Genomic DNA, 72,089 nt, shown 5'->3' on the forward strand with positions numbered 1-72,089 from the left:
CCCGCATCCTAACTCGGACCAAGTCCCTTTCTCCATCACCACGGCCCGCATCCTAACTCGCACCAAGTCCCTTTCTCCCATCACCACGGCCCGCATCCTAACTCGGACCAAGTCCCTTTCTCCCATCACCACGGCCCGCATCCTAACTCGGACCAAGTCCCTTTCTCCCATCACCACGGCCCGCATCCTAACTCGGACCAAGTCCCTTTCTCCCATCACCACGGCCCGCATCCTAACTCGGACCAAGTCCCTTTCTCCCATCACCACGGCCCGCATCCTAAATCGGACCAAGTCCCTTTCTCACATCACCACGGCCCGCATCCGAACTCAGACCAAGTCCCTTTCTCCTATCACCACGGCCCGCATCCTAACTCGGACCAAGTCCCTTTCTCCCATCACCATGGCCCGCATCCTAACTCGGACCAAGTCCCTTTCTCCCATCACCACGGCCCGCATCCTAACTCGGACCAAGTCCCTTTCTCCCATCACCACGGCCCGCATCCTAACTCGGACCAAGTCCCTTTCTCCCATCACCACGGCCCGCATCCTAACTCGCACCAAGTCCCTTTCTCCCATCACCACGGCCCGCATCCTAACTCGGACCAAGTCCCTTTCTCCCATCACCACGGCCCGCATCCTAACTCGCACCAAGTCCCTTTCTCTCATCACCACGGCCCGCATCCTAACTCGGACCAAGTCCCTTTCTCCCATCACCACGGCCCGCATCCTAACTCGGACCAAGTCCCTTTCTCCCATCACCACGGCCCGCATCCTAACTCGGACCAAGTCCCTTTCTCCCATCACCACGGCCCGCATCCTAACTCGGACCAAGTCCCTTTCTCCCATCACCACGGCCCGCATCCTAACTCGCACCAAGTCCCTTTCTCCCATCACCACGGCCCGCATCCTAACTCGGACCAAGTCCCTTTCTCCCATCACCACGGCCCGCATCCTAACTCGCATCAAGTCCCTTTCTCCATCACCACGGCCCGCATCCTAACTCGGACCAAGTCTCTTTCTCCCATCACCACGGCCCGCATCCTAACTCGCACCAAGTCCCTTTCTCCCATCACCACGGCCCGCATCCTAACTCGGACCAAGTCCCTTTCTCCCATCACCACGGCCCGCATCCTAACTCGGACCAAGTCCCTTTCTCCCATCACCACGGCCCGCATCCTAAATCGGACCAAGTCCCTTTCTCACATCACCACGGCCCGCATCCGAACTCAGACCAAGTCCCTTTCTCCTATCACCACGGCCCGCATCCTAACTCGGACCAAGTCCCTTTCTCCCATCACCATGGCCCGCATCCTAACTCGGACCAAGTCCCTTTCTCCCATCACCACGGCCCGCATCCTAACTCGGACCAAGTCCCTTTCTCCCATCACCACGGCCCGCATCCTAACTCGGACCAAGTCCCTTTCTCCCATCACCACGGCCCGCATCCTAACTCGCACCAAGTCCCTTTCTCCCATCACCACGGCCCGCATCCTAACTCGGACCAAGTCCCTTTCTCCCATCACCACGGCCCGCATCCTAACTCGCACCAAGTCCCTTTCTCTCATCACCACGGCCCGCATCCTAACTCGGACCAAGTCCCTTTCTCCCATCACCACGGCCCGCATCCTAACTCGGACCAAGTCCCTTTCTCCCATCACCACGGCCCGCATCCTAACTCGGACCAAGTCCCTTTCTCCCATCACCACGGCCCGCATCCTAACTCGGACCAAGTCCCTTTCTCCCATCACCACGGCCCGCATCCTAACTCGCACCAAGTCCCTTTCTCCCATCACCACGGCCCGCATCCTAACTCGGACCAAGTCCCTTTCTCCCATCACCACGGCCCGCATCCTAACTCGGACCAAGTCCCTTTCTCCATCACCACGGCCCGCATCCTAACTCGCACCAAGTCCCTTTCTCCCATCACCACGGCCCGCATCCTAACTCGGACCAAGTCCCTTTCTCCCATCACCACGGCCCGCATCCTAACTCGGACCAAGTCCCTTTCTCCCATCACCACGGCCCGCATCCTAACTCGGACCAAGTCCCTTTCTCCCATCACCACGGCCCGCATCCTAACTCGGACCAAGTCCCTTTCTCCCATCACCACGGCCCGCATCCTAAATCGGACCAAGTCCCTTTCTCACATCACCACGGCCCGCATCCGAACTCAGACCAAGTCCCTTTCTCCTATCACCACGGCCCGCATCCTAACTCGGACCAAGTCCCTTTCTCCCATCACCATGGCCCGCATCCTAACTCGGACCAAGTCCCTTTCTCCCATCACCACGGCCCGCATCCTAACTCGGACCAAGTCCCTTTCTCCCATCACCACGGCCCGCATCCTAACTCGGACCAAGTCCCTTTCTCCCATCACCACGGCCCGCATCCTAACTCGCACCAAGTCCCTTTCTCCCATCACCACGGCCCGCATCCTAACTCGGACCAAGTCCCTTTCTCCCATCACCACGGCCCGCATCCTAACTCGCACCAAGTCCCTTTCTCTCATCACCACGGCCCGCATCCTAACTCGGACCAAGTCCCTTTCTCCCATCACCACGGCCCGCATCCTAACTCGGACCAAGTCCCTTTCTCCCATCACCACGGCCCGCATCCTAACTCGGACCAAGTCCCTTTCTCCCATCACCACGGCCCGCATCCTAACTCGGACCAAGTCCCTTTCTCCCATCACCACGGCCCGCATCCTAACTCGCACCAAGTCCCTTTCTCCCATCACCACGGCCCGCATCCTAACTCGGACCAAGTCCCTTTCTCCCATCACCACGGCCCGCATCCTAACTCGCATCAAGTCCCTTTCTCCATCACCACGGCCCGCATCCTAACTCGGACCAAGTCTCTTTCTCCCATCACCACGGCCCGCATCCTAACTCGCACCAAGTCCCTTTCTCCCATCACCACGGCCCGCATCCTAACTCGGACCAAGTCCCTTTCTCCCATCACCACGGCCCGCATCCTAACTCGGACCAAGTCCCTTTCTCCCATCACCACGGCCCGCATCCTAAATCGGACCAAGTCCCTTTCTCACATCACCACGGCCCGCATCCGAACTCAGACCAAGTCCCTTTCTCCTATCACCACGGCCCGCATCCTAACTCGGACCAAGTCCCTTTCTCCCATCACCATGGCCCGCATCCTAACTCGGACCAAGTCCCTTTCTCCCATCACCACGGCCCGCATCCTAACTCGGACCAAGTCCCTTTCTCCCATCACCACGGCCCGCATCCTAACTCGGACCAAGTCCCTTTCTCCCATCACCACGGCCCGCATCCTAACTCGCACCAAGTCCCTTTCTCCCATCACCACGGCCCGCATCCTAACTCGGACCAAGTCCCTTTCTCCCATCACCACGGCCCGCATCCTAACTCGCACCAAGTCCCTTTCTCTCATCACCACGGCCCGCATCCTAACTCGGACCAAGTCCCTTTCTCCCATCACCACGGCCCGCATCCTAACTCGGACCAAGTCCCTTTCTCCCATCACCACGGCCCGCATCCTAACTCGGACCAAGTCCCTTTCTCCCATCACCACGGCCCGCATCCTAACTCGGACCAAGTCCCTTTCTCCCATCACCACGGCCCGCATCCGAACTCGCACCAAGTCCCTTTCTCCCATCACCACGGCCCGCATCCTAACTCGGACCAAGTCCCTTTCTCCCATCACCACGGCCCGCATCCTAACTCGCATCAAGTCCCTTTCTCCATCACCACGGCCCGCATCCTAACTCGGACCAAGTCTCTTTCTCCCATCACCACGGCCCGCATCCTAACTCGCACCAAGTCCCTTTCTCCCATCACCACGGCCCGCATCCTAACTCGGACCAAGTCCCTTTCTCCATCACCACGGCCCGCATCCTAACTCGCACCAAGTCCCTTTCTCCCATCACCACGGCCCGCATCCTAACTCGGACCAAGTCCCTTTCTCCCATCACCACGGCCCGCATCCTAACTCAGACCAAGTCCCTTTCTCCCATCACCACGGCCCGCATCCTAACTCGCACCAAGTCCCTTTCTCCCATCACCACGGCCCGCATCCTAACTCGCACCAAGTCCCTTTCTCCCATCACCACGGCCCGCATCCTAACTCGCACCAAGTCCCTTTCTCCCATCACCACGGCCCGCATCCTAACTCAGACCAAGTCCCTTTCTCCCATCACCACGGCCCGCATCCTAACTCGGACCAAGTCCCTTTCTCCCATCACCACGGCCCGCATCCTAACTCGGACCAAGTCCCTTTCTCCCATCACCACGGACCGCATCCTAACTCGCACCAAGTCCCTTTCTCCCATCACCACGGCCCGCATCCTAACTCGGACCAAGTCCCTTTCTCCTATCACCACGGCCCGCATCCTAACTCGGACCAAGTCCCTTTCTCCCATCACCACGGCCCGCATCCTAACTCGGACCAAGTCCCTTTCTCCCATCACCACAGCCCGCCTCCTAACTCGGACCAAGTCCCTTTCTCCCATCACCACGGCCCGCATCCTAACTCGGACCAAGTCCCTTTCTCCCATCACCACGGCCCGCATCCTAACTCGCACCCAGTCCCTTTCTCCCATCACCACGGCCCGCATCCTAACTCAGACCAAGTCCCTTTCTCCCATCACCACGGCCCGCATCCTAACTCGGACCAAGTCCCTTTCTCCCATCACCAAGGCCCGCATCCTAACTCGGACCAAGTCCCTTTCTCCCATCACCACGGCCCGTATCCTAACTCGGACCAAGTCCCTTTCTTCCATCACCACGGCCCGCATCCTAACTCGGACCAAGTCCCTTTCTCCCATCACCACGGCCCGCATCCTAACTCGCACCCAGTCCCTTTCTCCCATCACCACGGCCCGCATCCTAACTCGCACCCAGTCCCTTTCTCCCATCACCACGGCCCGCATCCTAACTCGGACCAAGTCCCTTTCTCCCATCACCACGGTCCGCATCCTAACTCGGACCAAGTCCCTTTCTCCATCACCACGGCTCGCATCCTAACTCGCACCAAGTCCCTTTCTCCCATCACCACGGCCCGCATCCTAACTCGGACCAAGTCCCTTTCTCCCATCACCACGGTCCGCATCCTAACTCGGACCAAGTCCCTTTCTCCATCACCACGGCTCGCATCCTAACTCAGACCAAGTCCCTTTCTCCCATCACCACGGCCCGCATCCTAACTCGGACCAAGTCCCTTTCTCCCATCACCACGGCCCGTCACGTAACTCGGACCAAGTCCCTTTCTCATCACCACGGCCCGCATCCTAACTCGCACCAAGTCCCTTTCTCCCATCACCACGGCCCGCATCCTAACTCGCACCAAGTCCCTTTCTCCCATCACCACGGCCCGCATCCTAACTCGGACCAAGTCCCTTTCTCCCATCACCACGGCCCGTAACGTAACTCGGACCAAGTCCCTTTCTCCATCACCACGGCCCGCATCCTAACTCGCACCAAGTCCCTTTCTCCCATCACCACGGCCCGCATCCTAACTCGCACCAAGTCCCTTTCTCCCATCACCACGGCCCGCATCCTAACTCGGACCAAGTCCCTTTCTCCCATCACCACGGCCCGCATCCTAACTCGGACCAAGTCCCTTTCTCCCATCACCACGGCCCGCATCCTAACTCGGACCAAGTCCCTTTCTCCCATCACCACGGCCCGCATCCTAACTCGGACCAAGTCCCTTTCTCCCATCACCACGGCCCGCATCCTAACTCGGACCAAGTCCCTTTCTCCTATCAACACGGCCCGCATCCTAACTCGGACCAAGTCCCTTTCTCCCATCACCACGGCCCGCATCCTAACTCAGACCAAGTCCCTTTCTCCCATCACCACGGCCCGCATCCTAACTCGCACCAAGTCCCTTTCTCCCATCACCACGGCCCGCAGCCTAACTCAGACCAAGTCCCTTTCTCCCATCACCACGGCCCGCATCCTAACTCGGACCAAGTCCCTTTCTCCATCACCACGGCCCGCATCCTAACTCGGACCAAGTCCCTTTCTCCCATCACCACGGTCCGCATCCTAACTCGGACCAAGTCCCTTTCTCCATCACCACGGCTCGCATCCTAACTCAGACCAAGTCCCTTTCTCCCATCACCACGGCCCGCATCCTAACTCGGACCAAGTCCCTTTCTCCCATCACCACGGCCCGTCACGTAACTCGGACCAAGTCCCTTTCTCCCATCACCACGGCCCGCATCCTAACTCGGACCCAGTCCCTTTCTCCCATCACCACGGCCCGCATCCTAACTCGGACCCAGTCCCTTTCTCCCATCACCACGGCCCGCATCCTAACTCGGACCAAGTCCCTTTCTCCCATCACCACGGCCCGCGTCCTAACTCGGACCAAGTCCCTTTCTCCCATCACCACGGCCCGCATCCTAACTCGGACCAAGTCCCTTTCTCCCATCACCACGGCCCGCATCCGAACTCAGACCAAGTCCCTTTCTCCCATCAACACGGCCCGCATCCTAACTCGCACCCAGTCCCTTTCTCCTATCACCACGGCCCGCATCCTAACTCGGACCAAGTCCCTTTCTCCCATCACCACGGACCGCATCCTAACTCAGACCAAGTCCCTTTCTCCCATCACCACGGCCCGCATCCTAACTCGGACCAAGTGCCTTTCTCCCATCACCACGGCCCGCATCCTAACTCCGACCAAGTCCCTTTCTCCCATCACCACGGCCCGCATCCTAACTCAGACCAAGTCCCTTTCTCCCATCACCACGGCCCGCATCCTAACTCGCACCCAGTCCCTTTCTCCCATCAACACGGCCCGCATCCTAACTCTCACCCAGTCCCTTTCTCCCATCACCACGGCCCGCATCCTAACTCGGACCAAGTCCCTTTCTCCCATCACCACGGCCCGCATCCTAACTCGGACCAAGTCCCTTTCTCCATCACCACGGCTCGCATCCTAACTCAGACCAAGTCCCTTTCTCCCATCACCACGGCCCGCAACCTAACTCGGACCAAGTCCCTTTCTCCATCACCACGGCCCGCATCCTAACTCGCACCAAGTCCCTTTCTCCCATCACCACGGCCCGCATCCTAACTCGCACCAAGTCCCTTTCTCCCATCACCACGGCCCGCATCCTAACTCGGACCAAGTCCCTTTCTCCCATCACCACGGCCCGTAACGTAACTCGGACCAAGTCCCTTTCTCCATCACCACGGCCCGCATCCTAACTCGCACCAAGTCCCTTTCTCCCATCACCACGGCCCGCATCCTAACTCGCACCAAGTCCCTTAATCCCATCACCACGGCCCGCATCCTAACTCGGACCAAGTCCCTTTCTCCCATCACCACGGCCCGCATCCTAACTCGGACCAAGTCCCTTTCTCCCATCACCACGGCCCGCTTCCTAACTCGGACCAAGTCCCTTTCTCCCATCACCACGGCCCGCATCCTAACTCGGACCAAGTCCCTTTCTCCCATCACCACGGCCCGCATCCTAACTCGGACCAAGTCCCTTTCTCCCATCACCACGGCCCGCATCCTAACCCGGACCAAGTCCCTTTCTCCCATCACCACGGCCCGCATCCTAACTCGGACCAAGTCCCTTTCTCCCATCACCACGGCCCGCATCCTAACTCGGACCAAGTCCCTTTCTCCCATCACCACGGCCCGCATCCTAACTCGCACCAAGTCCCTTTCTCCCATTACCACGGCCCGCATCCTAACTCGGACCAAGTCCCTTTCTCCCATCACCACGGCCCGCATCCTAACTCGGACCAAGTCCCTTTCTCCCATCACCACGGCCCGCATCCTAACTCGGACCAAGTCCCTTTCTCCCATCACCACGGCCCGCATCCTAACTCGCACCAAGTCCCTTTCTCCCATCACCACGGCCCGCATCCTAACTCGGACCAAGTCCCTTTCTCCCATCACCACGGCCCGCATCCTAACTCGGACCAAGTCCCTTTCTCCCATCTCCACGGCCCGCATCCTAACTCGCACCCAGTCCCTTTCTCCCATCAACACGGCCCGCATCCTAACTCGGACCAAGTCCCTTTCTCCCATCACCACGGCCCGCATCCTAACTCTCACCCAGTCCCTTTCTCCCATCACCACGGCCCGCATCCTAACTCGGACCAAGTCCCTTTCTCCCATCACCACGGCCCGCATCCTAACTCGGACCAAGTCCCTTTCTCCATCACCACGGCTCGCATCCTAACTCAGACCAAGTCCCTTTCTCCCATCACCACGGCCCGCAACCTAACTCGGACCAAGTCCCTTTCTCCATCACCACGGCCCGCATCCTAACTCGCACCAAGTCCCTTTCTCCCATCACCACGGCCCGCATCCTAACTCGCACCAAGTCCCTTTCTCCCATCACCACGGCCCGCATCCTAACTCGGACCAAGTCCCTTTCTCCCATCACCACGGCCCGTAACGTAACTCGGACCAAGTCCCTTTCTCCATCACCACGGCCCGCATCCTAACTCGCACCAAGTCCCTTTCTCCCATCACCACGGCCCGCATCCTAACTCGCACCAAGTCCCTTTCTCCCATCACCACGGCCCGCATCCTAACTCGGACCAAGTCCCTTTCTCCCATCACCACGGCCCGCATCCTAACTCGGACCAAGTCCCTTTCTCCCATCACCACGGCCCGCTTCCTAACTCGGACCAAGTCCCTTTCTCCCATCACCACGGCCCGCATCCTAACTCGGACCAAGTCCCTTTCTCCCATCACCACGGCCCGCATCCTAACTCGGACCAAGTCCCTTTCTCCCATCACCACGGCCCGCATCCTAACCCGGACCAAGTCCCTTTCTCCCATCACCACGGCCCGCATCCTAACTCGGACCAAGTCCCTTTCTCCCATCACCACGGCCCGCATCCTAACTCGGACCAAGTCCCTTTCTCCCATCACCACGGCCCGCATCCTAACTCGCACCAAGTCCCTTTCTCCCATTACCACGGCCCGCATCCTAACTCGGACCAAGTCCCTTTCTCCCATCACCACGGCCCGCATCCTAACTCGGACCAAGTCCCTTTCTCCCATCACCACGGCCCGCATCCTAACTCGGACCAAGTCCCTTTCTCCCATCACCACGGCCCGCATCCTAACTCGCACCAAGTCCCTTTCTCCCATCACCACGTCCCGCATCCTAACTCGCAACAAGTCCCTTTCTCCCATCACCACGGCCCGCATCCTAACTCGGACCAAGTCCCTTTCTCCCATCACCACGGCCCGCATCCTAACTCGGACCAAGTCCCTTTCTCCCATCACCACGGCCCGCATCCTAACTCGCACCAAGTCCCTTTCTCCCATCACCACGGCCCGCATCCTAACTCGGACCAAGTCCCTTTCTCCCATCACCACGGCCCGCATCCTAACTCGGACCAAGTCCCTTTCTCCCATCACAACGGCCCGCATCCTAACTCAGACCAAGTCCCTTTCTCCCATCACCACGGCCCGCATCCTAACTCGGACCAAGTCCCTTTCTCCCATCACCACGGCCCGCATCCTAACTCGGACCAAGTCCCTTTCTCCCATCACCACGGCCCGCATCCTAACTCGGAACAAGTCCCTTTCTCCCATCACAACGGCCCGCATCCTAACTCAGACCAAGTCCCTTTCTCCCATCACCACGGCCCGCATCCTAACTCGGACCAAGTCCCTTTCTCCCATCACCACGGCCCGCCTCCTAACTCGGACCAAGTCCCTTTCTCCCATCACCACGGCCCGCATCCTAACTCGGACCAAGTCCCTTTCTCCCATCACCACGGCCCGCATCCTAACCCGGACCAAGTCCCTTTCTCCCATCACCACGGCCCGCATCCTAACTCGGACCAAGTCCCTTTCTCCCATCACCACGGCCCGCATCCTAACTCGCACCAAGTCCCTTTCTCCCATCACCACGGCCCGCATCCTAACTCGGACCAAGTCCCTTTCTCCCATCACCACGGCCCGCATCCTAACTCGGACCAAGTCCCTTTCTCCCATCACCACGGCCCGCATCCTAACTCGCACCAAGTCCCTTTCTCCCATCACCACGTCCCGCATCCTAACTCGGACCAAGTCCCTTTCTCCCATCACCACGGCCCGCATCCTAACTCGGACCAAGTCCCTTTCTCCCATCACCACGGCCCGCATCCTAACTCGGACCAAGTCCCTTTCTCCCATCACCACGGCCCGCATCCTAACTCGCACCAAGTCCCTTTCTCCCATCACCACGTCCCGCATCCTAACTCGGACCAAGTCCCTTTCTCCCATCACCACGGCCCGCATCCTAACTCGCACCAAGTCCCTTTCTCCCATCACCACGTCCCGCATCCTAACTCGGAACAAGTCCCTTTCTCCCATCACCACGTCCCGCATCCTAACTCGGACCAAGTCCCTTTCTCCCATCACCACGGCCCGCATCCTAACTCGCACCAAGTCCCTTTCTCCCATCACCACGGCCGGCATCCAACTCGGACCAAGTCCCTTTCTCCCATCACCACGGCCCGCATCCTAACTCGCACCAAGTCCCTTTCTCCCATCACCACGGCCCGCATCCTAACTCGGACCAAGTCCCTTTCTCCCATCACCACGGCCCGCATCCTAACTCGGACCAAGTCCCTTTCTCCCATCACCACGGCCCGCATCCTAACTCGGACCAAGTCCCTTTCTCCCATCACCACGGCCCGCATCCTAACTCGGACCAAGTCCCTTTCTCCCATCACCACGGCCCGCATCCTAACTCAGACCAAGTCCCTTTCTCCCATCACCACGGCCCGCATCCTAACTCGGACCAAGTCCCTTTCTCCCATCACCACGGCCCGCATCCTAACTCGCACCAAGTCCCTTTCTCCCATCACCACGGCCCGCATCCTAACTCGCACCAAGTCCCTTTCTCCCATCACCACGGCCCGCATCCTAACTCGCACCAAGTCCCTTTCTCCCATCACCACGTCCCGCATCCTAACTCGGAACAAGTCCCTTTCTCCCATCACCACGTCCCGCATCCTAACTCGGACCAAGTCCCTTTCTCCCATCACCACGGCCCGCATCCTAACTCGCACCAAGTCCCTTTCTCCCATCACCACGGCCGGCATCCAACTCGGACCAAGTCCCTTTCTCCCATCACCACGGCCCGCATCCTAACTCGCACCAAGTCCCTTTCTCCCATCACCACGGCCCGCATCCTAACTCGGACCAAGTCCCTTTCTCCCATCACCACGGCCCGCATCCTAACTCGGACCAAGTCCCTTTCTCCCATCACCACGGCCCGCATCCTAACTCGCACCAAGTCCCTTTCTCCCATCACCACGGCCCGCATCCTAACTCGCACCAAGTCCCTTTCTCCCATCACCACGGCCCGCATCCTAACTCGGACCAAGTCCCTTTCTCCCATCACCACGGCCCGCATCCTAACTCGGACCAAGTCCCTTTCTCCCATCACAACGGCCCGCATCCTAACTCAGACCAAGTCCCTTTCTCCCATCACCACGGCCCGCATCCTAACTCGGACCAAGTCCCTTTCTCCCATCACCACGGCCCGCATCCGAACTCGGACCAAGTCCCTTTCTCCCATCACCACGGCCCGCATCCTAACTCGGACCAAGTCCCTTTCTCCCATCACCACGGCCCGCATCCTAACCCGGATAAGTCCCTTTCTCCCATCACCACGGCCCGCATCCTAACTCGGACCAAGTCCCTTTCTCCCATCACCACGGCCCGCATCCTAACTCGCACCAAGTCCCTTTCTCCCATCACCACGGCCCGCATCCTAACTCGGACCAAGTCCCTTTCTCCCATCACCACGGCCCGCATCCTAACTCGGACCAAGTCCCTTTCTCCCATCACCACGGCCCGCATCCTAACTCGGACCAAGTCCCTTTCTCCCATCACCACGGCCCGTATCCTAACTCGCACCAAGTCCCTTTCTCCCATCACCACGTCCCGCATCCTAACTCGGACCAAGTCCCTTTCTCCCATCACCACGGCCCGCATCCTAACTCGCACCAAGTCCCTTTCTCCCATCACCACGTCCCGCATCCTAACTCGGAACAAGTCCCTTTCTCCCATCACCACGTCCCGCATCCTAACTCGGACCAAGTCCCTTTCTCCCATCACCACGGCCCGCATCCTAACTCGCACCAAGTCCCTTTCTCCCATCACCACGGCCGGCATCCAACTCGGACCAAGTCCCTTTCTCCCATCACCACGGCCCGCATCCTAACTCGCACCAAGTCCCTTTCTCCCATCACCACGGCCCGCATCCTAACTCGGACCAAGTCCCTTTCTCCCATCACCACGGCCCGCATCCTAACTCGCACCAAGTCCCTTTCTCCCATCACCACGGCCCGCATCCTAACTCGCACCAAGTCCCTTTCTCCCATCACCACGGTCCGCATCCTAACTCGGACCAAGTCCCTTTCTCCCATCACCACGGCCCGCATCCTAACTCGGACCAAGTCCCTTTCTCCCATCACCACGGCCCGCATCCTAACTCGGACCAAGTCCCTTTCTCCCATCACCACGGCCCGCATCCTAACTCAGACCAAGTCCCTTTCTCCCATCACCACGGCCCGCATCCTAACTCGGACCAAGTCCCTTTCTCCCATCACCACGGCCCGCATCCTAACTCGGACCAAGTCCCTTTCTCCCATCACCACGGCCGCATCCTAACTCGGACCAAGTCCCTTTCTCCCATCACCACGGCCCGCATCCTAACTCAGACCAAGTCCCTTTCTCCCATCACCACGGCCCGCATCCTAACTCGGACCAAGTCCCTTTCACCCATCACCACGGCCCGCATCCTAACTCGGACCAAGTCCCTTTCTCCCATCACCACGGCCCGCATCCTAACTCTCACCCAGTCCCTTTCTCCCATCACCACGGCCCGCATCCGAACTCGGACCAAGTCCCTTTCTCCCATCACCACGGCCCGCATCCTAACTCGCACCAAGTCCCTTTCTCCCATCACCACGGCCCGTATCCTAACTCGGACCCAGTCCCTTTCTCCCATCACCACGGCCCGCATCCTAACTCGCACCAAGTCCCTTTCTCCCTTCACCACGGCCCGCATCCTAACTCGGACCAAGTCCCTTTCTCCCATCACCACGGCCCGCATCCTAACTCGGACCAAGTCCCTTTCTCCCATCACCACGGCCCGCATCCTAACTCGCACCAAGTCCCTTTCTCCCATCACCACGGCCCGCATCCTAACTCGGACCAAGTCCCTTTCTCCCATCACCACGGCCCGCATCCTAACTCGGACCAAGTTCCTTTCTCCCATCACCACGGCCCGCATCCTAACTCGCACCAAGTCCCTATCTCCCATCACCACGGCCCGCATCCTAACTCGCACCAAGTCCCTTTCTCCCATCACCACGGCCCGCATCCTAACTCAGACCAAGTCCCTTTCTCCCATCACCACGGCCCGCATCCTAACTCGGACCAAGTCCCTTTCTCCCATCACCACGGCCCGCATCCTAACTCGGACCAAGACCCTTTCTCCCATCACCACGCCCCGCATCCTAACTCGGACCAAGTCCCTTTCTCCCATCACCACGGCCCGCATCCTAACTCAGACCAAGTCCCTTTCTCCCATCACCACGGCCCGCATCCTAACTCGGACCAAGTCCCTTTCTCCCATCACCACGGCCCGCATCCTTACTCAGACCAAGTCCCTTTCTACCATCACCACGGCCCGCATCCTAACTCGGACCAAGTCCCTTTCTCCCATCACCACGGCCCGCATCCGAACTCGGACCATGTCCCTTTCTCCCATCACCACGGCCCGCATCCTAACTCGGACCAAGTCCCTTTCTCCCATCACCACGGCCCGCATCCTAACTCGGACCAAGTCCCTTTCTCCCATCACCACGGCCCGCATCCTAACTCGGACCAAGTCCCTTTCTCCCATCACCACGGCCCGCATCCTAACTAGGACCAAGTCCCTTTCTCCCATCACCACGGACCGCATCCGAACTCGGACCAAGCCCCTTTCTCCCATCACCACGGCTCGCATCCTAACTCGGACCAAGTCCCTTTCTCCCATCACCAGGGCCCGCATCCTAACTCGGACCAAGTCCCTTTCTCCCATCACCAGGGCCCGCATCCTAACTCGGACCAAGTCCCTTTCTCCCATCACCACGGTCCGCATCCTAACTCGGACCAAGTCCCTTTCTCCCATCACCACGGCCCGCATTCTAACTCGCACCAAGTCCCTTTCTCCATCACCACGGCCCGCATCCTAACTCGGACCAAGTCCCTTTCTCCATCACCACGGCCCGCATCCTAACTCAGACCAAGTCCCTTTCTCCCATCACCACGGCCCGCATCCTAACTCAGACCAAGTCCCTTTCTCCCATCACCACGGCCCGCATCCTAACTCAGACCAAGTCCCTTTCTCCCATCACCACGGCCCGCATCCTAACTCGGACCAAGTCCCTTTCTCCCATCACCACGGTCCGCATCCTAACTCAGACCCAGTCCATTTCTCCCATCACCACGGCCCGCATCCTAACTCGGACCAAGTCCCTTTCTCAAATCACCACGGCACGCATCCTAACTCGGACCAAGTCCCTTTCTCCCATCACCACGGCCCGCATCCTAACTCGGACCAAGTCCCTTTCTCCCATCATCACGGCCCGCATCCTAACTCGGACCAAGTCCCTTTCTCCCATCACCACGGCCCGCATCCAAACTCGCACCAAGTCCCTTTCTCCCATCACCACGGCCCGCATCCGAACTCGGACCAAGTCCCTTTCTCCCATCACCACGGCCCGCATCCTAACTCAGACCAAGTCCCTTTCTCCCATCACCACGGCCCGCATCCTAACTCGGACCAAGTCCCTTTCTCCATCACCACGGCCCGCATCCTAACTCGCACCCAGTCCCTTTCTCCCATCACCACGGCCCGCATCCTAACTCGGACCAAGTCCCTTTCTCCCATCACCACGGCCCGCATCCTAACTCGGACCAAGTCCCTCTCTCCCATCACCACGGCCCGCATCCTAACTCGGACCAAGTCCCTTTCTCCCATCACCACGGTCCGCATCCTAACTCGGACCAAGTCCCTCTCTCCCATCAACACGGCCCGCATCCAAACTCGGACCAAGTCCCTTTCTCCCATCACCACGGCCCGCATCCTAACTCAGACCAAGTCCCTTTCTCCCATCACCACGGCCCGCATCCTAACTCGGACCAAGTCGCTTTCTCCCATCACCACGGCCCGCATCCTAACTCAGACCAAGTCCCTTTCTCCCATCACCACGACCCGCATCCTAACTCGCACCAAGTCCCTTTCTCCCATCACCACGGCCCGTATCCTAACTCGGACCCAGTCCCTTTCTCCATCACCACGGCCCGCATCCTAACTCAGACCAAGTCCCTTTCTCCCATCACCACGGCCCGCATCCTAACTCGCACCAAGTCCCTTTCTCCCATCACCACGGCCCGTATCCTAACTCGGACCAAGTCCCTTTCTCCCATCACCACGGACCGCATCCTAACTCGCACCAAGTCCCTTTCTCCCATCACCACGGCCCGCATCCTAACTCGCACCAAGTCCCTTTCTCCAATCACCACGGCCCGCGTCCTAACTCGGACCAAGTCCCTTTCTCCCATCACCACGGCCCGTATCCTAACTCGGACCAAGTCCCTTTCTCCCATCACCACGGCCCGCATCCTAACTCGGACCCAGTCCCTTTCTCCCATCACCACGGCCCGCATCCTAACTGGGACCCAGTCCCTTTCTCCCATCACCACGGCCCGCATCCTAACTCGCACCAAGTCCCTTTCTCCCATCACCACGGCCCGCATCCTAACTCGCACCAAGTCCCTTTCTCCCATCACCACGGCCCGCATCCTAACTCGCACCAAGTCCCTTTCTCCCATCACCACGGCCCGCATCCTAACTCGGACCAAGTCCCTTTCTCCCATCACCACGGCCCGCATCCTAACTCACACCAAGTCCCTTTCTCCCATCACCACGGCCCGCATCCTAACTCGGACCAAGTCCCTTTCTCCCATCACCACGGTCCGCATCCTAACTCAGACCAAGTCCCTTTCTCCCATCACCACGGCCCGCATCCTAACTCGGACCAAGTCCCTTTCTCCCATCACCACGGTCCGCATCCTAACTCAGACCAAGTCCCTTTCTCCCATCACCACGGCCCGCATCCTAACCCGGACCAAGTCCCTTTCTCCCATCACCACGGCCCGCATCCTAACTCGGACAAAGTCCCTTTCTCCATCACCACGGCCCGCATCCTAACTCGGACCAAGACCCTTTCTCCCATCACCACGGCCCGCATCCTAACTCGGACCAAGTCCCTTTCTCCGATCACCACGGCCCGCATCCTAACTCGGACCCAGTCCCTTTCTCCCATCACCACGGCCCGCATCCTAACTCGGACCCAGTCCCTTTCTCCCATCACCACGGCCCGCATCCTAACTCGGACCCAGTCCCTTTCTCCCATCACCACGGCCCGCATCCTAACTCGGACCAAGTCCCTTTCTCCCATCACCACGGTCCGCATCCTAACTCAGACCAAGTCCCTTTCTCCCATCACCACGGCCCGCATCCTAACTCGGACCAAGTCCCTTTCTCCCATCACCACGGCCCGCATCCTAACTCGGACCCAGTCCCTTTCTCCCATCACCACGGCCCGCATCCTAACTCGGACCAAGTCCCTTTCTCCCATCACCACGGCCCGCATCCTAACTCGCACCAAGTCCCTTTCTCCCATCACCACGGCCCGTATCCTAACTCGGACCCAGTCCCTTTCTCCCATCACCACGGCCCGCATCCTAACTCGCACCAAGTCCCTTTCTCCCTTCACCACGGCCCGCATCCTAACTCGGACCAAGTCCCTTTCTCCCATCACCACGGCCCGCATCCTAACTCGGACCAAGTCCCTTTCTCCCATCACCACGGCCCGCATCCTAACTCGCACCAAGTCCCTTTCTCCCATCACCACGGCCCGCATCCTAACTCGCACCAAGTCCCTTTCTCCCATCACCACGGCCCGCATCCTAACTCGCAACAAGTCCCTTTCTCCCATCACCACGGCCCGCATCCTAACTCGGACCAAGTCCCTTTCTCACATCACGACGGACCGCATCCTAACTCGGACCAAGTCCCTTTCTCCCATCACCACGATCCGCATCCTAACTCGGACCAAGTCCCTTTCTCCCATCACCACGGTCCGCATCCTAACTCAGACCAAGTCCCTTTCTCCCATCACCACGGCCCGCATCCTAACTCGGACCCAGTCCCTTTCTCCCATCACCACGGCCCGCATCCTAACTCGGACCAAGTCCCTTTCTCCCATCACCACGGCCCGCATCCTAACTCGCACCAAGTCCCTTTCTCCCATCACCACGGCCCGCATCCTAACTCGGACCAAGTCCCTTTCTCCCATCACCACGGCCCGCATCCTAACTCGGACCAAGTCCCTTTCTCCCATCACCACGGCCCGCATCCTAACTCGGACCAAGTCCCTTTCTCCCATCACCACGGCCCGCATCCTAACTCGGACCAAGTCCCTTTCTCCCATCACCACGGCCCGCATCCTAACTCGGACCAAGTCCCTTTCTCCCATCACCACGGCCCGCATCCTAACTCGGACCAAGTCCCTTTCTCCCATCACCACGGCCCGCATCCTAACTCCGACCAAGTCCCTTTCTCCCATCACCACGGCCCGCATCCTAACTCGGACCAAGTCCCTTTCTCCCATCACCACGGCCCGCATCCTAACTCGCACCAAGTCCCTTTCTCCCATCACCACGGCCCGCATCCTAACTCGGACCAAGTCCCTTTCTCCCATCACCACGGCCCGCATCCTAACTCGGACCCAGTCCCTTTCTCCCATCACCACGGCCCGCATCCTAACTCGCACCAAGTCCCTTTCTCCCATCACCACGGCCCGCATCCTAACTCGGACCAAGTCCCTTTCTCCCATCACCACGGCCCGCATCCTAACTCGGACCAAGTCCCTTTCTCCCATCACCACGGCCCGCATCCTAACTCGGACCCAGTCCCTTTCTCCCATCACCACGGCCCGCATCCTAACTCGCACCAAGTCCCTTTCTCCCTTCACCACGGCCCGCATCCTAACTCGGACCAAGTCCCTTTCTCCCATCACCACGGCCCGCATCCGAACTCGGACCAAGTCCCTTTCTCCCATCACCACGGCCCGCATCCTAACTCGCACCAAGTCCCTTTCTCCCATCACCACGGCCCGCATCCTAACTCGGACCAAGTCCCTTTCTCCATCACCACGGCCCGCATCCTAACTCGGACCAAGTCCCTTTCTCCATCACCACGGCCCGCATCCTAACTCGGACCAAGTCCCTTTCTCCCATCACCACGGCCCGCATCCTAACTCGCACCAAGTCCCTTTCTCCCATCACCACGGCCCGCATCCTAACTCGGACCAAGTCCCTTTCTCCCATCACCACGGCCCGCATCCTAACTCGCACCAAGTCCCTTTCTCCCATCACCACGGCCCGCATCCTAACTCGCACCAAGTCCCTTTCTCCCATCACCACGGCCCGCATCCTAGCTCGCACCAAGTCCATTTCTCCCATCACCACGGCCCGCATCCTAACTCGGACCAAGTCCCTTTCTCCCATCACCACGGCCCGCATCCTAACTCGGACCAAGTCCCTTTCTCCCATCACCACGGCCCGCATCCTAACTCGGACCAAGTCCCTTTCTCCCATCACCACGGCCCGCATCCTAACCCGGACCAAGTCCCTTTCTCCCATCACCACGGCCCGCATCCTAACTCGGACCAAGTCCCTTTCTCCCATCACCACGGCCCGCATCCTAACTCGGACCAAGTCCCTTTCTCCCATCACCACGGCCCGCATCCTAACTCGGACCAAGTCCCTTTCTCCCATCACCACGGCCCGCATCCTAACTCGGACCAAGTCCCTTTCTCCCATCACCACGGCCCGCATCCTAACTCGCACCAAGTCCCTTTCTCCCATCACCACCGCCCGCATCCTAACTCGCACCAAGTCCCTTTCTCCCATCACCACGGCCCGCATCCTAACTCGCACCAAGTCCCTTTCTCCCATCACCACGGCCCGCATCCTAACTCGGACCCAGTCCCTTTCTCCATCACCAGGGCCCGCATCCTAACTCGGACCAAGTCCCTTTCTCCCATCATCACTGCCCGCATCCTAACACGGACCAAGTCCCTTTCTCCCATCACCACGGCCCGCATCCTAACTCGGACCAAGTCCCTTTCTCCCATCACCACGGCCCGCATCCTAACTCGGACCAAGTCCCTTTCTCCCATCACCACGGCCCGCATCCTAACTCGGACCAAGTCCCTTTCTCCCATCACCACGGCCCGCATCCTAACTCTGACCAAGTCCCTTTCTCCCATCACCACGGCCCGCATCCTAACTCGGACCAAGTCCCTTTCTCCCATCACCACGGCCCGTATCCTAACTCGGACCAAGTCCCTTTCTCCCATCACCACGGCCCGTATCCTAACTCGGACCAAGTCCCTTTCTCCCATCACCACGGCCCGCATCCTAACTCGGACCAAGTCCCTTTCTCCCATCACCACGGCCCGCATCCTAACTCGGACCAAGTCCCTTTCTCCCATCACCACGGACCGCATCCTAACTCGGACCACGTCCCTTTCTCCCATCACCACGGACCGTATCCTAACTCGGACCAAGTCCCTTTCTCCCATCACCACGGCCCGTATCCTAACTCGCACCCAGTCCCTTTCTCCCATCACACGGCCCGCATCCTAACTCAGACCAAATCCCTTTCTCCCATCACCACGGCCCACATCCTAACTCGGACCAAGTCCCTTTCTCCCATCACCACGGCCCGCATCCTAACTCGGACCAAGTCCCTTTCTCCCATCACCACGGCCCGCATCCTAACTCAGACCAAGTCCCTTTCTCCCATCACCACGGCCCGCATCCTAACTCTCACCCAGTCCCTTTCTCCCATCACCACGGCCCGCATCCTAACTCGGACCAAGTCCCTTTCTCCCATCACGACGGCCCGCATCCTAACTCAGACCAAGTCCCTTTCTCCCATCACCACGGCACGCATCCTAACTCGCACCAAGTCCCTTTCTCCCATCACCACGGCCCGCGTCCTAACTCGGACCAAGTCCCTTTCTCCCATTACCACGGCCCGCATCCTAACTCAGACCAAGTCCCTTTCTCCCATCACCACGGCCCGCATCCTAACTCGGACCAAGTCCCTTTCTCCCATCACCACGGCCCGCATCCTAACTCGGACCAAGTCCCTTTCTCCCATCACCACGGCCCGCATCCTAACTCAGACCAAGTCCCTTTCTCCCATCACCACGGCCCGCATCCTAACTCGGACCAAGTCCCTTTCTCCCATCACCACGGCCCGCATCCTAACCCGGACCAAGTCCCTTTCTCCCATCACCACGGCCCGCATCCTAACTCCCACCAAGTCCCTTTCTCCCATCACCACGGCCCGCATCCTAACTCGGACCAAGTCCCTTTCTCCCATCACCACGGCCCGTATCCTAACTCGCACCCAGTCCCTTTCTCCCATCACACGGCCCGCATCCTAACTCGCACCAAGTCCCTTTCTCCCATTACCACGGCCCGCATCCTAACTCAGACCAAGTCCCTTTCTCCCATCACCACGGCCCGTATCCTAACTCGCACCCAGTCCCTTTCTCCCATCACACGGCCCGCATCCTAACTCGCACCCAGTCCCTTTCTCCCATCACCACGGCCCGCATCCTAACTCAGACCAAGTCCCTTTCTCCCATCACCACGGCCCGTATCCTAACTCGCACCAAGTCCCTTTCTCCCATCACCACGGCCCGCATCCTAACTCGCACCAAGTCCCTTTCTCCCATCACCACGGCCCGTATCCTAACTCGGACCAAGTCCCTTTCTCCCATCACCACGGCCCGTATCCTAACTCGCACCCAGTCCCTTTCTCCCATCACACGGCCCGCATCCTAACTCGCACCCAGTCCCTTTCTCCCATCACACGGCCCGCATCCTAACTCGCACCCAGTCCCTTTCTCCCATCACCACGGGCCGCATCCTAACTCGCACCAAGTCCCTTTCTCCCATCACCACGGCCCGCATCCTAACTCGCACCAAGTCCCTTTCTCCCATCACCACGGACGCATCCGAACTCGGATCAAGTCCCTTTCTCCCATCACCACGGCCCGCATCCTAACTCGCACCCAGTCCCTTTCTCCCATCACCACGGCCCGCATCCTAACTCGGACCAAGTCCCTTTCTCCCATCACCACGGCCCGCATCCTAACTCAGACCAAGTCTCTTTCTCCCATCACCACGGCCCGCATCCTAACTCGGATCAAGTCCCTTTCTCCCATCACCACGGCCCGCATCCTAACTCAGACCAAGTCCCTTTCTCCCTTCACCACGGCCCGCATCCTAACTCGGAACAAGTCCCTTTCTCCCATCACCACGGCCCGCATCCTAACTCAGACCAAGTCCCTTTCTCCCATCACCACGGCCCGCATCCTAACTCGGACCCAGTCCCTCTCTACATTCACCACGGCCCGCATCCTAACTCGGACCAAGTCCCTTTCTCCCATCACCACGGCCCTCATCCTAACTCGGACCCAGTCCCTCTCTCCCATCACCACGGCCCGCCTCCTAACTCGGACCAAGTCCCTTTCTCCCATCACCACGGCCCGCATCCTAACTCGCACCCAGTCCCTTTCTCCCATCACCACGGCCCGCATCCTAACTCGCACCAAGTCCCTTTCTCCCATCACCACGGCCCGCATCCTAACTCGCACCCAGTCCCTTTCTCCCATCACCACGGCCCGCATCCTAACTCGGACCCAGTCCCTTTCTCCCATCACCACGGCCCGCATCCTAACTCGGACCAAGTCCCTTTCTCCCATCACCACGGCCCGCATCCTAACCCGGACCAAGTCCCTTTCTCCCATCACCACGGCCCGCATCCTAACTCGGACCAAGTCCCTTTCTCCCATCACCACGGCCCGCATCCTAACTCGGACCAAGTCCCTTTCTCCCATCACCACGGCCCGCATCCTAACTCGGACCAAGTCCCTTTCTCCCATCACCACGGCCCGCATCCTAACTCGCACCAAGTCCCTTTCTCCCATCACCACCGCCCGCATCCTAACTCGCACCAAGTCCCTTTCTCCCATCACCACGGCCCGCATCCTAACTCGCACCAAGTCCCTTTCTCCCATCACCACGGCCCGCATCCTAACTCGGACCCAGTCCCTTTCTCCATCACCAGGGCCCGCATCCTAACTCGGACCAAGTCCCTTTCTCCCATCATCACTGCCCGCATCCTAACACGGACCAAGTCCCTTTCTCCCATCACCACGGCCCGCATCCTAACTCGGACCAAGTCCCTTTCTCCCATCACCACGGCCCGCATCCTAACTCGGACCAAGTCCCTTTCTCCCATCACCACGGCCCGCATCCTAACTCGGACCAAGTCCCTTTCTCCCATCACCACGGCCCGCATCCTAACTCTGACCAAGTCCCTTTCTCCCATCACCACGGCCCGCATCCTAACTCGGACCAAGTCCCTTTCTCCCATCACCACGGCCCGTATCCTAACTCGGACCAAGTCCCTTTCTCCCATCACCACGGCCCGTATCCTAACTCGGACCAAGTCCCTTTCTCCCATCACCACGGCCCGCATCCTAACTCGGACCAAGTCCCTTTCTCCCATCACCACGGCCCGCATCCTAACTCGGACCAAGTCCCTTTCTCCCATCACCACGGACCGCATCCTAACTCGGACCACGTCCCTTTCTCCCATCACCACGGACCGTATCCTAACTCGGACCAAGTCCCTTTCTCCCATCACCACGGCCCGTATCCTAACTCGCACCAAGTCCCTTTCTCCCATCACACGGCCCGCATCCTAACTCAGACCAAATCCCTTTCTCCCATCACCACGGCCCACATCCTAACTCGGACCAAGTCCCTTTCTCCCATCACCACGGCCCGCATCCTAACTCGGACCAAGTCCCTTTCTCCCATCACGACGGCCCGCATCCTAACTCAGACCAAGTCCCTTTCTCCCATCACCACGGCCCGCATCCTAACTCTCACCCAGTCCCTTTCTCCCATCACCACGGCCCGCATCCTAACTCGGACCAAGTCCCTTTCTCCCATCACGACGGCCCGCATCCTAACTCAGACCAAGTCCCTTTCTCCCATCACCACGGCCCGCATCCTAACTCGGACCAAGTCCCTTTCTCCCATCACCACGGCCCGCATCCTAACTCGCACCAAGTCCCTTTCTCCCATCACCACGGCCCGCATCCTAACTCGGACCAAGTCCCTTTCTCCCATCACCACGGCCCGCATCCTAACTCGGACCAAGTCCCTTTCTCCCATCACCACGGCCCGCATCCTAACTCGGACCAAGTCCCTTTCTCCCATCACCACGGCCCGCATCCTAACTCGGACCAAGTCCCTTTCTCCCATCACCACGGCCCGCATCCTAACTCGGACCAAGTCCCTTTCTCCCATCACCACGGCCCGCATCCTAACTCGGACCAAGTCCCTTTCTCCCATCACCACGGCCCGCATCCTAACTCGGACCAAGTCCCTTTCTCCCATCACCACGGCCCGCATCCTAACTCGGACCAAGTCCCTTTCTCCCATCACCACGGCCCGCATCCTAACTCGCACCAAGTCCCTTTCTCCCATCACCACGGCCCGCATCCTAACTCGGACCAAGTCCCTTTCTCCCATCACCACGGCCCGCATCCTAACTCGGACCCAGTCCCTTTCTCCGATCACCACGGCCCGCATCCTAACTCGCACCAAGTCCCTTTCTCCCATCACCACGGCCCGCATCCTAACTCGGACCAAGTCCCTTTCTCCCATCACCACGGCCCGCATCCTAACTCGGACCAAGTCCCTTTCTCCCATCACCACGGCCCGCATCCTAACTCGGACCCAGTCCCTTTCTCCCATCACCACGGCCCGCATCCTAACTCGCACCAAGTCCCTTTCTCCCTTCACCACGGCCCGCATCCTAACTCGGACCAAGTCCCTTTCTCCCATCACCACGGCCCGCATCCGAACTCGGACCAAGTCCCTTTCTCCCATCACCACGGCCCGCATCCTAACTCGCACCAAGTCCCTTTCTCCCATCACCACGGCCCGCATCCTAACTCGGACCAAGTCCCTTTCTCCATCACCACGGCCCGCATCCTAACTCGGACCAAGTCCCTTTCTCCATCACCACGGCCCGCATCCTAACTCGGACCAAGTCCCTTTCTCCCATCACCACGGCCCGCATCCTAACTCGCACCAAGTCCCTTTCTCCCATCACCACGGCCCGCATCCTAACTCGGACCAAGTCCCTTTCTCCCATCACCACGGCCCGCATCCTAACTCGCACCAAGTCCCTTTCTCCCATCACCACGGCCCGCATCCTAACTCGCACCAAGTCCCTTTCTCCCATCACCACGGCCCGCATCCTAGCTCGCACCAAGTCCATTTCTCCCATCACCACGGCCCGCATCCTAACTCGGACCAAGTCCCTTTCTCCCATCACCACGGCCCGCATCCTAACTCGGACCAAGTCCCTTTCTCCCATCACCACGGCCCGCATCCTAACTCGGACCAAGTCCCTTTCTCCCATCACCACGGCCCGCATCCTAACCCGGACCAAGTCCCTTTCTCCCATCACCACGGCCCGCATCCTAACTCGGACCAAGTCCCTTTCTCCCATCACCACGGCCCGCATCCTAACTCGGACCAAGTCCCTTTCTCCCATCACCACGGCCCGCATCCTAACTCGGACCAAGTCCCTTTCTCCCATCACCACGGCCCGCATCCTAACTCGGACCAAGTCCCTTTCTCCCATCACCACGGCCCGCATCCTAACTCGCACCAAGTCCCTTTCTCCCATCACCACCGCCCGCATCCTAACTCGCACCAAGTCCCTTTCTCCCATCACCACGGCCCGCATCCTAACTCGCACCAAGTCCCTTTCTCCCATCACCACGGCCCGCATCCTAACTCGGACCCAGTCCCTTTCTCCATCACCAGGGCCCGCATCCTAACTCGGACCAAGTCCCTTTCTCCCATCATCACTGCCCGCATCCTAACACGGACCAAGTCCCTTTCTCCCATCACCACGGCCCGCATCCTAACTCGGACCAAGTCCCTTTCTCCCATCACCACGGCCCGCATCCTAACTCGGACCAAGTCCCTTTCTCCCATCACCACGGCCCGCATCCTAACTCGGACCAAGTCCCTTTCTCCCATCACCACGGCCCGCATCCTAACTCTGACCAAGTCCCTTTCTCCCATCACCACGGCCCGCATCCTAACTCGGACCAAGTCCCTTTCTCCCATCACCACGGCCCGTATCCTAACTCGGACCAAGTCCCTTTCTCCCATCACCACGGCCCGTATCCTAACTCGGACCAAGTCCCTTTCTCCCATCACCACGGCCCGCATCCTAACTCGGACCAAGTCCCTTTCTCCCATCACCACGGCCCGCATCCTAACTCGGACCAAGTCCCTTTCTCCCATCACCACGGACCGCATCCTAACTCGGACCACGTCCCTTTCTCCCATCACCACGGACCGTATCCTAACTCGGACCAAGTCCCTTTCTCCCATCACCACGGCCCGTATCCTAACTCGCACCCAGTCCCTTTCTCCCATCACACGGCCCGCATCCTAACTCGCACCAAATCCCTTTCTCCCATCACCACGGCCCACATCCTAACTCGGACCAAGTCCCTTTCTCCCATCACCACGGCCCGCATCCTAACTCGGACCAAGTCCCTTTCTCCCATCACCACGGCCCGCATCCTAACTCAGACCAAGTCCCTTTCTCCCATCACCACGGCCCGCATCCTAACTCTCACCCAGTCCCTTTCTCCCATCACCACGGCCCGCATCCTAACTCGGACCAAGTCCCTTTCTCCCATCACGACGGCCCGCATCCTAACTCAGACCAAGTCCCTTTCTCCCATCACCACGGCACGCATCCTAACTCGCACCAAGTCCCTTTCTCCCATCACCACGGCCCGCGTCCTAACTCGGACCAAGTCCCTTTCTCCCATTACCACGGCCCGCATCCTAACTCAGACCAAGTCCCTTTCTCCCATCACCACGGCCCGCATCCTAACTCGGACCAAGTCCCTTTCTCCCATCACCACGGCCCGCATCCTAACTCGGACCAAGTCCCTTTCTCCCATCACCACGGCCCGCATCCTAACTCAGACCAAGTCCCTTTCTCCCATCACCACGGCCCGCATCCTAACTCGGACCAAGTCCCTTTCTCCCATCACCACGGCCCGCATCCTAACCCGGACCAAGTCCCTTTCTCCCATCACCACGGCCCGCATCCTAACTCCCACCAAGTCCCTTTCTCCCATCACCACGGCCCGCATCCTAACTCGGACCAAGTCCCTTTCTCCCATCACCACGGCCCGTATCCTAACTCGCACCCAGTCCCTTTCTCCCATCACACGGCCCGCATCCTAACTCGCACCAAGTCCCTTTCTCCCATTACCACGGCCCGCATCCTAACTCAGACCAAGTCCCTTTCTCCCATCACCACGGCCCGTATCCTAACTCGCACCCAGTCCCTTTCTCCCATCACACGGCCCGCATCCTAACTCGCACCCAGTCCCTTTCTCCCATCACCACGGCCCGCATCCTAACTCAGACCAAGTCCCTTTCTCCCATCACCACGGCCCGTATCCTAACTCGCACCAAGTCCCTTTCTCCCATCACCACGGCCCGCATCCTAACTCGCACCAAGTCCCTTTCTCCCATCACCACGGCCCGTATCCTAACTCGGACCAAGTCCCTTTCTCCCATCACCACGGCCCGTATCCTAACTCGCACCCAGTCCCTTTCTCCCATCACACGGCCCGCATCCTAACTCGCACCCAGTCCCTTTCTCCCATCACACGGCCCGCATCCTAACTCGCACCCAGTCCCTTTCTCCCATCACCACGGGCCGCATCCTAACTCGCACCAAGTCCCTTTCTCCCATCACCACGGCCCGCATCCTAACTCGCACCAAGTCCCTTTCTCCCATCACCACGGACGCATCCGAACTCGGATCAAGTCCCTTTCTCCCATCACCACGGCCCGCATCCTAACTCGCACCCAGTCCCTTTCTCCCATCACCACGGCCCGCATCCTAACTCGGACCAAGTCCCTTTCTCCCATCACCACGGCCCGCATCCTAACTCAGACCAAGTCCCTTTCTCCCATCACCACGGCCCGCATCCTAACTCGGATCAAGTCCCTTTCTCCCATCACCACGGCCCGCATCCTAACTCAGACCAAGTCCCTTTCTCCCATCACCACGGCCCGCATCCTAACTCGGAACAAGTCCCTTTCTCCCATCACCACGGCCCGCATCCTAACTCAGACCAAGTCCCTTTCTCCCATCACCACGGCCCGCATCCTAACTCGGACCCAGTCCCTCTCTACATTCACCACGGCCCGCATCCTAACTCGGACCAAGTCCCTTTCTCCCATCACCACGGCCCTCATCCTAACTCGGACCCAGTCCCTCTCTCCCATCACCACGGCCCGCCTCCTAACTCGGACCAAGTCCCTTTCTCCCATCACCACGGCCCGCATCCTAACTCGCACCCAGTCCCTTTCTCCCATCACCACGGCCCGCATCCTAACTCGCACCAAGTCCCTTTCTCCCATCACCACGGCCCGCATCCTAACTCGCACCCAGTCCCTTTCTCCCATCACCACGGCCCGCATCCTAACTCGGACCCAGTCCCTTTCTCCCATCACCACGGCCCGCATCCTAACTCGGACCAAGTCCCTTTCTCCCATCACCACGGCCCGCATCCTAACCCGGACCAAGTCCCTTTCTCCCATCACCACGGCCCGCATCCTAACTCGGACCAAGTCCCTTTCTCCCATCACCACGGCCCGCATCCTAACTCGGACCAAGTCCCTTTCTCCCATCACCACGGCCCGCATCCTAACTCGGACCAAGTCCCTTTCTCCCATCACCACGGCCCGCATCCTAACTCGCACCAAGTCCCTTTCTCCCATCACCACCGCCCGCATCCTAACTCGCACCAAGTCCCTTTCTCCCATCACCACGGCCCGCATCCTAACTCGCACCAAGTCCCTTTCTCCCATCACCACGGCCCGCATCCTAACTCGGACCCAGTCCCTTTCTCCATCACCAGGGCCCGCATCCTAACTCGGACCAAGTCCCTTTCTCCCATCATCACTGCCCGCATCCTAACACGGACCAAGTCCCTTTCTCCCATCACCACGGCCCGCATCCTAACTCGGACCAAGTCCCTTTCTCCCATCACCACGGCCCGCATCCTAACTCGGACCAAGTCCCTTTCTCCCATCACCACGGCCCGCATCCTAACTCGGACCAAGTCCCTTTCTCCCATCACCACGGCCCGCATCCTAACTCTGACCAAGTCCCTTTCTCCCATCACCACGGCCCGCATCCTAACTCGGACCAAGTCCCTTTCTCCCATCACCACGGCCCGTATCCTAACTCGGACCAAGTCCCTTTCTCCCATCACCACGGCCCGTATCCTAACTCGGACCAAGTCCCTTTCTCCCATCACCACGGCCCGCATCCTAACTCGGACCAAGTCCCTTTCTCCCATCACCACGGCCCGCATCCTAACTCGGACCAAGTCCCTTTCTCCCATCACCACGGACCGCATCCTAACTCGGACCACGTCCCTTTCTCCCATCACCACGGACCGTATCCTAACTCGGACCAAGTCCCTTTCTCCCATCACCACGGCCCGTATCCTAACTCGCACCAAGTCCCTTTCTCCCATCACACGGCCCGCATCCTAACTCAGACCAAATCCCTTTCTCCCATCACCACGGCCCACATCCTAACTCGGACCAAGTCCCTTTCTCCCATCACCACGGCCCGCATCCTAACTCGGACCAAGTCCCTTTCTCCCATCACGACGGCCCGCATCCTAACTCAGACCAAGTCCCTTTCTCCCATCACCACGGCCCGCATCCTAACTCTCACCCAGTCCCTTTCTCCCATCACCACGGCCCGCATCCTAACTCGGACCAAGTCCCTTTCTCCCATCACGACGGCCCGCATCCTAACTCAGACCAAGTCCCTTTCTCCCATCACCACGGCCCGCATCCTAACTCGGACCAAGTCCCTTTCTCCCATCACCACGGCACGCATCCTAACTCGCACCAAGTCCCTTTCTCCCATCACCACGGCCCGCATCCTAACTCAGACCAAGTCCCTTTCTCCCATCACCACGGCCCGCATCCTAACTCGGACCAAGTCCCTTTCTCCCATCACCACGGCCCGCATCCTAACTCGGACCAAGTCCCTTTCTCCCATCACCACGGCCCGCATCCTAACTCGGACCAAGTCCCTTTCTCCCATCACCACGGCCCGCATCCTAACTCGCACCAAGTCCCTTTCTCCCATCACCACGGCCCGCATCCTAACTCGGACCAAGTCCCTTTCTCCCATCACCACGGCCCGCATCCTAACTCGGACCAAGTCCCTTTCTCCCATCACCACGGCCCGCATCCTAACTCGGACCAAGTCCCTTTCTCCCATCACCACGGCCCGCATCCTAACTCGCACCAAGTCCCTTTCTCCCATCACCACGGCCCGCATCCTAACTCGGACCAAGTCCCTTTCTCCCATCACCACGGCCCGCATCCTAACTCGGACCAAGTCCCTTTCTCCCATCACCACGGCCCGCATCCTAACTCGGACCAAGTCCCTTTCTCCCATCACCACGGCCCGCATCCTAACTCGCACCAAGTCCCTTTCTCCCATCACCACGGCCCGCATCCTAACTCGGACCAAGTCCCTTTCTCCCATCACCACGGCCCGCATCCTAACTCGGACCAAGTCCCTTTCTCCCATCACCACGGTCCGCATCCTAACTCGGACCAAGTCCCTTTCTCCATCACCACGGCCCACATCCTAACTCGGACCAAGTCCCTTTCTCCCATCACCACGGCCCGCATCCTAACTCGGACCAGGTCCCTTTCTCCCATCACCACGGCCCGCATCCTAACTCGGACCAAGTCCCTTTCTCCCATCACCACGGTCCGCATCCTAACTCGGACCAAGTCCCTTTCTCCCATCACCACGGCCCGCATCCTAACTCGCACCAAGTCCCTTTCTCCCATCACCACGGCCCGCATCCTAACTCGGACCAAGTCCCTTTCTCCCATCATCCCTGTGCTCGCCGACCTACATTGGCTCCAGATCCGGGAGCGGCTCGATTTTAAAATTGTCATCCTTGTTTTCAAATCTCTCCATAGCCTCGCCCCTCCCTACATCTGTCACCTCCTCCAACCCCACAACCCTCCGCGACCTCTGCGATCTTCCAATTCTGGCCTCTTGCGCATTACCGATTTTAATCGCTGCACCATTGGCGGCCGTGCATTTTGCTGCCTCGGCCCGAAGCTCTGGAATTCCGTCCCTAAACCTCTCCACCTCTCGACCTCTCTCTCTCCTCCTTGAAGGCACTCCTAAAAAACCTACCTCTTTGACCCCTGTTCTAATGTCTCCTTACGTGGCTCAGTTTTAAATTGTGTTTGCTAATCGCTCCTGTAAAGTGCCTTGAGACGTTTTCCTACGTTAAATGAACTGTATAAAGGCAAGTTGTTGATGTTCATGTTTCAGTTTGTAGAGGGGTCTGGGAGAGTGAGTAAACATGAAAAAGGGGTTCCATGGACTGTAGATATCCAGACAGTCCCCTGATTGTGTCATCATATAGAGGGATGTCTGTGAGTGAGCCAGTTTGTAAAATGGTTCCGACGACTGTGGATATTCAGGAAGTTCCCAGATTCTGTCATTATTTAAGGGGGTCTGTGGGAGTGAGTCGATATTTACAGGGATACCAAGGACAGTAGATAGTCATGGAGTCCCCCGATTGTGTCAGTATGTGTAGGGGTTTGTGAGGCAGAGTCGATATTTCCGGGATACCAAGGACTGTAGATATTCAGGGAGTCCCCCGATTGTGTCAGTTTTTACAGGGGGCTGTGAGAGTGAGTCAATATGTAAAATGGTTCCAAGGACTGTAGACATTCAGGGAGGCCCCACAAATTGTCAGTATTTACAGAGGTCTGTGAGTGTGAGTCAAAATATAAAGGGGTACCAAGGACTGTAGATATTCAGGGAGTCCCCAGATTGTGTCATCATTTACAGGGGTCTGTGAGAGTGTGTCGATATTTATAGGGCTACCAGGGATTGTATATATTCAAGCTGTACTAGTCCATGTCAATATTTACAGGGGTCTGTGCGACTGATTTAATATTTACAGTGTTACCAGGCAGTGCACATATTCAGACAGTCCACAGATTGTGTGAGGAAATCCAGAAGTGGATCAATATTTTAAAGTATCCAGAGCCTTTCTCATAGTCTGTATGAATAATTGAAGTGAATTCCAAAGACTGTGCGAATATTTACAGTGGAATCCAAAGTCTGTGTCATTATTTACAGGTAGATCCAGAGACTGCCCCCAATATTTACAAGAGGATCCATAGACTTGCCAATATTGACGGGGTATCTAGAGATTGTACCAATATTCGCAGAATGGTCTCCAAACTGACCAGTAGAATGGTTCAGTTCCCATCTCTGAGTTTAAACCCATCCCTTGTTAAGTGGGTAGAAACTCTCTGAAATTAAAGGGTTTCACTCAGAAATAAGCTGCAATCTGTAAATGAAGCTGCTCTCCCTTCACATCAGTGCTGTCAGACTGTGGGTCTCATAGATTCTCTTCTTCCAAATATTTATTAAAATTATATACTGAGCTTTGGGTTTTCCACCTGTGTAATATTTGGTTAAATATATGTTGTGATATAAACATTGTTGGATTTAAAGTTGTTAACTGAATCTGTTTGTTCAGTGACTGTAATTAATGTCAGCCTCCATGGGCCCTACTTGTGTCAATGGAGTGTTTCTCCCTGCTATTAATAAGCGACTACTTTCAACATGTTATCCCATAGTGTCAGTGGGAGCATCACCTCCAAGGTGGCCGACGGAACACGTCACGCTAGATTTATGTGCGCGCATTCCGGACGCCATCTGGGCACATTGGAAGGCCGCATAGCGCCGATACAACGGGTGTTACACGACCCAGTTTATAGCCCAGTGAGCTGGCACACCGGGGGAGGCCTCACAGTTTTGGAAATGCAGTGAAATACATTGAAGTGTTTATAAATACAGAGAGCTGACAAACCAGGGGAGGCCTCACAGTGTTGCAAATGCAGTGAAATACATTGACGTGTTTATAAATACAGAGAGCTGACATACCAGGGGAGGCCTCACAGTTTTGGAAATGCAGTGAAATGCATTGAAGTGTTTATAAACACAGGGAGCTGACATACCAGGGGAGGCCTCGCAGTGTAGGACACGGAGTGAAATACAGTGAAGTGTTTATAAACACTGAAAGCTGATACACAAGGGGAGACCTCACAGTGTTGGGCACGGAGTGAAATACAGTGAAGTGTTTATAATCACTGAAAGCTGATACACAAGGGGAGGCCTCACAGTGTTGGGCACGGAGTGAAATACAGTGAAGTGTTTATAATCACTGAAAGCTGATACACAAGGGGAGACCTCACAGTGTTGGGCACGGAGTGAAATACAGTGAAGTGTTTATAATCACTGAAAGCTGATACACCAGGGGAGGCCTCGCAGTGTTGGGAACGGAGTGAAATACAGTGAAGTGTTTATAATCACTGAAAGTTGATAGACCAGGGGAGGCCTCACATTGTTGTACAAGGAGTGAAATACACCGCAGTGTTTGTAACACAGAAATCTGACACACCAGGGGAGGCCTCACAGTGATGGACACGCAGTGAAATACAATGAAGTCTTTATAAACACAGAAAGCTGACACATAGTTACATTGGAAGATCGGAACAGGATTAGGCCATTTAGTCCCTCGAGCATGTTCCAACTTTCAATGAGATCATGCTTAATCTGTGACCTAACTCCACATATCAGCCTTAGCCCCAAATCCCTTCATACCTTTGGTTACCATAAATCTTTCAATATCAAATTTATAATTAACATTTGAGCTAGCATCAACTGCCGTTTGATGAAGAGATTTCCAAACTTCTCCCACCCTTTCCCTGTAGAAGTGTTTCCGAACTTCACTCCTGAAAGTCCTGGCTTTAATTTTCAGGCTATGTCCCCTAGTCCGAGACTCCCCAAACAGCGGAAATAATTTCTCTCTATCGAACCGATCAGTTCCTCGTAATACCTTGAAAACTGCGATCAAATTATCCCTTAATCTTCTAAATTCCAGGGAACACAAGTCTAGTTTGTTTACTCTCTCCTCGTAATTGAACCCTTAGTGCCCAGGTATCATTTCAGTAAATCTGCTCTGCACTCCCAAGGCCAATATGTCCTTCCTAAGGTGTGGTACCCAGGACTGAACACAGTAATCCAGCTGTGATCTAACCAGGGCTTTATACAGCTGTAGCATAACTTCTACCCACGTATTCTGGTCCTCTGGATATAAAGGCCAGCATTCCATTCGCCTTTTATGATTATTTTCTGTGCCTGTCCATGATATTTTAATGATCGATATACATGGACCTCTAAGTCTCTTGTGATTTTGTGATTTCCGTTCCCACTGCTGTTTCCCTGCACCAGTTACAAAGTACAGTCCTGGTCCCACTGCTGCTGAGACCCTGTGATTCTGCCATCTCAAGCCTTCATTTCTCCAACACTCTCGTCACCTCACATATTTAAATTAGCTGAGCGAGGACATACCACCTGGAATCACAAAGCCTTTCCCTGATTTCTCTCGGTGTGACCCGTCCAGTTAAAGAGGCCTCATTCTGTTATCTCACGGTGTGACCCAGCCAGTTAAAACAGTCTCACCCTGAGATCTCACGGTTTGATCCGTCCAGTTAAAGGGGGTCTCACCGTGTGGTCTCACGGTGTGACCCGTCCAACTAAAGAGGCTTCAACCTGTGATCTCATGGTGTGACACCTCCAGTTAAAGGGGCCTCACGCTATGATCTCACGGTGTGACCCGTCCAGTGAAAGAGGTTTCATCCTGTGATCTCACGTTGTGACACCTCCAGTTAAAGGGGCCTCACCATGTGATCTCACGGTTTGACCTGTCCAGTTAAAGGGGCCCCACCCTGTGATCGCACGGATTGACCCGTCCTGTTAAGGGGACGAGAGAGAGACAGAGGAAATTGTCCCAGCTCCAGAAAAGCATGCAGGATCTGCTCCAGCTGCAGTCGATGGGGATCGATGTTGGGGAGGAACTCAGAGAGTTGAAGGGCCAGAAGTCTCAATCTTCACCTCCGAGGCCTCAAAGATCACCTTTTGGTCCAGAGTCCGCTCCGTGGGGCAGGACGAGAAGTGCTCGCGCTTCTTCTTCTGAACGGTGCACGGAGAGACCTCTGGTGATCAGCAGCCTGAAGGAGGGAGAGGGCTCGGTGACGTCTTCACAGACCGACATACTGAGGGTCAGCAAGTCCTTTTATGCCGGGCTGTATGACGCGAAGCCCAGAGACAGCACAGCCTCCCAATCCTTCCTGTCCTCTCTCTCTTAGAGGACAGCGAGTGGGAGAGCCTGGATTGGTCACTGACCTTGGACGAGTTGACAAACGCCGTCCAGTCCTTCGAGAAGAGTAGAACTCCGGGTAACGATGGTTTACCGGTTGAGTTGTTCTCAGCTCTGAGGGACTGGATAGGTCCAGACCTACTGGAAGTGTATGGGGGTACGCTTCTGACAGGCAGCATGTCAGAATCCATGAGGAAAGGCATCATCATCATCATCTACAAGCAGAAGGGGGAGAGGGAAGAAATCAGAAATTGGTGACCCATTTCCTTGCTAAATGACGACTTGAAAATTCTGTCTGCGGTCATCGCCAACAGCCTCAAGTCTGCTCTGGAGAGGTTGATCCGCCCGGATCAGTCCTGCACGGTACCCGGCAGGAAGATCTCTGATAGCCTTGTGCTGCCCAGGCATACGATCGCCTACGTGCAGGACAGGGGGGTGAACACCGGCCTCATCAGCCTGGACTAGGACAAGGCCTTGCTCAGAATATCTCACACCGACATGATGGACGTGCTCTCCAAAATGGGCTTTGAGGAGGCAATCCGCGATTTGATGCGACTGCCCTATGTGGACATCCGCAGCACATTCCTAATCAATGGGCTGGAGTCGGAGAGTTTTCCAATCATATCTGGAGTCAGGCAGGGCTGTCCTCTCTCTGCGGTCTTGTTCAAGTGTTGTATCGAGCTATTTGCCCCGTCCATCAGGAAGGACACAGGTATCAGGGGGATGACGATCCCAGGCAGCGGAGGCTCTCAGGTTAAGGCCTCCCTGTACATGGATGACGTCACCGTCTTTTGCTCCGATCAGCAGTCGGTCCACAGACTGATGGGCATCTGTGAACGATTCGAACTGGCCTCGGGGTCCAGAGTGAACTACAGTAAGGGTGAGGCCATGTTCTATGGCAGGTGGGAGACCCGATCCTTTGTCCCTTTCACCGTCAGGTCCGACTACCTGGTTCAGGGGGGCCCCAGGTCTCCAGCAAGCAATGGGAGGAGCGGGTAGCCAAGGCGAAACAGAAGCTTGGTGTGTTGGGGGGCTCAATAACGGGCAGGAACCTGGTGATAAAGTGTGAGATACTCGCGGTGTTGCTCTACGTGGCCCAGGTCTGGCCCATTCCCCACCGCTCGGTCGCCACAGTCACCCGAGCTATCGTCCACTTTGTCTGGAGGTCCAAGGTAGAATGTGTCCACAGGGACACCATGTACAAGTCCCCAGGCAAAGGGGGCAGAAGCGTCCCTAATGCTGCCCTGATCCTGATGGATATTTTTGTGTGTGGCTGCCTCAGGATGTGTGTAGAGCCCTGTTACACAAACACCAAGTGTCACTACGTGCTGAGTTTCTACCTGTCCAATACACTGAGAAAACTGGGTCTGGCCATGCTGGCCGAGCAGACGCAGGATGTACCTTCCAGCTAGACAGTCCCCCACCACTGTCCCAGGTGGAGAATTTCCTGAGGAGGAACCACTTCGACCACAAGGCCGTCGGACAGTGGTCGACAAGGAACGTTCTGGGGGTCCTGCAGGAAAAGGAGAGGGTGAATCCGATCGGGCAGATCCCCGACCAGACGGTTGATGCCATTTGGCAGAACATCTCGTCGCTGGAACTGACCAACAGGCACCAGGATGTGGCCTGGATGGTGGTGAGAAGGGACCTCCCAGTGCGGTCCTTCCAACACGCACGGAATCTCAGCACCACCTCGAGCTGCCTTCAAAGCTGCAACAGGGATGAGACCGTTGTCCGTCTCCTGGTGGACTGGACCTTCACGCAGAATGTGTGGAGAGAGATGCGTTTGTCTCTGTCCCAGTTCATCCCCAACACCTCGGTAACACAGGACGCTGTGCTCCATGGGTTGTTCCCCAGGACGTACACTGAGACAGATATCGACTGCTGCTGGAAGACCATCAACTCGGTGAAGGAGGCCCTTTGGTCCACTCGAAACCTATAGGTTTTCCAGCTGAAGGAGCGGTCCACGAGCGAGTGTTGCCGACTGACACACTCCAAGGTCCAGGGAAATGTGCTGCGGGATGCACTGAGGCACGGTGCGGCCTACACAAGGGCTCTATGGGGAAAGAGCACCGTGTAAACCCATCCTACCTTTTATTATACAGAATGTATGACAAGAAATGCACTCTGCATTGTATCGAAATAATGGGATCAGAGTGTGTGCGATCTGTTTTGTATTGTTTAGAATTGAAATTGCGATTTTTACCCTGAACTGTATGCATCCTTAAATTTTATGAAATTTGAAAATAAAGAAAAAATGCTGCTCAACGGCACTCCTCTGAGCAGCGAGAGACCTGTCTGACTGTCTGAGAGAAGTCTTTTTTGCCTGAAAGTGAGTCCGGTTTGACGTGTTGTTGCACAAAGGCACTCCCTGCTGGTGAGCAGTGGAAAATGCTCGAGCAAAACAGGCGTGTTCGGACAGACACAGAAAGCTTTCAGGTTTGAGAAAGGAAAAGCGCCAATATTTTAAGCAGTAAGCAATCTGTAAAGTTAAGAAAGCGGCCTTGAGCTCAACACCATTCGCTCCAAAAGCAAGTTTGCTACTTTGCGCCGGAATTAAACCAGCGATTTAAGAGTAATTTTGCTTTCAAGATTTAATCTCTACAAGTTTTCCGCATTACCAGCTGAGCTATCGAAGGGAAGCAGCAAAGGTGATTGTTCACCGTGCGCCTTTTGACACTCCCGGACTCGTGGAGTTGCGTGGGCATGACCGAGACTGACTCGGTACCTGCTCATACCGCAGCGCTTTGAGAGTGTGAGCTGCTCCTTACTCTCCACAACCTGGGTTAGTGGAGCAATGGAGAACGTGTCTGGCCAGAATTCAGAAGATTGTTGGTTCGATTTCCACCTGGATGGAGAGTTTTTTGCAAACTGCCGATTAGTTTATGATTTTACAACTTGCAAACTGTCCTACTTGGTAGTGCTGCCTGGATGTTTGTGCATCAAGTGCCTTCTTAGCGCAGCAGGCAGCGCGTCAGTCTCATAATCTGAAGGTCCTGAGTTCAATCCTCAGAGAAGGCATCTTTAAGCTTTTTTCCCCATCTTTGCTCAAGACCAAAATCAAGAATTTTTGCTGCCTGCAGCACACCAAAAGATTTGCTGCCCCTTGACCCCTCTGTACCGTAGCACGCAGTGAAGCTTAAGAAGTACATGGACCATGGGCTCGCTGAAAACTGACACCACTTTTGTTTCTGGACAATTGACCCAAGTCAAAAGGTGAGTGGAGAATGCAAGAAACGATCCTACTATCTCTTACATGCTCAGCGAGCACTCTATCAGAATCATAGAAAGTTTACAGCACGGAAGGAGGCCATTCGGCCCATCGAGTCCACACCAGCTCTATGCAAGAGCAATCCAGCTTGTCCCACTCCCCCGCCCCATCCCCGGAGACCTGCAATTGTTTTCCTTTCCATGATTGATTCACCCCCTCGGGCAGTGCATTCCAGATCCTAACCACTCGCTGCGTAAAAAAGTTTTTCCTCCTGTCACATTTGGTTCTTTTGTCAATCAACTTTAATCTATGTCCTCTGGTCCTTGACCCTTCCGCCAATGGGAACAGTTTTTCTCTATCTACTCTGTCTAAATCCTTCATGATTTTGAATAACTCTATCAAATCTGCTCGCAATAGTCTCTGTTCCAAGGAGAACAATCCCAGCTTCTCCAGTCTATCCATGAAACTAAAATCCCTCATCCCTGGAATCATTCGAGTCAATCTCTTCTGCACCCTCTGCAAGGCCTTCACATCTTTCCTAAAGTGCGGTGCCCAGGAGTGGATACAATACTCCAGTTATGGCCGAACCAGTGTTTCATAAAGGTTCATCATGACTTCCATACTTTTGTACTCTATGCCTCTATTTATAAAGCCATGGATCGCGTATGGTTTTGAACTGCTTTTTCAACCTGCACTGTCACCTTCAATGATTTGTGCACATACACCCCCAGATCTCGCTGTTCCTGTACCCATTTTAGAATTGTGCCCTCTAGTTTATATTGTCTCTCCTCATTATTCCCACCGAAATGCATCAATTCGCATTTTTCTACGTTAATGTTCATCTGCCACGTGTCCGCCCATGACAACAGCGTGTCTATATCCTCTTGAAGTCCATCACTATTCTTCTTACTGTTTACTACCCTTCCACTGTGGGAGAACCTTCACCACACGGACTGCAGCGGTTCAAGAAGGCGGCTCACCACCACCTTCTCAAGGGCGATGAGGGATGGCCAGCGATGCCCACATCCCATGAACGAATAAAAAACAATTTCGTGTCCTCTGCAAATTTGGAAATTGTGCCCTGTACACCCAAGTCCAAGTCATTAATATATATCAAGAAAAGCAGTGGTCCCAGCACTGACCGCTGAGGAACACCACTATATACTTCCCTCCAGTCCGAAAAAACAACCGTTCACCACGACTCTCTGTTTCCTGTCCCGCAGCTAATTCTGTATCCATGTTTCTACTGCCCCCTTTATTCCATATTTGTGGTTGTTTATTGTAAATTGCCCTTCACAGTAGCTGCTTCGCACTCGCCTCCAAGCGGCTCCACGACCAGCAGAGAAATCTTGCCTTGGGTTGGCCCCCTCCCTGAATACAATCAATACTTTACTCCAATCGGTAGTATCGAGCATCAGCAAGTGAGCAACAGCAGAACTGGAAGCCACAGCAATCGTGAATGATGCTGAGAAGAGCCCGAGCCTGCGGAAGGCAGACGAGGTCACCGGAAAGGAACAGCGGCCCCGAGTTTGAGGGAGCAGCGAAGGCCCTGTCTGTCTGACTGACTGACAGAAGTCTTTTGCCTGAAAGCGGTTTGAAGTGTTGTTACGCAAAGGCACTCCCTGCCGGTGAGCAGAGGCAAATGCTCGAGCAAAACAGCCGTTTTCGGGCAGACACAGAAAGCTTGAATGTTTGAGAACGGAAAAGAGGTGCCCTGTGCCTCAGCGCCAACATGTTAAGCAGTCGGCTGTCTGTAAAGTTATGAGAACGGCCATGAGCTAATTGCTGCTTATTCCAAAAGCACGTTCACTACTTCGAACCAGCGACACTAAGGATGATTTTGATCTACTTTTGTATTAAACACTTCGATTCGACCAGCTGAGCTATCCATGGGAAGCAGTTAAGGTTTTTCCCTTTGGTGATTGTTCATTGTGCGCCTTTTGACACTCCTGGGCTCGTGGAATCGTGTGGGCATGACCAAGATCGACTCGGTACCTGCTCATACCGCAGCGCTTTGGGAGTGTGAGCTCCTACTTACCTTGTATCAGTTGGGCCAGTGGAGCAATGGACAACATGCCTGTTTACTGATAAGCCCGTTGTAGATTCGGTTCCCATTTCACTCGAAGGTTTCTGTAAACTTTTTTTATTACAGAACATACATTACTACATAAAATTTAAGAATACACAGAGTTAAAATTAAATTTCACAATTTCGAAGCAATACAATACAATAAAGACCGTGTCTCACGGTATGGCCCGTCCAGTTAAAGGGGCCACACCATGAGATCTCACGGCGTGACCTGTCCAGTTAAAGGGCCTCACCCTGTGATCATAAGACCAAAATAGATGGGAGTAGGAGTTGGCCATTCGGCCCCTCGACCCCGTTCCGCCATTTAATGAGATCATGGCTGATCTGATTTTTACCTCAACTCCACTTTCCCGCCTTTTCCCCATATCCTTTGACTCCCTTGCTGACCAAAAATTTGTCTGACTCAGCCTTGAATGTATTCAATGGCTCAGCCTCCACAGCTTTTTGGGGTAAAGAATTCCAAAGATTCATGACCCTCTGGGAGAAGAAATTCCTCCTCATTTCCGTCTTAAACGGGCGAACCCTTATTCTGAGACTATGGCCCCTAGTTTTAGATTCCTCCATGAGGGGTTCCATCCTCTCAGCATCTACCCTATCGAGTCCCCTCAGAATCTTGTATTTTTCGGTTAGGTCTCCTCTCATTCTTCTAAACTCCAACGAGTATAGACCCAACCTGTACAATCTTTCCTCATGAGACAACCCTTCCATACCTGGAATCAACCAGGTGAACCTTCTACAGGCATTTGGAGAGGCAGGGACTGATTAGGAACAGTCGGCATGGTTTTGTGAGAGGAAAATCATATCTCACGAATTTGATTGAGTTTTTTGAAGGAGTAACCAAGAAGATAGATGAGGGCTGTGCAGTAGATGTGGTCTACATGGACTTTAGCAAAGCCTTTGACAAGGTACCGCATGGTAGGTTGTTACATAAGGTTAAATCTCACGGGATCCAAGGTGAGGTAGCCAATTGGATACAAAATTGGCTTGACGACAGAAGACAGAGGGTGGTTGTAGAGGGTTGTTTTTCAAACTGGAGGACTGTGACCAGCGGTGTGCCTCAGGGATCGGTGCTGGGTCCGCTGTTATTTGTTATTTATATTAATGATTTGGATGAGAATTTAGGAGGCATGGTTAGTAAGTTTGCAGATGACACCTAGATTGGTGGCATTGTGGACAGTGAAGAAGGTTATCTAGGATTGCAACGGGATCTTGATAAATTGGGCCAGTGGGCCGATGAATGGCAGATGGAGTTTAATTTAGATAAATGTGAGGTGATGCATTTTGGGAGATCGAATCGGGCCAGGACCTACTCCGTTAATGGTAGGGCGTTGGGGAGAGTTATAGAACAAAGAGATCTAGGAGTACAGGTTCATAGCTCCTTGAAAGTGGAGTCACATGTGTATAGGGTGGTGAAGAAGGCATTCAGCATGCTTGGTTTCATTGGTCAGAACATTGAATACAGGAGTTGGGATGTCTTGTTGAAGTTGTAAAAGACATTAGTAAGGCCACACTTGGAATACTGTGTACAGTTCTGGTCACCCTATTATAGAAAGGATATTATTAAACTAGAAAGAGTGCAGAACAGATTTATTAGGATGTTACCGGGACTTGATGGTTTGACTTATAGGGAGAGGTTAGATAGACTGGGACTTTTTCCCCTGGAGATTAGGAGGTTTCGGGGTGATCTTATAGAAGTCTATAAAATAATGAGGGGCATAGATAAGGTAGATAGTCAAAATCTTTTCCCAAAGGTAGTGGAGGCTATAACGAGGGGGCATAGATTTAAGCTGAGAAGGGAGAGATATAAAAGGATCCAGAGGGGCAATTTTTTCACTCAAAGGGTGGTGAGTGTCTGGAATGAGCTGCCAGAGGCAGCAGTAGAGGCGGGTACAATTTTGTTTTTTAAAAAGCATTTGGACAGTTACATGGGTTAGATAGGTATAGAGGGATATGGGCCAAGTGCAGGCAATTGGGACTAGCTTCGTGGTACAAACTGGGCGACATGGACATGTTGGGCCGAAGGGCCTGTTTCAATGTTGTAAACTTCTATGATTCTCTGAACTGCCTCCAATGCAAGTATGTCCTTCCTTAAATAAGGGCACCAGTACTGTATGCTGTCCTCCAGGTGCGGTCTCACCAGCACCCTGTACAGTTTTAGCATGACTTCCCTGCTTTTACACTCCGCTCCCACATAAATAAAGGCCAATATTCCGTTTGTCTTCCGGATTACCTGCTGCAACTACATGTTGAATTTTTGTGTTTCATGTACGAGGACACCCAGATCCCTCTGTACTGCAGCATTTTGTAGTATTTCACCATTCAATCAATATTTGCTTTTCTATTTTTCCTCTCAAAGTGGATGACTTCACATTTTGCCACGTTATATTCCATCTGCCAAATGTTTGCCCATTCGCTTAACCTGTCAATATCCCTTTGCAGACACTTTGTGCCCTCATCGCAACATGCTTTTCCACCTATCTTTGTATCATCAGCAAACTTGGCCACAAGATACTCTGTTCCTTCATCTAAGTGATTGATATATATTGTAAATAGTTGAGGCCCCAGCACGGAGCCCTGTGGCACCCCACTAGTTACAGATTGTTATTTGGAAAATGACCCTTTTATCCTGACTCTTTGTTTTCTGTTAGTTAGCAAATCCTCTATCCATGCCAGTATATTACCCCAACACCATGAGCTCTTATCGTGTGCAGTCATCTTTTATGTGGTACCTTATCGAACGTCTTTTGGAAATCCAAATATACTGCATCCATTGGTTCCCCCTTATCCAACCTGAGCATTACTTCCTGGTGGTGGATGGGTGCCAATCAAGCGGGCTGCTTTGTCCTGGATGGTGTCGAGCTTCTTGAGTGTTTTTGGAGCTGCACTCATCCAGGCAAGTGGAGAGTATTCCATCACACTTGTGTATTCCAAGACTTGTGCCTTGGAGATGGTGGAAAGGCTTTGGGGAGTCAGGAGGTGAGTCACTCGCCGCAGAATACCCAGCCTCTGACCTGCTCTTGTAGCCACAGTATTTATATGGCTGGTCCAGTTAAGTTTCTGGTCAATGGCGACCCCCAGGATGTTAATGGTGGGGGATTCGGCGATGGTAATGCCGTTGAATGCCAAGGGTAAGATAGTTAGACTCTCTCTTGTTGGAGATGGTCATTGCCTGGCACTTGTCTGGCGCGAATGTTACTTGCCACTTATGAGCCCAAGCCTGGATGTTGTTCAGGTCTTGCTGCATGCGGGCACGGACTTCATTATCTGAGGGGTTGCGAATGGAACTGAATACTGTGCAATCATCAGCGAACATCCCCATTTCCGAACTTATGATGGAGGGAAGGTCATTGATGAAGCAGCTGAAGATCGTTGGGCCTAGGACACTGCCCTGAGGAACTCCTGCAGCAATGTCCTGGGGCTGAGATGATTGGTCTCCAACAACCACTACCATCTTCCTTCTTGCTAGGTATGACTCCAGCCGATGGCGAGTTTTCCCCCTGATTCCCGTTGACTTCAATGTTACTCGGGCTCCTTGGTGCCACACTCGGTCAAATGCTGCCTTGATGTCAAGGGCAGTCACTCTTACCTCACCTCTGGAATTCAGGTCTTATGTCCATGTTTGTACCAAGGCTGTAATGAGGTCTGGAGCCGAGTGATCCTGGCGGAACCGAAACTGAGCATCATTGAGCAGGTTATTTGTGAGTAAGTGCCGCTGGATAGCACCGTCGATGAAACCTTCCATCACTTTGCTGAAGATCAGTGGTCGAATTCTTGCTTTCCCCATGAGTGACCTGTGTTCGATTCGCGGCCAATGCACTCTCAATTTCATTTTAGATCTTTAATTCGCCAGCACCACTCAACCCCGCTTATAGCTGAAATTCACCATTTATTTAGGGCTGCAAGTAGTGTGGCCATTGTTTTCGGCCAGAATGGAGATGATTGGGTAATTCCCCCGTCAATCACTGCTGTAATTGACTGGGATTAATTTTACACACATAATTTGTATTATGTAACTATCCTCCCCGCATTGCATTTTACAAACATACAAACATACGAACAAGAACTAACAGCAAAAGATACTCTGGTGCATCCAGCCTGTCTCATGCAATTCTCATACCTTGTGTTTCACACAAAAGACAATCCCCACTCCACCCAAAACTACGCCATCTGCTGCGAGAGGCGAAAAAACAAATGAAAACTCAGGCCAATCTGGGGGGAGGGGGAATCTTGGAGTTTCCTCTCGACCCTTAGGAGATCGAAACTGGAGCAGGAGGTTATTCTGGCCCTGGATAATTCTATGCATTACCTACCTTTTGCATGCGATGATCTGCCCCAGCCTGAAAGAGGTCCAGCTCTCGATTGAAATATTGCTGGAGAAATAATCAATTTATATTATGTAACTATCCTCCACTCATTGCATTTTACTGGATCAATAATCAATTTATATTATGTAACTATCCCCCACTCACTGCATTTTACTGGATCAATAATCAATTTGTATTATGTAACTGTCCCCCACTCACTGCATTTAACTGGATCAATAATCAATTTATATTATGTAACTATCCCTCACTCACTGCATTTTACTGGATCAATAATCAATTTGTATTATGCAACTATCATCCACTCACATACTGCATTCTTCTGGCGAAATAATGAATTTGTATTACGTAAATCTCCTTTTAAAGTCCGACGTTATGTATTTGTTTGTATATAATAGGAAGTGTATGCATACTTTGTTTAAAATTGTTGTAGATTTACAGTAAAGTAGTAAAATATCTGGCAATTTCTGAAGCAAGTAGAGTTAGTTGAAATATCAGAGGTTTTTGCAAAAATGCTGAGAAGGTGGCAGTTGCAGAATCGAGGTTCTACAGCGTCACCTCTGGTGGACAGGTGTAATTACAGCATTTCACATTTACAGAGGCAGTTTTTTATTGTAAAAATTAATACAATATAGGAATTTCTAATGGAAAGAGGTGACGCAGAAGTGTAAGTACTTTTTAAAAACAATATTAGGTGCAGGCATATGATTTATAATGTATTAGTAATTGAACTCGCTGGGGTTTGTTGTAAGGTGTCAGTAGTGGCCCAGTTGATAGCCTCCTTAACTCTGATATTGGACATTGTAGTTTCGACTCCCACTCCAGAGACTTCAGCACAAAATCTAGGCTTACTGGATTAGTCCAGTGCAGAACTAATGGAGTTTGGTACTCTGAGAGGATCTGTCTTTCAGATAAGACATTAAACAGAGGCTCTATATTCTCTCACAGGTGGACGTGAAATAATCTAAGGCACTATTGGAAGAAAAGCAGGCGAGTTCAACAGGGTGTCCTGGTCAATGTTTATCCCTCAACCAACATCACCAGGACAGATGATCTGCTTATTATTACATTGCTGTTTAAGGGACCTTGCTCTGTGAAAATCGGCTGCTGTGTTCCTACATTACAACAGTGATTACACTTCAAAAAGCACTCCATTGGCTGCAAATCGCTTTCGGACCTGCTTTGATCGTGAAGGGCGCTTTATAAATTAAAGATATTCCTCTTTTATTGTTAAATAGCAAAACCTTTGCCAAATTGTGAAGCAAAGATGTCGAGTTGGTTGGTGCATAGATTTTCCTGTACAGTACAGCAGAAGTAGGCCATTCGGCCCCTGGACCCTGCTCCTCCATTAAATAAGATCATGGCTGAACTTTTACCTTAATTCCACTTTCCCACCGTATCCACATATCACTTGATTCCCTCAGTGTCCAAAAATCGATCGATGTCAGTCTTGAAGATACTCAACAACTGAGCATCAACAGCCCTCTGGGGTGGCAGAAAATTCCAAAGATTCACAACCCGCTGAGTATTTTTTTTCCTCTTCTCGGTCCTAAATGGCCGACCCCTCATCTTGAGACTATGACCCCTAGTTCTAGAGTCTCCAGCCAACGAGAGCAGCCTCTCTGCATCTACCTTGTCAAGCCTTCTAAGAATTTTATACGTTTCAATTACATCACCACTCATTGTTCTAAAATCCAGAGAACATGAGCCCATTCTACTCAATCTCTCCTCATAGGACAACCCTCTCATCCCAGGAATCAATCCAGCGAACCTTCGTTATACGCCCTCTAAGGCAAGTATATCCTTCCTTTGGTAAGGAGACCAAAACTGTACACAGTACTCCAGATGTGGTCTCACCAAACTCCTATATATTTGCAGCAAGACCTCCTTATTCTTGTACTCCAACCCCCTTGAAATGTAGAATTACATAGCATTTCCCTTCCTAATTGTTTGCTGTACCTGCATGTTAACTTTCTTTGATTCGTGTACAAGGAAACCCAAATCCCCCTGACTACAACATTTCTTAGTTTCTCACCATTTAAAAAAATATTCTGCTTTTCTATTCTTGCTACCAAAGTGAATAACCTCACATTTCCCCACATTATACTCTATTTGCCACCTTCTCGCCCTGTCTATATCCCTTTGAAGCCTCTTTGCGTCCTCCTCACCACTTACTTTCCCACCTTTGTATCGTCAACAAGTTTGGATACATTATTCTCGGTCCCCTCCTATAAGTCATTGATATAGATTGTAAACAGCTGAGGCTCCAGAACTGATAATTGCGGCACCCGTCTCGTTACTACCTGCCAACCCGAAAATGACCCATTTATTCCTTACTCCTTTTTTCCAGTCCGTTAACCAATCGTCAATCCATGCTAATATATTACCTCCAATCCTATGAGCCCTAATCTTGTGTAACAATCTCTTGTGTGGCTCCTTTCTCCTGTCCCAGTGGTTTCTGGACCATCAATAGATTACCGGAAGCCCCAATAGATATCTGGAACACCAATAGATTTCTCCCGTCCCAATGGTTTACTCCAGCTTTTTTTTTTCAAAAAAATGTACTTTATTAATAAAATTTGCAGCAATGCATACAGTACAGTTGTCATATCACATTCCAAACGTACACAATACAGATTATACAATTTGCAGGTTACATCAAGTACGGTTCAATGAACACATTGTACATAATTACAGTTCATCACACTATGGGGTGTCTCATTGCATTATACTCAACACAGATTGTTGATTACAGATTCATTACAGGTACATTACAGATTCATTACAGGTACATTACAGCAATTTGAATTTTACATTCTGCACAGGGTTTTTTTCCCCCTGATTTCAGCCCCTCGGTATACAATGGCGGGAAGGCTATAAACGGTTGCCTTTCCCCACAGAGCCTTTGCGGTGGCCGCACCCATCCTCAGTGCGTCCCTGAGCACGTAGTCCTGGACCTTGGAATGTGCCAGTCTGCAACACTCGGTCGAGGACAGCTCCATGCACTGGATGACCAGCAGGTTTCGGGCAGACCAAAGGGCGTCTTTCACCAAGTTAATGGACTTCCAGCAGCAGTTGATGTCTGTCTCGGTGTGCGTCCCCGGGAACAGCCCGTAGAGCACACAGTCCTGTGTTACGGAGCTGCTCGGGACGAACTTGGACAGATACCACTGCATCTCTCTCCAGACCTTCTTTGCAAAGGCGCATTCCAGAATGAGATGGGTGACGGTTTGGTCTGCACCGCAGCCTCCTCGGGGACAATGTGCGGTGGCGCTGAGAGACCGGGAGTGCATGAAGGATCTGACAGGAAGGGCCCTTCTCACCACCAGCCAAGCTGTGTCTTGGTGTTTGTTTGAAAGTTCTGGCGATGTTTTTATTTATATATTTCAAAAATATACTTTATTCATAAAAATCGTAAAGGTAAACAGAACAATGCAACTATCACAATACAACTACAGGTCATACATGATAAATACAGTTCATGACACTGCAGGGTGCCTCATTGCACTTGCAATCAGTATAGATTACAGTTACATTACAGCAATTACAGTCATTACAAGGAGTTTTTTTTGGTTTCCAGTCCCTCGGCCTACGATGGCGAGAGTGTCCTAAAATGTGGCCTTTCCCCATCGAGCTTTTGCGGTGGCTGCATCTTAGCGCCCTGTCCTAGAAATGCTTTAATATCTAAGGGTTACTAGGTATTTTGCAGAAAAGAACGACGAACACCATTGTTAATCGGCCAGCAAGTCCTTCGAGGTGATAGCTCAGATTGTAAACAATTTTACACCACCAAGTTATAGTCCAACAAATTTATTTTAAATTCCACAAGCTTTCGGAGGCTTCACCTGACGAAGGAGGAAGCCTCCGAAAGCTTGTGAATTTAAAATAAAATTGCTGGACTATAACTTGGTGTTGTAAAATTGTTTACAATTGTCAACCCCAGTCCATCACCGGCATCTCCCCAGCACAGCTCAGATAGGCAGTGATTCGAAGTTGCCATTAAAGTCACCGTTCTGGGAGCACACATTATTTCTGCTTTTAGTCATGAACGAGGGGAGAGCGCGAACGCAGTCCCCACTACCACAAATTTTGCAGTCGAGTATCCCGCATTTGGGGACATCGCAGGCGTCAGCACACCCGGAGTGCAATGGGTTAGCCTCGTCCTGGGAGAACCTCCTTCCTGATCAAGGTCTCTCCCCTGCCAGGTAAGTATGCTCGAATGCTGTTGCAAATTTCCATCCAACGGCAGTCAACACTCTTTCACATTAGGGCAAATAAGAATTTTAAACGTTCATTTTCCATTTTTATAAGGAATGTTTACTGGAAATGTAAGAATCATTGTTTTTCCATCATTTCTTTGGTTAAATATGATCGTTTTTGCAGATTCAACAGTATTCGCTGCCTCATTTGCATATCACCCATAAAAGGAAAGAGCGCCCCCCATTCGCCGGATGGAACGGAGCATTCCTGAATGGCTCTGCCCATTTACAGCTCATCTCTTGTTTCTTTACTTGTCCCACGACCGCCCTCCTCGCCTTGAATCTTTTTTTTCCAAAAAATATACTTTATTCATAAAATTTGCAGCAGTACATACAATACAGTTGTCATATCACTTTCCAAACGTACACAATACAGATTATACAATTTGCAGGTTACGTCAAGTACAGTTCAATGAACACATTGGACATAATTACAGTTCATGACACTCTAGGGTGTCTCATTGCATCATACTCAACACAGATTATTGCTTACAGATTCATTTCAGATTCATTACAGGTACATTACAGGAATTTGAATTTTACATTCTGCCCGAGGGGGTTTTTCCCTGATTGCAGCCCCTCGGTTTACAATGGCGGGAAGGCTCTAAACGGTTGCCTTTCCCCACAGGGCCTTTGCGGCGGCCGCACCCATCCTCAGTGCATCCCTCAGCACGTAGTCCTGGACCTTGAAATGTGCCAGTCTGCAACACTCGGTCGAGGACAGCTCCTTGTGCTGGAAGACCAGCAAGTTTCGGGCAGACCAAAGGGCGTCTTTCACCGAGTTGATGGTCTTCCAGCAGCAGCTGATGTCCGTCTCAGTGTGCGTCCCCGGGAACAGCCCGTAGAGCACAGAAACCTGTGTTACGGAACTGCTCGGGACGAACCTGGACAGATACCACTGCATCTCTCTCCAGACCTTCTTTGCAAAGGCACATTCCATAAGGAGATGGGTGACGGTCTCGTCTCCACCGCAGCCTCCTCTGGGACAGCGCGCGGTGGCGCTGAGAGTCCGGGATTGCATGAAGGATCTGACGGGAAGGGCCCTTCTCACCACCAGCCAAGCTAGGTCTTGGTGCTTGTTTGAGAGCTCTGGCGATGAGGCGTTCTGCCAAATGACATTGACAGTCTGCTCGGGGAACCAACCGACAGGATCCACCATCTCCTTTTCCCGCAGGGTCTCGAGGACGTTACGTGCGGACCACTTGCTGATCGCCTTGTGGTCAAAGGTGTTTTCCTGCACAAACCTTTCCACGAAGGACAGGTGGGGCGGAACGGTCCAACTGGACGGAGCGTTCCGTGGCAGCGTGGCCAGGCCCATCCTTCTCAACACCGGGGACAGGTAGAACCTCAGCACGTAGTGACACTTTGTGTTTGCGTACTGAGGGTCTATGCACAGCTTGATGCAGCCGCACACAAAGGTGACCATCAGGATGAGGGCCACGTTGGGCACGCCTTTCCCCCCTTTCTCTGGAGATTTGTACATCGTGACCCTGCGGACACGGTCCATTTTTGATCTCCAGACGAAGTGGAAGATGGCTCGGGTGACTGTCGCGGCGCAGGAGCGAGGTATGGGCCAGACCTGCGCCACGTACAGCAACACCGAGAGCACCTCGCACCTGATGACCAGGTTCTTGCCCACGATCGAGAGGGATCGTTGATGCCACAGTCCCAGTTTCTGCTTAACCTTGGAGATACGCTCCTCCCAGTTTTTGGTGCACGCCCCGGCCCCCCCGAACCAGATCCCCAGCACCTTCAGGTAATCCGACCTGACGGTGAAGGGGACAAAGGATCGGTCGGTCCAGTTCCCAAAGAACATGGCTTCGCTCTTGCTACGATTTACCCTGGCCCCCGAGGCCAGTTCGAAACGGTCGCAGATGCTCATCAATCTGCGGACCGACAGCTGATCCGAGCAAAAGACGGCGACGTCATCCATGTACAGGGAGGCCTTGACCTGAGTGCCTCCGCTGCCTGGGATCGTCACCCCTCTTATGCCCGCATCCCTCCTGATGGACTCGGCAAAGGGTTCGATGCAACACACGAACAAGACGGAGGAGAGAGGACAGCCCTGCCTGACTCCAGATTCTGTCAAAGAGCCAGCACAGGCACGATGGGCCGAATGGCCTGCTTCAATGATACAACATTCTCTGATATTGCTGGCTGGTTCATAACGGCCAAGAAGGTTCACTCGGTTAATCCCGGGGATGAGGGGGCGGACGTATGAGGAGAGGTTGAGTGGATTGGGACTCTACTCATTGGAGTTCAGAAGAATGAGAGGCGATCTTATTGAAAGATATAAGATTGTGAAGGGTCTTGATCGGGTGGATGCGGTAAGGATGTTCCCAAGGATGGGTGAAACTAGAACTAGGGGGCATAATCTTAGAATAAGGGGCTGCTCTTTCAAAACTGAGATGAGGAGAAACTTCTTCACTCAGAGGGTAGTAGGTCTGTGGAATTTGCTGCCCCAGGAAGCTGTGGAAGCTATATCATTAAATACATTTAAAACAGAAATAGACAGTTTCCTAGAAGTAAAGGGAATTAGGGGTTACGGGGAGCGGGCAGGAAATTGGACAGGAATTTAGATTTGAGATTAGGATCAGATCAGCCATGATCTTATTAAATGGCGGAGCAGGCTCGAGGGGCCGATTTGCCTACTCCTGCTCCTATTTCTTATGTTCTTATTTTGTGACAGGTGCATGGCAGTAATTTTACGTTGCCTTGAGGCCATGTTACGTTGCATGTCGGGCGGCCGTTTTTTGGAGTCCCAGCTGAGCTCTACTCAATTTGTGTAAATTGCACATCCACCCCCCCCCCCCCCGAGTAAGACCCACCAGGTTTAATAGACCGACAAGTCACATCTGTGACGCTGATTGGAGGAGTTGGGATGTACTTTCCAGGAAACTTCATTCAATATTTTAAAATACGAACACCAGTTTGTTGATTTTAAATAATGAGGAGACCAGGCCTGAGCTGAAGTAAACGGTGGAGTTTTATTAACTTAGCACATGGACAGCAACTCACATTTAGATAGAAGCCTTTATAGCAGTGAATCGTCTCAACGTGCTTCACAGGAGCAATCAGACAAAATTTGACACTGAGCCAAGCAAGGAAATATTACTCCAGGTGACCAAAAGCTTGGGAAAACAGGTCGTTTTAAGGAGCATCTGAATGGAGGACAGAGAGCGGAGAAGAACAGGTAGGGAATACCAGATATTAGGGCCAAGGCAGCTGAAGGCAAGGCACACAGGGATGCTTGTTCCAGATTCTGATTCCTGACTGGGAGAGGCACCCAGTAGTACTGAATGCAATGATCAGTTTCCCACTGCAGCCCAGACTGAGCCCCACCCTGGGCCCTTCCTGTCTGTACATTGACCCAGTGTCCCACTGCAGACCAGACAGAGCCCCACCCTGGGCCCTTCCTGTCTGTACATTGACCCAGTGTCCCACTGCAGCCCAGACTGAGCCCCACCCTGGGCCCTTCCTGTCTGTACATTGACCCAGTGTCCCACTGCAGCCCAGACTGAGCCTCACCCTGGGCCCTTCCTGTCTGTACATTGACCCAGTGTCCCACTGCAGCCCAGACTGAGCCCCACCCTGGGCCCTTCCTGTCTGTACATTGAGCCAGTGTCCCACTGCAGCCCAGACTGAGCCCCACCCTGGGCCCTTCCTGTCTGTACATTGACCCAGTGTCCCACTGCAGCCCAGACTGAGCCCCACCCTGGGCCCTTCCTCTCTGTACATTGACCCAGTGTCCCACTGCAGCCCAGACTGAGCCGCACCCTGGGCCCTTCCTGTCTGTACATTGACCCAGTGTCCCACTGCAGCCCAGACTGAGCCCCACCCTGGGCCCTTCCTGTCTGTACATTGACCCAGTGTCCCACTGCAGCCCAGACTGAGCCCCACCCTGGGCCCTTCCTGTCTGTACATTGACCCAGTGCCCCACTACAGCCCAGACTGAGCCGCACCCTGGGCCCTTCCTGTCTGTACATTGACCCAGTGCCCCATTGGGGACCATCCAGCCCCGGATATCCGGCAGAATCAGCGCTGGGGGACCGGGTGACTGAGTCTCGTGACCCTGTCGCTGGGCCTCTGACGTCACAATGGGAGACGACGCTCGCTCAGCTCGAGCTGGAAACCGTTAAAGGGCCGTTCGGATTTCAACCTGGAGCGCGGCCGGTTAAAGGGGAGGGACAGAGAATCGGCCAAAAATGTTCATATCATGAGACCAGGAATGGTTTCAATTGAAATGTTCATACAATGAGATCAGTAATGGTTATAAATTGAAATGTTCATACAATGAGACCAGGAATGGTTATAAATTGAAATGTTCACACTCCCACACTCAGTCCGGGTCTGGATTCCCGCAGTGACTCCAGGTGTCTCTTTCCGTTTGGACTGAACAGATTCCCCCTCAGACTGAAACAGATTAAAGATTAAACAGGAAATAAACAGATTGAACAACAGTGGAAATAACAGGGAGACTGGGGTTAATATTTCAATAATAATTACAGAGAAATATTACCCATAAAAGGGACTGAATCCCACTGATATTTTATTTATTACATTAAACATTAACACTAATACTCACCAGATCCGCTCCAGACTCCTGCGGGTCAGTATGAGGGAGCGGAGAGCGGGGACAGATCGGTCTGTGAAGGAGTTTGATCCCAGGTTCAGATCCGTCAGTGACCGGTTTGTACTGAGAGCGGAGACGAGATCCTCGGTACAAGAATCTGTGAGACCGACATCATCCAGACTGGGGATGAGAGAGAGAGAATTAACAGCAATCAGGGTAATTCCCCAGTGTTTATTAATAACACTATTACTGATAATAATAATAATAATGTACATTATTAGTAACACTTAATTTTACTAATAATAATGTTTAATATTAGACAGCCAGTTATTATAAACACAATCTCACACAATCTGATACTTACCGCAGTTCCTGTATTTTACAGTCCGGGTTCCTCAGAGCCGTAAACAGTAGTTTCATTCCTGAATCTCCCAGTTTATTATTACCCAGGTTCAGAACCGTCAGTGACCGGTTTGTACAGAGAGCGGAGGAGAGATCATCGGCACAAGAAGCTGTGAGACCGTTGTACCATAACCTAGAGATCAGAGTGAGGAGAGAGACGAGCAGAGATAACAGGAATCAGAGTAAATTCCCAGTATTTATTTGTATTATTATTACTTATACTGACCTTAATGTACAGTGTTAGACATCCAGTTATTACAAACACAATCTCACACAGTCTGATACTTACTCCAGTGTCTGTATTTTACAGTCCGGGTTCCTCAGAGCCGCAGACAATAGTTTCACTCCTGAATCTTCCAGTTGATTTCCTGCCAGTCTAAACACAAAAATACAGAGAGTGAGAAACAAACTGAATCCAATCCCCGATCTGACACAATTTCTCTCTGATTTTTCAGTGTTTCCTGTAGTATCTTCAGGAAATTAATAACTAGATTTCCCTGTCGCTGACAATGAATCTTACTCTGTCCAACGCCCCATATATTCAGGGACTGTCAGTAAATATATTTATTAAATAAAGTGCTGTCTGTGTGAAGCCTTCAAATGTCCCTCAGTCCGGTCTCATTCCCTGATGATCAGAATCACCCTCCTGGAGGTCCCGTCATGTTTGGGGAAATTGTCTCATTTCTGCTGATTCTTAAATCCCAGATTTTATGGGAATGGGGCAATTTTCCTGAATTAAATAATAAAGTGGTGATTACCTGTACTTTATGCAGTATTATATTAATCTGTTTCATACCTCGGGGTGAGTTATATTGTGAAACGGCACTAAAGGCTGCTGTAAAATCCATCCCCCAGGATTTTATGTAACAAGGAGAGTTTATTCTGTCCTGTTACTAGTTTTAAATGTCCCTGTACTTCTAGTTTATCGGGGAGGGGAGTCTCTCACTTTATTCCCATTAAATTCTCTCCACATTTATTTCAGGCGCAACGTTCCCGACAGTTTATGGGGATTTTTCTGAAGTTCCCTCCCCGAGCGGGGCCTCACACACAGGGGGCAGATTATGGGAAATTCCCGGGTTCACTGCCCCCTGGTTAACCCAGGAGCCTCACGCTGTGTGTGAGGCCCCACCGCTGGCCGGTGTGTGTCTGTACTCCTGGCCTAATACCCCACAACCCGTTAGATTGGAACCTTTTCAAAGGCAGATTTTAGTTCCCAAATCTCACTGAAGTGTCGGCCTGGATTAATGAGCGAGGGGCCTGAATCCACGACCTTCTGACTCAGAGGCACGAGTGCTGCCAGCTGGGTGAAGAGATGATGGATGTATTGGAGAGTGTGAAGGGCAGTGTCATTGATGAGTTAAGATAACGGACCGTCGTCCTGCGGGGAAAGCTCAGCCCGCCCACTGGCGGTTGACTGCCCGAAAGCTGTGTTTTGCTGTTTGTTACTGAATGTTTGGTGTTTCTGCTTCCCTCTCCAACACACGTTGACAGTCCGGTGACTGTCACTTGCCCCCACACCTCGGTAAGAGGGTGGGATGCTCCGACACACAGACTGCTGCAATTAGTGTCGATCTACTTGTAAGTAACAGTGAGAAGGAGCCTCTTCAATGGACGCATCTCAGTCAGTGAGAAAAACAACAATAAATATCATTTATTACAATTAAATTATCAGACTCTTTCAGTGACCTGTATTTACTGATCGGATAAAAATTGTGAAATCCCGAATTGTTCACAAGGATCCATTTTAGATTCTCCAGTCCTGAGGGAATTACTAACCGATCCTCTTATCATTTGTCATATTTGTGTTGAATCTGTTTCTCTCTGGTTTAACTGAACTGTTTGTTTCCCTTCATTTCCGATCAGCAATACAATCCGTGACTGTTCTACAATTGGCCTGACAGTTAGAGACAAATAATCATTCACCTCAACACCTGGCATTTGTGCACTACGGTTCCCAGCCGCTGGAGTCCTTCACACTGGATGGAGCATTTCTGTAGATCGAGGTGTTTTATTGTATCACAGAGTCCAATGACATGAGACAGCACCGCACAGTCAATCGGGGTCAGTCTCAATTCACTAAATGTAAGTGTTTCCACAGATCGCACTGTGACCCGAGCCAGTGTTTTATTCTGAGACTCAAACAGGTAGTGGAATGTGTTCAGGAGGTTCCTTTTCCCAGTTTTACTCTCTGTCTTTCCAATCTGTCCTTCAACCTTCTCCTTCACCCAGTCAATCACTCCGCAGATCGTTTGATGAAGAAGTGGACCCAGAAACTCCTCCAGGGGCCGAGCTGACTGTGAGGAGGAGAGACCAACAACAAAACGGAGAAATATCTCAAATCGTCCATCTTCCTTGCTGTGGGCTTCACTGAGGAGTTTCCGGATGTCCCCAGGATCTGGAGTCAGGAATTGTGCGAGTGCGGCTACAAACTCTTGGATGGTGAGGTGCGGGAATGTGTAAACCACACTCTGGGCAGAATCATCTCTCTCCAAAAGTTCCATCATGAACCCAGACAGGAACTGGGAAGGTTGAAGATTGTACTTGATCAAATCTCCATTTCTGAACACAATCTTCTTCTTGGAGACCCCAGTGAAAGCCATCTCACCGATCTTCAGTAACACATCACGGGGGGATTCAATCTCTCGGCCATGGTTTTTCAGAATGTTGTAAATATAGTAGGAATATAGTTGGGTGATGGTCTTGGGAACACGCTGCTGTTTCCTTTCCCTTTGTGTGAAGAAGGGACCCAGTGACAGACAGAGGATCCAGTAGTAGGAAGGGTTGTAACACATGGTGTACAGGATCTCGTTCTCCTCCACATGATTGAAAACAGCTGCTGCCACCGACTGATCTTCAAAAAACTTGTTGAAATATTCCTTCCGTTCCTCACCAACAAATCCAAGGATTTCAGCCCAGACACTGATCTCAGCCTTTTCCAATAAATGTAATGCAGTGGGGCGGCTGGTCACTAGCACTGAACATCCTGGGAGCAGCTTGTGCTGTAATAAACTGTACACAATGTCAGACACTTCACACCAGTCTTCAGGATCTGTGCACATGTACTGAGGTTCTGTATTTCTCCGATTGTCAGCAAAATTGATACTGTCCTTGAATTCATCTAAACCATCGAATGTAAACAGTAATACCTCTGGGTTCTTCCAGAGTTCTCCCAGAATATTTCCAAAGTAAGGATACAGATCCAGTATCAGATTCCTCAGGTTTATTCTACAGTTAATAGCATTCAAATCCCGGAACCTAAAGCTGAAAACAAATTGAAAGTGTGGGTATACTTTCCCAGTGGCCCAGTCATGAACAATCTTTTGTACCATTGTTGTTTTTCCAATCCCCGCGACTCCGCTCACTGCTGCTGAACTCCCAGATTTGGATTTTCTCCGGGAAAAACTGCTCTGGAACAGTTGATCATTTCGGATTTTTTCCAGTTCTCTCCGGAGATGTTTCTTTCTCCACTCTTCATGGTCTCGGCCTCTTGCCAGCAGTTCATGTTCTACAAGTGTCCGATCAAGAACAGTGGAAATGACCGTTAGTTCAGTGTATAGATTGACCAGCTGGAAAATCTTAACCTTCTCCTTTGTTAGGATCGTGTTCACTCTCAGTGTTTCAGTTTGGACCCGGAGTGTTTCCTTGTGTTTCTGTTGAACATCTTCAATGAGAACAGACAGAAAGTGGTTCTCAATGTTAGTTGTATTGATATAAAAACAAATTCTCAATATCACTTTACTATTCAGTGAAATGTTCCGAGATTGAATTCATAGCTTCAATTGAGGTGCGAGCAGGAAATTAAACTCAGTTGCTGAAAACCTCGCTTGAAAGTGAACAAGGGCTGTGAAAAATTTCAAATCCTCACTTGATTCTAATATTTACTGAACATGGAGATTTCGATGAAGGTGATATTTTCGCTCTGATAATTAATCCTATCAGCCCTGAACTGCACTGGAGACATCTGATAGAAACCTTAACATGATCCTGGTTATACGACAGTGGAGGTTCCATTTGATCAATCTATGAAACTGTCAGTGGTGCTGTCCTTCTGCGGAAATGGTAAATAGGGTTTTGCGTATCAGTGGGACAGAGACAGACGATGAATGGACAGAAGTTCCACTGTTATTGTATCAGACCTCAGGCAGGTTATCTGGGATATTGTGGGCACTGGGAGAGGGACAGACTGTGAATGGACAGAAGTTCCACTGTTTAACCTCGATGGAGGGGAAGCTTTCAGAAACGGGACTCGGATAGGTTATCTGGGGTATTACCTGTTGTTCTATATCACGTGATAGCAAGTAAATCTTAATGCCATTCTTAATGTACAGTGGGGAATCAGAAAGATGATTTAAGATATCGGAGTTTGCGTTGAGGGAAGGCTGGCGCATTAATGTATTTTGTTTGGCTGAGAAACTTCGGTTCTGAAATGTTTTAATGGAATTCAGAACATGAGTGCAGGAAACAGGCTCACAATCAACAAAATAATTAATAACAGAGAAAATTGAAAGTCAGAAATACGAAGGGAAATCACCCAAAGCTTTGGAAAGCAGGGACCAGATACCGGGGAAGGACACTAAAGGGACAGTGTAAGTGGGGTGAAGTGATAATTGAACGTGTTTCTGTGGATTCACTGAGAGGAAGCAAAAGTGGGGTCATCTCTCTAACAGGGACAGGCTTATTTGGGCCAAATGGTCTTTTCCTGTCTCTAATCATTCTCCTGTTGTATTGTGTTTCAGAAATAGTGAACACTTTTTCAGCAATTATTATGTATATTAATTGAATGTGTTTTTATAACAGTCCTGTCATATCACCGATTATTATTAATAATACAACTGTTGCTCACTTCACTCAGTGTAATGTTAGAGCAGAAAACATTCACAGTTCATTTCAACTGTTCCCCAGTAATTATACTCCGTTGTTTCATTTTGGTCTGATATTCCTCCAATGAAGGTTTGGGAAATTAAATCTGTTTCCATTAGTCATTACATTAGGTCTTAAAAGACCCTGAGTTAAAGGGCTATTCTTTGAGTAAAATAAGGTTCTCTCTTCCACTGCCATTAGGGAGCCAGCCCATAACTTCCTTGTGTGAACATCTCGGAAGTGTGAACTTCTCAGATCAGATCGAACATTTTGGCGTCTCGCTCTGTGCTGTGAAATGATAACATTTTAAAGTTTCGCTTTTCTCCACCTCTTTCCTTCCAGTTGGTGGTGGGGAGATTCCAAGGGGGGGGGGGGCTGTAACATCTGGCTCAAGGCACTGCTCTTCAATTATGAAAACCAGAATGTCTGGGCAGCACGAAGGAGGTGCGTATTGGGATTCACAGTGTATCAGGATCCTGACAGGTGTGCATTGGGATTCACAGTGTATCAGGATCCTGACAGGTGTGCATTGGGATTCACAGTGTATCAGGATCCTGACAGGTGTGTATTGGGATTCACATTGTATCAGGATCCTGACAGGTGTGTATGGGGATCCACGGTGTATCAAGATCCTGCCAGGTGTGTATTGGGTTTCACAGTGTTGGGATCCTTACAGGTGTGTATGGGGTTTGACAGGGTATCAGGATTCTGCCAGATGTGTATGGGGATTCACAGTGTATCAGGATCCTGCCAGATGTATATGTAGTTTCAGAGTGTATCAGGATCCTGCCAGGTGTGTTTGGGGTTTTGCAGTGTATCAGGATCCGGTCAGGTGTGTTTGGGGTTTCACAGTGTATCGGGTCGCTACCAGGTGTGCATGGGGAGTCACAGTGTATCGGGATCCTGCCAGGTGTGTATGGGGATTCACAGTGTACCGGGTCGCTGCCAGGTGTGTATGGGGATTCACAGTGTATCGGGATCCTGCCAGGTGTGTATGGGGATTCACAGTGTATCAGGATCCTGACAGTTGTGTATGGGGATTCACAGTGTATCAGGATCCTGCCAGTTTTGTATGGGGATTCACAGTGCATCAGGATCCTGCCAGGTGTCCATGGGATTTCACAGTGTATCAGGACAATGTCAGTTGAGTATAAGAATTAAGAAGTGATAGTGATCAGCATCTGGATTAAGTGCAACAGTGGAACTTCTGTATATTTAGAAAATATGTCAGAAACCGCATGAATTAGAACTTGAAAAGTTGGGTGTTGATGACAAGTTCAAACGAGGTTCATTTCTATTCCCTCCGGATTCCCAGATTCCGACAATCTCTAAACAAAAGTCTACAGTCAAACATTCTGATTCTCAGAAGTGAAATAAACGGTTTAAAATTTCCATTTCATCACTTACCATTCAGGTGACTGGGTATTTCAGATAAACCTCGTCCGATGTTCATATAATCAAATGGATCAGGACCTGTTTAAATCATTGAGCTTTCATGAAATCAGATCTGTGTAATGTTATCGTAAATTCTGCAGTGTTTCAATCTGAAATTGAATTCAGTTTGAGATTTTACCGTACCAAGTTCCTGCATCTCTTTCAGTATTTTGTCCAACTTTGGTACCACATGGTGCATTTTCACAAAGGATTCCCACATCACCCTTCGGGCCCGAGAGCCTTTCTCCATCACCAGATTTAGGAGAAGTTTGGAACTGTCCGCCCTGTTTCCCTTCTCCACGAGATCAATGACTTTCTGTAAAGAATAACAATGAATATATTGGTCTCTCCTTTTCCCAGTCCCAGTAAAACTGATTCACTTTTGTTTTCAGTCCACACAAGAGTTACACCCGAACCGTTCCCCTATCCTTTGCACAGACACTGACCGATCCACTGGGTATTTTCACCTCTTCGTATCATTGCTTCAGATTCACTGTATTTTCAGTTTGATCAATTTCTTTCCTATTTGGCCTGTTTCTGTTCTGTCACATTCTATGATTCTAAGATCTGATATCCTGTTAGTTCTGTGATGTTGAAATAATCCAAACTCATTCTGTGTCCCTCCCACTTACCCGATGTTCCTGTCCACTGAAATGCCTCTCGTACGTTAACAACGAGCTGACTCCGTCCACCACTTCTTCAATCGCCTGTTCCAGTCTGTCCCGGTAGAATTTCGTCAACTGGAACAGCTGGTAATCGTCGCAATTTGTCAGGAACTCAGTGATTGCAGTGTTCGGATCTGTGAACAAAAATGGAGAAAACTAAACACATTATCGACTTTCTCTCCGGGCGGCTACATTTCCTCTTATACCAAATGGCTGAAGCCTCCTGTGAGGCACATTATCAAACACCTTCTGAAAACCCATATACACCGCATGTGCTGCATTCCATCGATCTATACAGTCACCTCTCAACAAAGCTGTATCAGATTTGTCAAATACGACTTGTCTGCAGCGAATCCGTTCCAGCCTCCCCTGATCATCCCCTGTGTCTCTAAATGTTCAGTAATTCGACCTGGAATTACAGATTTAAGGAGTTTGCCGACGACTGACGGAAACCAGTTGGTCTCCAGTTACCTGTTGGCCCTCTCTCCCTATTTTAAAAGAGACATTACTTGGGCTCCTTCAGTCCACCTGGATATTTTTGATAACAAACGAGGATTGAGAAATTGTGATCAGAGTCCATCCTATCTCCGCTCTGACTTCCTTTATTAGCCTCGGGTGTGTTATCTCTGGGCCCAGTGATTTATCCACCTCGGCGATGTTTCTCAGATCCAAATCCTACTCTACAGTTATCTCTAACTATGGTCCCACATCGTCCTCTCGTACACCAACATTTTCAATTCCACCATCATTTTTAGAAACTGAAGGAAATATTTTTTGATCTCCCCAAACCTTCATCCACAACTAATTTCTCCCAGTTCTCCCTCTATCTCAGCTCAACTTCTTGCTGGCCTGCAAAACCGACCGAGTATTGTGCTATTTCCCTTCCTATTGCTTAACTGCATTCATATGGATTATATCTTAATATTGTTCACTGGAACATCCTTATTTTCGAAACCTCTCCTTCTCTCTCTTCTCCTTTAAGACGCTCCTTAAAACCGACAACTTTACCCAAGCTTTTGGTCATTCGTCCGAAAATCTCCTTATTTGTCTCGGTGTCAAATTTTGTTTGATAATCGCACCTTGACGCAACCTGTATCGTTTTTCAATATTAAAGGCGCTATAAATGCAAGTCTTTTATTGTTCTAACTCTGTCTTATAAACTTTTATTAATACTGGCGTCCAGAACTATTTTTCTCTCCCCTCAAAATGTTTTAATCAGAAACATTTCGCTCTGAACCCTGTGAAATCTCAGGCCCTGTCTTACAGATACTCGATCACATCTCTGATGCTTCTGATTTTCCGAATGTGTTTGGAATGATCTGTATATTCACAGACATAACACACAAACCTAACTCCGATTTTTTGGAATGTTGACCCGTTTCCGTTTCTTTGCTTTTTTTAAATACCAAGTGACTTTATCTCTCAACACCACCTTCCTTTTTTCCTGCTAATAACTTTTCACTATTTTATAAATCTTCTGTACTGGTCCAACAGTTTTATTAATTCCAATCTCTAATCTCAGAACCTGAGATTTCCCACCCTCCAGTCATATGAGCTGAAACCCTCCCACTGCTCCATTCACCCAGTCTGTAAAACCATTGTTGGTCGGTTCAGACCGTGACCGTCCCTTCCCTTCTCCCTGAACTCATTCCAGTCCTCATGACCGTGAACCCTGCCCTCCTGCTACATTCACCCAGTCTGTAAAACCATTGTTGGTCGGTTCAGACCGTGACCGTCCCTTCCCTTCTCCCTGAACTCACGCTAGTCCCCAAGACCGTGAACCCTTCCCTCCTGCTCCATTCACCCAGTCTGTAAAACCATTGTTGGTCAGTTCAGACCGTGACCGTCCCTTCCCTTCTCCCTGAACTCACGCGAGTCCCCAAGACCGTGAACCCTTCCCTCCTGCTCCAGCCCTGCAGCCACACATTGACCGGCCTCATATTTCCCCCTTTAAGCGGCCCAGTGAAAACAATCCAGAGATCGCCAACTCTAAGCCTTGTTTTTTAGTCGAGTGCTAAGTCTCAATATTCCCTCGATAAACGTATTTCTATCCGTGTTATTGTTTCCGACCATGGCGATTTTCTGCTCTCCATTACTTCCCAGAGATGGTCCCACCTGTTCCAGGATGTTCTTCCCTCTGACACCAGGGAGGTAACTTACCATTTGGGGCCGTGCTCAGGGCTGCAGAAGAGTCTGTCTGTTCCGTGACAATAGAATCTTCCACTATTATCGTTCTCCTATTCCTGTGTCGTACTTGCCTCTAACCACCTGCCCTTCTCGGGGTGTCCCCCTGCTCCCCGGTCTCACACTGTTACTCGGAAAGCCCATTCTCTGATTCACTGTCTCTCTCCACCTTACAGTCCCCAACACCAGGTATCTATTGGACAGTTACAATACTCAGGAGATCCCTCCACCTGTGACTGCACTGTCCTTCTAGATGGTCACTCACTTCCCGCTATCGACACAGTATCTGTGCTGTTACCTCTTCCTGTGTGAGCTGCAGTGTCTTGTTTGTGATCTGGAGCTTTTGTCAGGACACAATTGAAATTTTAAAGAATTCTGTGAACCTACCTGTGTCCATTGTCATTCTTGTTGAGGGTGTTGGATTTTCTCCCCTGTTTGAAGCTTCAGCCAAGGCTGTGACAGACGTTCCCAGGTTCTGATGAACTGTAATCAATACAATATTAATAGGAGGTTAGGCAGCAATATTAAAATGAGCAGGAGAACGTTCCCTTGTTAAACATGATACCAAGTCTCTCCTCCGCCATCAGTTCAACAGCTTTTAGCTCTGGGATGGAGCATTTCCCGAGTGTGATGAACAACACTCCACATCAGGTGTGACACAGACAGCTGCCCAGTGAAATCCAGTGAGTCCCGTTGATCACAATATCCAAGTTCCAGACTGGCTCCCATCGGCAGAGACTCTGCACTCGGAGCGCCCATTCGTTAGGTTTAATCATAGTGCAGGCCAGAAAAGCTTTATTCCTGAGGCAGTGAATATTCTGGAGGGAAATATGGAGCGGGGTGATCATTGATGATTTAAATGACCCTTCACTCGGTTTTAACTTCTGGCGCTGTTTTATTATTTTATTCACAGAAGTGTTTTATATTTTTGACTGGTTGTGTTTTGATATTAAATCCTGGTACTTGATGAATATGATATCTATCGACATACACAAAATACAGCTGGGTGTGATTCCTCTGGTGTCTATAGGCAGTGACAGTCTCCGTGAATTCATGGAGATGGGTCCTGGTTGGTGCGTCTATTGGATATATATATTGAACATATTTCTCATGGAGTCAGTACCTGACAAATGAGCACGTAGGAGGTGAGGAGATTTACCACTGTTCTAATATTAACACTAATGAGCTCTGTAGGAGGTGAGGAGATTTACCACTGTTCTAATATTAACACTAATGAGCACTGTGGGAGGTGAGGAGATTTACCACTGTTCTAATATTAACATTAATGAGCACTGTGGGAGGTGAGGAGATTTACCACTGTTCTAATATTAACACTAATGAGCACTGTGGGAGGTGAGGAGATTTACCACTGTTCACCATCGACAAGGCACAAGTCAGGAGTGTGATGGAATACTCTCCACTTGCCTGGATGAGTGCAGCTCCAAAAACACTCAAGAAGCTCGACACCATCCAAGATAAAGCAGCCCACTTGATTGGCACCCCATCCACCACCCTAAACATTCACTCCCTTCACCACCGGCGCACTGTGGCTGCAGTGTGTACCATCCACAGGATGCACTGCAGCAACTCGCCAAGGCTTCTTCGACAGCACCTCCCAAACCCGCGACCTCTACCACCGAGAAGGACAAGGGCAGCAGGCGCATGGGAACAACACCACCTGCACGTTCCCCTCCAAGTCACACACCATCCCGACTTGGAAATATATCGCCATTCCTTCATTGTCGCTGGGTCAAAATCCTCGAACTCCCTTCCTAACAGCACTGTTGGAGAACCGTCACCACACGGACTGCAGCGGTTCAAGAAGGCGGCTCACCACCACCTTCTCGAGGGCAATTAGGGATGGGCAATAAATGCCGGCCTCGCCAGCGACGCCCACATCCCGTGAACGAATAAAAAAAATAAAAAAATAAAAATATTAACGGTAATGAGCACTGTAGGAGGTGAGGAGATTTATCATTGTTCCAATGTTAACTCTAATGAGCACTGCAGGAGATGAGCAGATTTACCACTGTTCCAATATTAACACTAACGAGCACTGTAGGAGGTGAGGAGATTTACCACTGTTCTAATATTAACGCAAATAAGTACTGGAGCAGGTGAGGAGATTTACCACTGTTCAAATATTAACAAGAAGGAGCACTGTAGGAGGTGAGGAGATTTACCAGTGTTCTAACATTAACACTAATGAGCACTGGAGCTGGTGAGGAGATTTACCATTGTTCCAATATTGACACTAACGAATACTGTTGGAGGTGAGGATATTTACCACTGTTCTAATATTAACACTAATGAACACTGTAGGAGGTGAGGAGATTTACCACTGTTCTAAGATGAACACCAATGAGCACTGCAGAATGTGCGGAGTTTTACCAATGTTCTAATATTAACACTAATGAGCTCTGTAGGAGGTGAGGAGATTTACCACTGTTCTAATATTAACACTAATGAGCACTGTAGGAGGTGAGGAGATTTCCCACTGTTCCAATATTAACACTAATGACATTTGTAGGAGGTGAGGAGATTTACCACTGTTCCAATATTAACACTAATGTGCACAGTAGGAGGTGAGGAGATTTACCACTGTTCCATTATTAACACTAATGAGCACTGTAGGAGGTGAGGAGATTTACCACTGTTCTAATAGTAACACAAATGAACAATGTCGGAGGTGAGGAGATTTACAATTTTTCTAATATTAACACAAATCAACAATGTCAGAGGTGAGGAGATTTACTACTGTTGTAAAATTAACACTAATTAGCACTGTAGGAGGTGAGGGGATTTACCACTGTTCAAATATTAACACTAATGAGCACTGTAGCAGGTGAGGAGATTTACCATTGTTCCAATATTAACACTAATGACCACGATAGGAGGTGAGGAAATTCACCACTGTTCTAATATGAACACTAATGAGCACTGCAGAATGTGCGGAGTTTTACCACTGTTCTGATATTAACACTAATGACCTCTGTAGGAGGTTAGGAGATTTTCTACTGTTCTAATATTAACACAAATGAACAATGTCGGAGGTGAGGAGATTTACCATTGTTCTAATATTAACAGAAATGAACAATGTCTGAGGTGAGGTGATTTACCATTGTTCCAATATTAACACAAATGAACAATGTCGGAGGTGAGGAGATTTACCATTGTTCTAATATTAACAGAAATGAACAATGTCTGAGATGAGGTGATTTACCATTGTTCTAATATTAACACCAATGAGCACTGTACGAGGGGAGGAGATTTAACACTGTTCTAATATTAACACGAATGAGCACCGTAGGAGGTGAGGAGATTTACTTCTGCTCCAATATTATCACAATGAGCAATGTAGAATGTGAGGAGATTTACCACTGTTCGAATATTAACACTAATGAGCACCGTAGGAGGTGAGGAGATTTACTTCTGCTCCAATATTAACACAATGAGCAATGTAGAATGTGAGGAGATTTACCACTGTTCTAATATTAACATTAATGAGCACTGTCGGAGTTTCGGTGATTTACCCCTGTTCTAATACTAACACTAATGAGCACTGTAGGAGGTCAGGAGATTTACCACTGTTCTAATATTAACACTAATGAGCACTGTCGGAGGTGAGGAGATTCACCACTGTTCTAATATGAACACTAATGAGCACTCTCGGAGGTGAGGAAATTTAGCACTGTTCTAATATTAACTCTAAGCTATAATGTTATCAATCGATAACTTTAAACCGTGAGCTAATTCACAAAATTTATGTTTGGAATCTCATTGGGGATTTTAGAATCTCCGATAAAACCATGAATTTCAGTGGTCGACATGACTGCTGTTCGACAACAGAATTCTCCACTAGTATGTGTGTTTTGCGAAGTAACAGAATTCATGGCGGGGTCTGAAGATGGTGTCTTCGTTTTTCCCAATGTTTAATTGGAGAAATGTGTCCCTCGTCCAAGACTGGATGTTGGACGAGCAGCGCGAAAAAGCAGAGGCAGTGGATCGGCCGAGAGATGGTGGAGATGTCGAGCAGAGTGTTGCCAGTGCACATGTGAAAGCTGAACCCTTGTCTTCATATAATGTCTCCAAGGGGCAGCATGTGGATGAGAAATAGGAAGGGGTGAGGTGAGATCCATGGGGTCTCCCAGAGTTCAAGTACGGAAGCAGAGAAGCCATGTAAGGAGGTTCTCCGGCTACGACTGGACAGGCACCCCACTGACCCAGTCTTACACCGTAACCCCACTGACCCAGTCCCACACCGACACCACACTGACCCAGTCCCACACCGACACCTCACTGACCCAGTCCTACACCCACATCCCACTGACCCAGTCCCACACCCACACCCCATTGACCCAGTCCCACACCCACACTCCACTGACCCAGTCCCATACCCACACCCCACTGACCCAGTCCCATACCCACACCCCACTGACCCAGTCCCATACCCACACCACACTGACCCAGTCCCACACCCACACTCCACTGACCCAGTCCCACACCCACACCCCACTGACCCAGTCCCACACCCACACCCCACTGACCCAGACCCACACCAACACCCACCGATGCAGACCCACACCGACACCCCACTGACCAAGTCCCAATTCCCACTGAGGCAGTACCACACCAATAGTCCAATGACCAAGTTCCACACCGACACCAGACTGACCCAGTCCCACACCCACACCCCACTGACCCAGTCCCACACCAAACCCCACGGTCCCAGTCCCAAACAGACACCCCACTGACCCAGTCCCACACCCACACACCACTGACCCAGACCTACACCAACACCCACCGATGCAGACCCACACCGACACCCTACTGGACCAGGCCCAAACCCCACTGAGGCAGTACCACACCAATAGCCCAATGACCCAGCCACACGGACATCATCCAACCTGTTGGTAATTAGAGTAGTTATATCTTATCGAAAGATTTTTTCGTGTTGGTGATTAATGTCGTTACATTTTGTATAAAGATTAGTGATGGACGATTCTACCTGTCCATAGTTGGTGTAGTTACTTTTTATACAAAGATTAGTGATTTTTCCTCCGACCTGTTGGTAATTTGTGTCGTTACTTTTCATATAAAGTTTAGTGATGGACCCTCCTATCTGTTGGACTCTAATACCTGTTGGTAATTTGTGTCGTTACTTTTTATGTATAGATTAGTGATAGACCCTCCGAGCTGTTGGTAATTTGAGGAGCTACTTATTATATAATGATTAGTGATGGACTCTCCTCCCTGTTGGTAATTTGTGGAGTTACTTTTTATATATAGATTAGTGATGGACCTTCCTACCTGTAGATATAAAAAGTAACTGCACTAATTACCAAGATTAACGATCAGGAACCTCCTATGTGTCTGAAAGATCGTTTCAGCCCTGAATCAGTTTTAATCGAAAACATTCCTGAAGTTTATTTCTGTCTAAAGGGAGCGGCCTTTGTTTTTTTCAGTTGAGTCAGTTTGGCAAATAACTTCCTCATTAACATGAACTTATTTTAGCAAAATCAAAAGTCCCTGCTCCATTTTCCCACCGAATGCGCGTCCGTTGCTACCTGCCGCATTAAACAGTAATTCATTGTTGTAATTAATCGCCGGCACGTTTTATCTCCGAAATTGCTCCTATCCTGTGACTGGTTCGCATTCAGTCCGGCCTCATGTCACCAGAGGCTGATTTTCCAGGTGCTGGGCAGAGATCAATAATCGGACAGTGCGAATGTGTGAACCCTTCACTGAGCTGAAATGTGTGTTCGGTCTGAACAGCTGGTCCCGCCTTTGATCAGCTAAATGAAAGTGTATCGGGCACCAAACGGTCCAGTGAGTAAAAAGAGCCAGTGTTACAGGAAAAATCCGTCCGGAGTTAGACGGACCCAGGTTCAACTTCTGTTTACTGAATTGCAAATTCTAAAATGGGCAGGATGGTAAATCCCCAGTGTTCACGTTCCTACTTTCTGTCCTGTAACCGCTCTTATAATGTTGTGTCTGTGGGGAGACTAGTGGAGACCAGAAGAGGGTCCCACAGCGACACAACACAACTGACTCTGCCCCACACCGGCACCCAACAGACCCAGTCCCACACCCCACTGAACCCTTCCCACACCCACACCCCACTGACACAGTCCCACACCGACACCCCACTGTCCCAGTCCCACACCCACACCCCACTGACACAGTCCCACACCGACACCCCACTGACCCAGTCCCACACCCACACCCCACTGACACAGTCCCACACCCCACTGACACTGTCTCACACCGACACCCCACTGACCCAGTCCCACACCCACACCCCACTGACACAGTCCCACACCCACACCCCACTGACACAGCCCCACACCGACACCCCACTGACACAGTCCCACACCCACACCCCACTGACACAGTCCCACACCCACACCCTACTGACACAGTCCCGCACCCACACCCCACTGACCCAGTCGCACAACGAGCCACTCACTGAAATCTCCGGTGTAAAATAGCCCGCCTTCAGTCACTGTCCGAGCGAAAACTTAGTGAATTGTTACACCCGCGAGGAATACAGAGCTCCCCACGCCGGGGAACATATCTGACAGCGGGAAATCGGCTTTAGAAAAAAAGAGGAAGGGGAGAAAACGATAATAAAATCACAAAATGACTCTGAGAAGCTACGTTAACTTACCTTGATCCCGCAAGGATTTTCTCTCTCTCAATGTCCGTGTAGATTTTGCAACTTATATCCTTGTTATTTCATTACAACTAATCAGGTAGAAATTCCTTGTTTTATTTTAGCAAATCACGAATTGTGAATTTGATCTGAACCTTGTGATGTGAGATTCTGAACTCCGCCCTCTGTGTGAAAGCTGCTGTCAAACCTCAGGATGGATTTCAACTCAAACATTCCTCGTTTGTTTGAGAACAGGGAGCGGCCTTTCTGGTGAAATCTAATCGAACCGGTTTGACAGTTCGTTGCCACTTCAACTGTGAACAAATTCAGTTGTACATTTAAATTTATCTCTTCTTGTTTCAGGGAAGTTCAGTAAAACAGACACTTGGTTCGAAAGAAATTGTTACATTTCCATCTGGGACATTGTTTGCTAAAATCCCTGATGTTTTTATGCTTTCAACCCAGGACCCAAGAGCCAGTGTCTTGTCAGTGAGCTGAGGGGGAGGCTGTTTCTGTAAGTGAGGACATTAACCATTTAACCGCCGAATTAAACTATCCTTGAGCATCAATCACCTCCGTTACTGGGGGAATGAGCACTGACTTTCCACAATTACATTTATCATGGTAAATATTCAGCAGATACACCCGTTACATTGTTAAATCCAGAAAGGACTATTCCTGTGATGTGGCCGGTAAAAAGATTGGATTATCCTCATTTTCAGGGGGTTTCTCAGACAGTTATAAATATCCCTTTGCCCTGGCTCTGTACTTGCTCAAAACTTTAACTCATTGCACACCTTCCAGTTCTAAAGAAATGTCTTCGACCTTAAGCGTTAACTCTGTTTCTTTCTCCTCAGATACGGACTGACTGGGCTTGATGGCCGGCGCGGACACGATGGGCCGAAGGGCCTCTATCCGTGCTGTATAACTCTATGACTCTATGACTCGATGACTTGCTGAGCTTCTCCAGCATTTTCTGTTTTTAATTCAGATTTCCAGCATCCGCAGTGTTTTGCTTTTGAATAAATATCCCTTCCCTGGGATGGAAGTGTCCGCAGTGAGAAAGTGTTTGAGGACGGATTGTGGTGATAATTCCGAGGGACGGATTGTTGTGATCAATCCCGGGGACAGATTGTGGTGATAATTCCAAGGGAGGGATTGTTGTGATCAATCCCGGGGACAGATTGTGGTGATAATTCCGAGGGACGGATTGTTGTGATCAATCCCAGGGACAGATTGTGGTGATAATTCCAAGGGAGGGATTGTTGTGATCAATTCCAGGGACAGATTGTGGTGATAATTCCGAGGCAAGGATTGTTGTGATCAATCCCAGGGGCAGATTGTGGTGATAATTCCAAGGGAGGGATTGTTGTGATCAATCCCGGGGACAGATTGTGGTGATAATTCCGAGGGACGGGTTGTTGTGATCAATCCCAGGGACAGATTGTGGTGATGATTCCGAGGGACGGGTTGTTGTGATCAATCCCAGGGACAGATTGTGGTGATGATTCCGAGGGACGGGTTGTTGTGATCAATCCCAGGGACAGATTGTGGTGATAATTCCGAGGGACAGATTGTTGTGATCAATCCCAGGGGCAGATTGTGGTGATAATTCCGAGGGACGGGTTGTTGTGATCAATCCCAGGGACAGATTGTGGTGATAATTCCGAGGGACGGGTTGTTGTGATCAATCCCAGGGACAGATTGTGGTGATAATTCCGAGGGACGGATTGTTGTGATCAATCCCAGGGACAGATTGTGGTGATAATTCCGAGGGACGGGTTGTTGTGATCAATCCCAGGGACAGATTGTGGTGATAATTCCGAGGGACGGATTGTTGTGATCAATCCCAGGGACAGATTGCGATATTTCCCTTTTCTCTCTAATTTCCCCTTTGTTTTTTGACCAGGATTAAGGGTTCATTCGGGCCAGAGGCACAGTCTGAAGGGCGGTCCCAAAAATCCCCCAATATTTGTCTTCGTGTAAACTCTCCCTTCACAGACCTTCTCTTTCTTGCTTGTTTCAATCTACCGTTGTTTTAATCGGAGAGTGATTCATTCTGACAAAAACAATCAAAGGACCAAGAACATCTCCTTAAATTCAATGTTCAATGGGCAGTACGGCTATTTTGGGGGTTTTGCATGCAGTCGTGGTGCATTAATTGATGTGTTTATAATTATAAAATGACTCGATGCGGTAGATGCAGAGAAACTATTTCCTTTTATGCGAAAATCCAGAACAAGGGGGGCAATCTTAAAAGTAGAGCTAGGCCATTCAGTAGTGAAATCAGGAAGCATTTTTTCACACAGGGTAGTGGAAATGTGGAATTCTCTCCCCCAAAAGGCTGTGGATTTTGGGTCACTTGGAACTTTCAAGACTGATATCGACAGATTTTTATGAGATAAGTGTATCAAGCGGTAAGGATCAAAAGCAGGAATAAAATAGAGTTGAGGTACAGATCAGCCCTGATCAAATTAAATGGAGGAACAGGCTCGAGGGTTTGAATGGCCTACTCCTGTCCCAATGTTCCTATATTTAATCACCAGCTGAATAATGAATTCCGACATTTGGTAAATGTGAAGGTTAGTCAGAGTTTCAGGACATTGAATTCAGCGCTGAGGGGTTTGATCAATCCCTTTAAACGGACGTGTTTGGCTCTTTTTATTTAAGACTGAGCTCCATCTGGTCTGAACTTCACAGAATTCCAGGAGAGAAAAGATCAGATAATAGTTGCGAGAGAATGGAGGACAAACTTTGTTAAATATCCTTTAGTAAAAACACCCACTGTTCCGCCCAGTGTCAGAATTAAACAGTGACCCCCTGAAACTTCACCTGTGATTTTATTTCGGAGACGGTTCAAAGTTCTATCCAGTAGGTTCTCTATCCAGATTT

At 51.6% G+C, this 72,089-nt stretch overlaps 1 protein-coding gene and 2 non-coding genes across 3 annotated transcripts; 1 reads left to right on the forward strand and 2 right to left on the reverse strand.

The window, feature by feature from the left end:
• The first annotated feature begins 37,492 nt into the window (after positions 1-37,492).
• On the forward strand, positions 37,493-37,565 carry trnam-cau (transfer RNA methionine (anticodon CAU)). Its single transcript has one exon. It is a non-coding gene; the product is annotated as a tRNA-Met (tRNA).
• Positions 37,566-48,215: 10,650 nt separating this feature from the next.
• LOC137309077 (U1 spliceosomal RNA) lies at positions 48,216-48,378 on the reverse strand. The gene has a single exon (XR_010959750.1). It is a non-coding gene; the product is annotated as a U1 spliceosomal RNA (small nuclear RNA).
• Positions 48,379-51,392: 3,014 nt separating this feature from the next.
• Positions 51,393-55,910, reverse strand: LOC137309075 (NACHT, LRR and PYD domains-containing protein 3-like). The gene is made up of 5 exons (XM_067977396.1): positions 55,323-55,910; positions 53,689-53,775; positions 53,362-53,532; positions 53,010-53,177; positions 51,393-52,837 (listed from the first exon to the last, which is right to left on the reverse strand). The coding sequence occupies exons 1-5, from the start codon at positions 55,901-55,903 to the stop codon at positions 52,750-52,752; spliced, it is 1,095 nt and encodes a 364-aa protein (XP_067833497.1). The 5' UTR covers positions 55,904-55,910; the 3' UTR covers positions 51,393-52,749.
• Positions 55,911-72,089: the final 16,179 nt, after the last annotated feature.

This window comes from Heptranchias perlo, unplaced genomic scaffold (genome assembly GCF_035084215.1).
Source record: "Heptranchias perlo isolate sHepPer1 unplaced genomic scaffold, sHepPer1.hap1 HAP1_SCAFFOLD_147, whole genome shotgun sequence".
Classification (NCBI taxonomy): Eukaryota; Metazoa; Chordata; class Chondrichthyes; order Hexanchiformes; family Hexanchidae; genus Heptranchias; species Heptranchias perlo.

What these genes read in the sequence shown, in the direction of transcription:
- LOC137309075 (XM_067977396.1), bottom strand. Translation starts at nt 55,903, where the DNA reads ATGATGGAACTTTTGGAGAGAGATGATTCTGCCCAGAGTGTGGTTTAC. An exon ending in TGTAAAATACAGGAACTGCG is followed by an intron (nt 53,178 to 53,361) that starts GTAAGTATCAGA and finishes TCTCATCCCCAG; the next exon opens with TCTGGATGATGTCGGTCTCA. An exon ending in AGGAGTCTGGAGCGGATCTG is followed by an intron (nt 52,838 to 53,009) that starts GTGAGTATTAGT and finishes AATCTGTTTCAG; the next exon opens with TCTGAGGGGGAATCTGTTCA.